The 72089-nt window shown below is 40.2% G+C and overlaps 2 protein-coding genes across 4 annotated transcripts; one reads left to right on the top strand and one right to left on the bottom strand.

The window, feature by feature from the left end:
• Positions 1-40409: 40409 nt before the first annotated feature.
• LOC111892985 (protein trichome birefringence-like 13) lies at positions 40410-53987 on the top strand. 3 transcript variants are annotated; one of them, XM_023889062.3, is made up of 7 exons: positions 40410-41043; positions 41714-41891; positions 41988-42128; positions 42203-42323; positions 42430-42564; positions 42630-42886; positions 53825-53987. In XM_023889062.3, exons 1-6 carry the CDS (start codon positions 40599-40601, stop codon positions 42882-42884), a joined length of 1275 nt encoding a protein of 424 aa, XP_023744830.1. In that variant the 5' UTR covers positions 40410-40598; the 3' UTR covers positions 42885-42886; positions 53825-53987. The 3 variants fall into 3 exon arrangements, with proteins under 3 accessions (XP_023744830.1, XP_052623256.1, XP_023744829.1); XM_052767296.1 differs by lacking the exon at positions 53825-53987 and adding an exon at positions 49669-49687; XM_023889061.2 differs by lacking the exon at positions 53825-53987 and having other exon boundaries at positions 40411-41043; positions 42630-43048.
• Positions 43807-45630, bottom strand: LOC111892986 (probable xyloglucan endotransglucosylase/hydrolase protein 10). Its single transcript, XM_023889064.3, has 4 exons — positions 45186-45630; positions 44852-44952; positions 44572-44765; positions 43807-44333 (listed from the first exon to the last, which is right to left on the bottom strand). The coding sequence occupies exons 1-4, from the start codon at positions 45370-45372 to the stop codon at positions 43931-43933; spliced, it is 885 nt and encodes a 294-aa protein (XP_023744832.1). The 5' UTR covers positions 45373-45630; the 3' UTR covers positions 43807-43930.
• Positions 53988-72089: the final 18102 nt, after the last annotated feature.

The following is a 72089-nucleotide window of genomic DNA, read 5'->3' as shown; positions in this document are numbered from 1 at the left end:
GGAAGGTGTGTACGGTCAGCCAGCGCCCCAACGGTGAATCCCCAAAATACCTTTACATTATATGTTATGAGTTATGAGATAATTATGTGGTGCATGTTAGAGAGGCTAGGTATTCCTATTAGGGCTAGAGTGGGCCTGATTTGTGATGCCTTAGCTTAGGAGATCGCTGCTGCTAGGAGACACTTTGAGAGAGTGAGTAGGTAGCAGTGAGGAGTTCAGGGGAGGGCTATTGAGAGTAGCCAGTGCATAGTGAGAGTAGAGTGTTTACGATTTGGGATCCTAGGAGGAGGACTTGGGTTGTATATCGATTCGGTGTGGACGATAGTATTGGGCCCGTACTATCGAAGACACCGGATTGGTGTGCAGTCCAAGTAAGAATCCTTGGGAGTACCAGGAGAGAGGATGTTTGAGTTATCGAGTGTGAGTACACTCGAGAGTATTCCTGATATTTCTTATGTTGTATTTCAGAGGTTGATCATGGTTGGGACACGCCATAACCCCGAGAGCAGTGGGGTGAGCGATGAGGAGATCTGTCGGATCATCCATGAGGAGGTGGCCGTTGCCATCAGAGCCGAGATTCCGGAGATGTTTGGGTCTATTAAGACCACACTGATCGAGATGTTTGACGAGTGTTACGCTACTTTGACTGATGTTGCTGTTGCTGCAGCCACCGCAGCTGTTGCTGCTGCGAGACCCCAGGGTGGTGATTCGTTGCTGTACCGAGAGTTCAGCAACACGAAACCATCGGAGTTCGATGGTACACAGGATCCGATCGCCGCTATGAGGTGGATCTCAGAAATGGAAGGGTGTTTCTATACATGCTCGTGTCCGGAGCACTTGAGGGTGAGATTCGCACTCAACCAGCTTCGCTTGGGGGCGAAGGACTGGTGGAAATTCGTGACCGCGAGCTATTCTACAGCTGAGCTGACTGCAGTGACCTGGGAGAGGTTTATTGCGATGTTTCGTGACGAGTATGTTCCTCAGGTGGAGAGGGAACGTTTAGCTTAGGAGTTTCTGACCCTCAAGCAGGGGACCGAGTCGGTGACAGTGGTTACGAGGATGTTTTATGAGCGGGCGTTGTTTTTCCCGGAGTTGGTGTCCACTGAGCAGGCTCGCATGAGCCGTTATCTGAGCATCTTGAGGAGGGACATCCGTGAGTTCATGGCGAACTCGACTTATCAGACATTTGTCGAGCTCCAGGTAAATGCCAGGAAGAGGGAGATCGAGCTTGAGACACAAGCGAGGGAGGAGACTGAGTTGCAGAGGGGTGATCGGCGACCGGCACAGTCGCAGCCGGGCGCCAAGCGGGCAAAGCCCACTGATTCGAGGACAGGCAGTTCGAGGAGCCGCACCTGTGGGAAGTGCGGCAAGAGCCATGACGGGCCATGCAAGACTGGGGTATGCTACAAATGCGGGAACGAAGGACATTTTGCGAGGGACTGTCCGAAGGGGTTCTCGGTTTGCTTCCATTGCAACCAGACCGGCCATCGAAAGGCCGAGTGCCCCCAGCTTTAGAGATCAGCACAGGGATCTGCACCTGTGGTTCGAGCTACCGAGACCCGGCCAGTGAAGGCCGAAGCACCGAAGGCTAGGGGGAGAGCCTTCCAGCTGACTGCGGAAGAGGTCCGCGCAGCACCTGACGTCGTGGCGGGTATGTAATCTTTATCTATTTTATGTTGAGTTTATGCTATTGTAATTGCTATATGTTATGCGTAGGTACTTTTCTTGTGAGTTCTGTACCTGCACTGGTTTTATTCGACTCGGGTGCTAGTCGGTCTTTCATATCTTTAGCTTTTAGCCGGCATATTAGTATTTCGAGAGAGGCGTTGAGTCGACCTCTACGGGTTTCCATAGCAGATGAGTGTGAGGTATGTGCTACCGAAGTGATACGTGGATGCGTGCTGGAGATCTTCGGGGTGGAGTTCCCGATTGATTTGATTCCGATTGCTATGGGGGATGTATGTGTCATAGTAGGCATGGATTAGTTGAGCCGTTTCGGGGCTGTCATAGATTGCGAGCGTCAGTTGGTGACGATCCGAGATCCTAGTGGGGGAGTGCTGACAGTTTATGGCTAGGGGACTCGTGGTGGTTCGGTATTCTGTTCGGCTACCAGAGCGAGGCGGAGTTTGCAACAGGGCTGCAAGGGATTCGTGGCCTATGTGACGGATGTACGAGAGGCCGTTGGGAAGCCAAGTTCAGTGGATGATGTGCCGATAGTGCGTGAGTTCCGGGACGTGTTCCCTGAGGAGTTGTCGGGCGTACCTCCCGAGAGGCAAGTGGAGTTTCGTATCGATTTGATTCTCGGGGTTGCGCCTATCACTAAGGTGCCATATCGGCTGGCACCGCCAGAGATGCATGAGTTATCCTCACAGCTGCAAGAGCTGTTGGGTAAAGGGTTCATCCGTCCCAGTAGCTCTCCCTGGGGAGCGCCGATCCTTTTTGTCAAGAAAAAGGATGGTTCATGCCGGATGTGCATTGATTACCGGGAGTTGAACAAGTTGACGGTCAAGAACCGTTATCCGTTGCCGAGGGCGTCTTGGTTCTCCAAGATTGACTTGAGATCGGGATATCACCAGATGAGAGTTCGGGATGAGGATATCCAGAAGATGGCGTTTAGGACTCGTTACGGGCATTACGAGTTCGTGGTGATGCCATTCGGGCTCACCAATGCACCAGCGGCATTCATGGATCTCATGAACAGGGTGTGTAGGCTGATGTTGGATCGTTCAGTCATTGTATTCATTGATGATATCCTGGTGTATTCGAGGACCAGAGAGCAGCACGAGGAGCATTTGAGGGAGCTCCTCAGGGTTCTGAGGTCGGAGAGGCTATTCGCCAAATTCTCCAAGTGCGATTTTTGGTTACGGGAGGTCCAGTTCTTAGGGCATCTTGTTAACCAGAATGGGATATTGGTTGACCCGGCCAAGATCGAGGCCGTGATGAGTTGGGAAGTGTCGAGGTCACCTGCGGAGATCCGGAGTTTCTTGGGGCTGGCAGGCTACTATCGGAGATTTATCAGGGACTTCTCCAAAATTGTTGTGCCACTTACCAAGTTAACCCAGAAGGGTGTTAGTTTCTCATGGGGTCCGGAGCAGCAGACCTCATTTGAGACTCTTTGCCAAAGATTGTGCGAAGCTCCCGTGCTTGCATTGCCGGAAGGGATGGAGGATTTTGTGGTGTACTGTGATGCATCGATATCGGGGTTGGGAGCGGTGTTGATGCAGAGAGGGCATGTGATCGCGTATGCATCGAGGTAGTTGAAGCCTCATGAGATGAGATATCCCACCCACGATCTGGAGTTGGGGGATGTGGTGTTCGCCCTCAAGATCTGGTGTCACTATCTGTATGGGGTTCGGTGTACGATATAAACAGACCACAAGAGTTTGAAGTACCTGATGGATCAGCCAAATCTGAATATGCGGCAGAGGAGATGGTTGGATGTGGTAAAGGATTATGATTGCGAGATCCTGTACCACCCGGGCAAGGCTAATGTGGTAGTCGACGCCCTGAGTCGTAGGGCAGAGAGTGCCCCATTGCGAGACATCTGTTTGAGGTTGACGGTGACGACTCCGATTTTGGACACCATCCGAGGGGCTCGGACTGAGGCTGCGAGATCAGAAAATCAAAAGAGGGAGCGGGTGGTTGGTTAGGTATCGAAATTCGTTACCGATGGTCGGGGACTTATGACATTTCAGGGTCGGATTTGGGTACCATTTGTGGGCGGGACGCGTACCATTTTGATGGAGGAGGCACATCGATCGAAGTTCTCGTTCCATCCAGGGGATACCAAGATGTATTTGGACCTAAAGAAGGAGTATTGGTGGCCCTGTATGAAGAGGGATGTTGCTTGGTTCGTCGAGAGGTGCCTAACTTGTCGCCAAGTTAAGGCCGAGCACCAGCGTCTGCATGGTAAGCTGCAACCGTTGGAGATTCCCGAGTGGAAGTGGGAACATATTACCATGGATTTTATCACCAAATTGCCAAGGACTGCGAGAGGAGTTGATGCGATTTGGGTGATCATGGATAGATTGATGAAGAGCGCTCATTTTCTGGCCATCAGCGAGAGCTCTTCTGCGGAGAAATTGGCGAAATTATATGTGAGAGAGGTGGTATCGCGACATGGGGTTCCGATGTCGATTGTATCAGACCGGGATGTGCGTTTTACTTCCAGGTTTTGGAAGAAGTTTCATGAGGAGTTGGGTACGAGATTGCATTTCAGTACCGCATACCACCCGCAGACGGACGGACAGAGCGAGCGAACGATTCAAACGCTTGAGGATATGCTCCGAGCATGTGTTCTGGATTTTGGAGGGAGCTGGGACACCTACCTACCTTTAGCAGAGTTTTCATATAACAACAGCCATCATTCGAGCATTGGTATGCCACCCTTTGAGCTGTTGTATGGGCGGAGGTGTCGCACCCCCATCTGCTGGGGAGAGGTGGGGCAACGAGTGATGGGTAGCACGGAGATTGTGCTCCAGACGACCAAGAAGATTTAGCAGGTCAGGCAGAGGTTGTTCACCGCGCAGAGTCACCAGAAGAGTTATGCGGACAGGCGTCGGTCCGAGCTCGAGTTTCAGGTCGGTGATCTTGTGCTCCTAAAGGTCTCTCCTTGGAAAGGAGTGATACGATTCAGGAAGAGGGGCAAGTTAGGACCCCGGTACATTGGACCCTTCAGGGTAGTTGCTAGGGTAGGCAGGGTAGCCTACCGGTTGGACCTACCTGCTGAGTTGGGGCAGATCCATGATACCTTTCATGTCTTGCAGTTGAGGAAATGTATTGCCGACGAGTCGGCAGTGGTGCCGTTGGTGAAAGATCAAGGTTCTGAGGAACAAGGAAGTGCCTCTGGTACAGGTTCAGTGGCAGCATCGGAAGGGATCCGAGTTGACATGGGAATCGGAGCGGGAGATGCGGGAGCAGCATCCAAAGTTATTTCAGGAATGAGACTTCGAGGGCGAAGTCAGATTCTAATGGGGGAGAATTGTAACATCCGGGATTTCAGGTATATTAATTAATCTTTTTATGTTGAGTTTTGAGAAGGGACTCGGCGAGTTGGTGCGTAGACTCGCCGAGTTAAGACGCGAGTTCTCATCCGGATTGATGCTCGGACTCGGCAAGTCGCCTTAGTGGACTCGGCGAGTCTGCGTCGTTTAATGAAACCCTAATTTCTCGGGTTTGTGGCCTATTTAAAAGTCCTTATGGCCGTCATTTGCGCTCATTAGTCCCCAGAGTGAAACCCTAGAACATTTGAGTGATTCAAGTGAGGGAAGGAGCCATTGTTGATTCTTGGAGTTATTGTCTAGCAAGGAAAGAGAAGATCTAGCCAAGAGGAAGCAAGAGAGGGGTGGATTCTTGAAGAGCTAAGGTCCAGGACATCACATCTGAGGTACCATTCGAATCCTTCTTTGTTATTGTGATGTTCACATAGATTTAGGGTTTTTGAACCCATTTGTGGCTAGATCTAGCATCATCATGGTCCCTTGGCGAGTTATGGCTCTGAATCTAGACCCATAGAGGTCTAGAGCACCTCCTTGCCCAAGCTTTATGTGCATCCATGGAGGTTTTAGATTGGGATCTATGTATTTGAGGCTAAACCTCCATTAATGAGCTATTTGATGCTTAATGAGCACCAAGACTCGGACTTTACGTGGTCAATAAGCTTAAGGGGACTGGATCTACGAGTTACTAGAGTGGATCTGACCTTAGAAGGTCGTTTGAGGTTGTGCATGGAGTGCACTCGCCGAGTCCAATCCCAGACTCGGTGAGTTGGTGCGGGTTGTTCTGAGACTTTGGACCAGGGACTGTGTAACCGAGTCGGGTGAGTGACTCGGTGAGTTGGAAGAGATTCAGAGGGAATCGAGTTCCTGTAGGGACTCGGCGAGTCCACGCCAGACTCGGCGAGTCGGGTTGACCGTTGACCGTTGACCGTTGACCAATGTTGACTTGTTTGACTTCGTGGTATTAGTCAGCCAGAGTCAAGTAGTATTAAGTAAAAATACACCTGTGTTGTAGGAGGACGATAGCTCGGGAGATCGAGCACTAGTGGTTGAGAGCTTTACGAGTTACCGAGACACGTGAGGTGAGTCTTCTCACTATACTTTACCTTGAGTGGTATTATGAGTTGACTAGAGGGTCTTATGTGCTATGTATGAGATTATGTGCTATTTATGAGATTGTATGCTATGTGTTATTTGTATGCTGTATGACTATATAGACCGGACCGGAGGGTCCAACGATTCAGATCGGGCCAGAGGGCCCAATGAGCTATGACTGGACCAGAGGGTCCGACGAGCTACGGGACTGGAAGGTCCCGTTGAGACATCTTGACCAGAGGGTCGGGTTAGCCTCGAGTGGCGTATTTGTAGTATGTGGTATTTTGGGGAACTCACTAAGCATTTATGCTTACAGTTGTTATGTTTGATGTCTCAGGTACCAGCGAGGACCGTGGGAAGGCGACGGCTTGACATGTACACACACTGATGGAGATTTTTATATGTAGAGATCTTGGGAATTGTTTTGAAAACAGAATTGATTATGGATTTCGATTTGTGAAGTGATACATTATGTGATTTTTAAAATGAAAAATTATTTTGAAAATTTACGGTGTTACAATCTTCATTAAATAATAAATAAAAAAGTGTAACCTTATTTAATTCCATAAGTTATAAAATAAAGAAAAGTTAATTTTTTTATTAGTTTAAAGTCTTCCATAACTTGTCCTCAAGTTATGGAACTTAAAGAGTTTTTTAATTAAAACTACTTTAAACTCATAAGTTATGGAATTAATTAGTTTTGAATAGTTTCAAAACTTGCCCTCAAGTTTTGGAATTTGAAAAGTTTTCACTTATGAATACTTTAATTCCAAGTTAGCCCTTAGAATTTTGAAAGTTAAAATTCAACCCTTATACTTTATAATATTATAAGTTAATAATATATATATATATATATATATATATATATATATATATATATATATATATATATATATAAGAGTAAAGTCAGTCTTACCGTTAGTAGGTCTCATTCACGAAGCCGGTCTATAAGGGGGGTATAAGGTTACTGCCAATAAAATGACAGTTTAATGGGTGTCCACTCTCACCCACCGCTTCCTTGATCGGTGGAGGGTCATTAGCTGAACGGGTAGGACAAGGACTAGAATTCTCCCTTCATTAAAAGTATTAATGATAAATTCTAAGTAACTAAACCATTTATAAATACCCAATCTTAGTTACTTAGGAAAATGTGAATAAGGTGCTAATCCATGAAATTACACTTTGCACTTTGTTTAAGTCGGTTAGTGGAGCGTGTGTGGTTAACCGGCACACTAACTCGTATTTAACAAGGTAGATAAAGGGTAACTTAATGTTTATCATAGTATCGATGGAGCGTGTGTGGTTAACCGTCACATCGATTGAGGAGTAAACACGTAAGGGTACCAAGTAATTTGCATGGTTACTTCACACCTTGTTTTGTGATCCTCGGCATCCCAGTCACAAAACCTGAAGGGCACACTCGAGATTGAAACATGCCATTGCACAGTTCAATGAATCTCAAAGATCTAGGAGTTTCAAAACCTAATAATACATTTCGTTTATCTTGGTGGAAATTCGTGAATCGTCATTCACCTACCTTCAAATATTTTATAGCTTGGATTACGGCATCCCTCTTCTAAGTTATAAAATAGTTTGTTGGGTCCTAGCCTTAATATTTCATATTGGGTGTCATATTAAGGACTTTAAATCAACTATCTTGAATATCTCCCAAAAGATGTCTGGTTTAGACATCTATGATCTTCCCAAATCTCTTGAAACAAGCTGTCCTAAATGAAGATGATGTCCCATGGAAATCATACTTCTTTCACCTCCTCCAATTATTCTCCCTAACCCACAAGTACAAGGTCACTCAAGCCCTATTGGTAAGGCAAGGTCTAGGTGTGATCACATCGTGGAGCTGAAGTCACATATTGAAAAGCCGGGAGAGTTGGGTATCAAAGTCTTGAGAAAGTTGGTGGCTTAATCAATTTCTAAGTCACATAGTGAATTTCTTTGGAACTCCTATAAAACAGACTATGACAAGACCGTTAATGATCTTATCTATTTGTTAATATCATCTTCCTAAAACTTTATGGACATTGACAATGGTGACATTGGATATCCAGTAAAGCTCTCTCTTCCCAATGGAAAGGGATCGGCCATAGTCAACTCGGTTGACCAAATGGTAAAGAGAAAGGCTAAGTCTGTGATAGTCCCATGTTCCATTACCAAAGTGTCCATATGTTAAATTGCCAAAGGAAGGGGCATTGGTTGCGAAGCTGCTAAATTTACCTAAGGATGTTAAAGTCAATAAGGTTGACTCTACTTCAGGTAAAGTCCACTATGTAACTCTGCTAAGTTTCTATTCTGAGATTCTTGATACATGATGTGACTGGGTCACATGTTGATGTTTTAAGAATCAAAGAAAAGTAAAGGAATTTAAAGAAAGAATATGCTGAATCTGATCGCGTAGATGAATTTCTATCGCATAGTTTAAAGATTGGATTCTTGAGCTACTTCTTAGGAGTTATGAGATATTGCTTAGGAATAGACAACAACAAGTTTTCATATGGATTGTAAGGATAAGTTTTTCCGCAAAGTTTTTAAAATAAAAGGAAAATTTTGACTTTATTTATTTTAAAATATCCTTACAATGGCATCTGTGGAAATTTTTGTTGCTTATAAGATTTCATTAAGAGCAAGAGGGGAAATATGAATTTGATTCTTTCATTTATGGTAGTGTCTAAATTTACCAAATAAGGAAAGATTCTCATCACCCAAGTTTCAGTTGGATAGAAACTTGGAATCATGCAAGGTGTATAGCATGTTGAATGAGAACTTTCAAGTATTGGAAAATTAAGACTAATTACTTGTTCACATGGATGTGTGAGTCAAGTAATGGACTAAGGGATCGAGTACACATTCTTGTGCACTGATTAAGTCCACCACAAAAGATCGATAAGACTATTCGTCATGATTTACTTAAGTTCAGTAAATATGATTATACTTACAAGCTTAAGTATAATTCTGAGACATTGGAAAAGGTTCCAATGTAAGACAGAGCGAATAAGAAGAATCAAGTTAGGCAGAAGGATAAAAGTTTCTCAAATCTGAAAAGATGGGAGAGTACTTTAGTATCAGTTTTTGTGATCATCTTAATGATTAAGAAACCATATCAAAATTAGTTCTCTAAGGAAATCTTAGTGCATTCTTATGACTAAGAAGAGGAACTTGAATTGTTGAAATGGTTAAATCAAGAAGATAAGTCATACTTCGTTCCAATACAAGTCTTAGAGTCATACTCCAAGATTGTAATTTGAGTGACATGTCTTAGAGAAGGTTTAAAACACATTTCAAATTTAAGAGTAAAGTTTTCTACTCTTGTACATTTGAAATTGGTAAGTTGTGATGTTTTGGATAAAACATATACCAACAGTTGATTAGAATCCAAACTATCTCTTGAATATTTGACAAGAAAGTCTTATATGTCAAGAGGACAGTGGGAGTCTTAAAGGTCTTGAAAGTCTCAAGAACTAATCAAGAATAAAACCTGAAGTTCTTCACTAGCACACGACTTGAGGTTCATAACCTATCGTGTTGACATATTCTATGCCCATTCCAGTTAAAGTTGGCTTTGCATATGAGTTCTTAGAGTTCTCAATTGGTTGCACAACAACTTGGAAGCAATGGCAGGCCCTTGAGCTGCCAGGTGGCAAGAAATTAAGATTGAGTTCAGTCCATATGAGTTTGGATATGTGATTATCCTTGTCTTGTGACTATGGTTTTGACAATTCACATGGATAAGAACACATACACCATTAAATTTAAGGGTCATAAGGTTTCTCTCCGGTTCATGAAAATGATGGTGAGGAAACATTTTCACTAAGTAGATTTTAGCTAGATAGCAATTGTGATATTTGCATTCTCAAAGTCGTTAGTAGAGCGTGTGTGGTTTACCGGCACACTAACCTGGATTTGTGAGAAGAGGCAAAAAGGTCTAAACAATTGAGACTATGATTACGGCATCCCTTTTCATAGTTATGAAATTGTTTAGACACACAAGTGTGCTATCTAAGTGAAGGTGTATGATTTTGATAAAGTTTTATCAAAACAATCTAGTATCAGAAATATGAACTTTGGTAAGAAAGCCAGCTGATTTTGAGTACATATCAAAGCTAGTGGGAGCATAAGTGTTATGCTAATAATCATCATGTTAGTGGGAGCATGATAATTATGATAAGTATTGCAAGTTCGCAATGTTAATTATAGAAAACAAAAGGTTTCAATTGGGGAAAAGTTGTTTTGCTATAATTAAGGGAGAGGAAATTATACTTCATCTCAAATCTAAAAGCTTCTTTAATCATTTAGTCAAGGATATATATATATATATATATATATATATATATATATATATATATATATATATATATATATATATATATATATATGTAAATTTCATGTTGGAATGGCTCAACATAAGGAAATTCTGTATATGGGTCCATTATTTGCGTTCTAAAATTCGATTATGATTACGTCATCCCTTTTCCTAATCTGAATTATGAGAACTTGGCAAATAGAAATGGAAATGGTGTAGCAAAAGACTGGTTTAGTCTTTATGTGAGACATCATGAATCGTGTCCTATATGCTTCGGATATAGGATCGATTACATGTGCTATATTCATCCTTTCTAAAAAATTTCCAAATGTCTGGGGCATTAAGAAGGGAAAAGGTCTAGAATTGGATATGACTAAAAAGGATTAAACAATTATCGAGGACAATATAAGGCTTACCAAAGATTGGTTGCTTAAGGACAGTTGGAAGTATAGTGATAATTCTGGAAGGACCATATTGACATAATCTGTAAGGAGGCAACTCTTGTTCAGAAGTGATAGTCAAAATGGAATATGGAAATGTTTCAAAATTGTTCAATAAATTTGTGTAAGATTAGGAAACTTAATGCAAGAAGGATGTTTCCAAGGAGTTGATCTCCTTTGGAATGCTCTGTAATGTTTGTTGTCAAGTCTTTCTGACTTTGTGCATAATCATTACAAGAGGATCAATGCATATAAGTTTAGAATCTAACAGATTGTAGTAAATGGCATGAATTTGGAATTCTTGCATTTGCAGTAAGGAATTGGGACTGTGAAATAAGAATCATTGGAGTTATGTTCAATTGATCTATTTCACAAAGTAAAGATCATAGACAAACATAGTATGCATACTTGGTGCATGGCATGACTAGTGTTTAGAAAAACATAGTGTACATGCTTGGAGCATGGGACAACTATTGTTTTAATTCAAGAATAAAGTTGATAGCTGAAACAGTATACAATGAATAATGTGTAATCATATGGTGATAAATAAAAGGTGTTTTATTTATATTCATAAGTTCTGAGACCATATTGAATTCGATTATTATTGTGTTTCACTTTGCATGTTTTGACTTCCAGAATAACTAGGTCATTGTTCTGATTGACTAAGTTATTCAAACCATCCACAGTCGGTCATATGTTGGAAGTAGATAAGAATCAAGACTGTCATGGGTTGGGCTTGTAGAGGTCTAAGATGTTGGACAAAGGGCTACAACACTCATGAGTGCTCATAAGTTCTGAGTATTGGATTCAACCCGCGCTCATTGGAATCACTTCATGGATTTTATCACGAGTGATCATGAGACGATAATATCTTATATTCTTCAAACCTAGAGATATGAGTTGTTACTATGAGTTGATAGTACATTGATTGCATGAAAACGCATTCGGTAACTCGGTGTTAAAAAACGTGCCTTTGTGTATGATTCAAAAAGTAGTAGAACAAGCCATATGAGTCGAACTTTATCCATTCCTTTTACCTTCGGGATAAAAGCGATATCTGTGGGCCCCTCGATGATTTGATGATGACAAATGGAAGTGCTCGGCCGGGCCAGGACTGATTTGATTTGTTCAATTAGTCAGTCGTCATAAATCGGAAATCGGGAAACAACAAATGGACAGAGAGAATGATTATAATCCATGTCTCAATCCATATGATATTTAGAATGGAGGAATATATGATCCCTTATCTAATGGACAAGTCATTGACAAAGGTCAGAGTTCATCTACAAGGTCAGAGTTCGACAGAAGCTTTTGAGAGCTACGATTGCCAGTCGGTTCCTAAAGTTATACGCAATAATAGTTTTAGACTTATCCAAGTGGGAGACTATTGGATTAATGTCTAAGTCCATAACTATAATTGGTAAGACTTGACCCGACCCGGCATGGTCCATTTGGGTTGCATGGCATCATGCACTTGGATAGACTAAAATGAGAGAAATAAGACACTTATGGTTATTAATATATTATAAGTTCTAGTATAATAATAATAAGAATAATAAGGTTATCTAATTAGTATTGATCAAGAATTAATCTAGGATTAATTAAGTGATCAAAAGAAGACTAATTAAATATATGGGTTGATTGTGCAAATCATCCATACTTATATAGTAGGCTAATGCTCCATGGATTATCTAGTTGGGCTAAAACCCATATGATGCTCCATGGTGTATTTGTACCCATGGATCATGGAAATGAAAGGCCATGACAATTAGGGTTTACATGGTGTAACCCTAACTATATATGCATCTTATTCTTGACCAAAATCGGCCACTAGTGTGTAAAAGAAGGGCTAGCCGATTTCATGAAGTGTAGATTTCTCTTAAGTTATTCCATGTGTATTTGGTGTTGTGTGAACCATTTGAGGTGTCACACTAGAGGCACTTGGCAATCAAGCTTCATGAAGACTTTCTACATGGAAGAGGTATGTATTCTATCTTGTTATATTCATTGTTTTGTATGCTAAATTAGGATAATACCTTGGATGTTCATATTTGTATGTATAATAGAGAAAACATAGATCCAAGGTATTTAGGGTTGCATGTACACTTAGGAGTGTTAGAATGCTCAAAACCCAACAGGTACCCAATCACAACCACCCTCGCGGTGGCCCATGGCAGTCGGAGGAAAAAAACGATGGAACCGCCTCCTTCGTTGGTGGTACAAGCGGTGGTGGCGGCTAGCTACCGTGTAACGGTTTCATAAGCAGGTAGTTGTCGTTGTCGCCGGCAGCAAGAAAGAGAAACTAGGGAGTGGCGATCGGAGGTGAAGAAGTGGGAGTGGCGGCCAATGGGGGAGGCATAAGGAGGGTGATGGCTGATTGCTTTTATTAGGGTTAAGGTTAGACAATGAAACCATATATACCCGTGTACCACTAAAATTAATCCCATAATGACATAAAAAGTCCCTCCCTTCATAAATAGTTTCGAAATAAATCCCATAATTTACCCTTTAACCTCTCCTTCAGAAAACCCTTACAAATTAAGTCTGAAATTTACCTTTTAGCCCCAGCCATCCAAAAACCCTTCAACTTCAGTCCCAATAATTACTATACAACTCCTCCTTCAACAAAACCTTTTTAACTTAGGTCCAAAATTTACTCTTTAGCCCTTGCTTTCATAAATCCTTTCATATTAGGCCCAATGATACCACACACACCCTGTTTTCCAACAATCTTTACAAAATAAATCCCGGAACTTACACTTTTAACCCCCAACTTCTAAATTATGCCAGTTAACTCCTCGAAATCAACACCTTGCCATATAATTATTGATTTTAGGGCTATTATACACTCATTAATTTGTTTATTTATTTATTTAATAAACTGGGTGTTATAGTAATCAAGTCTCAAACTTGCTTAATGATTACTTAGATCTCTTCATCTTCACTTTTATCGGGTTTTTGGTCCAAATATCTCGATCCTTGGGAAATGGACGTGCCAAGTGAGTATGCTTCCAGATCTAGGACATTGTAGGGATTTCATGGCATAAAGGTGCAAACTTTATGGCCATTGAAGCCCCATGCAAGCTTTAGGATGTCATCTTGGCCTTTTAAACTCTAAAAGGCCATGCATGGAGAGAAAGTCAGAAACTTTACATGTTCATGTGGTGTCTAGGGTCTAAATTTGACAACCTGGAATTTTCATTCAGTCAAACCCTAAAAGTCAACCACTTCGTATCAATAAGTTAATAACATTATTTCTTATTTTTAAGAAATTTAAAGTTCGTTTGATTATTTTAATATTATTTTTAAACGAACGGGCGAAATAAAGTGTCGTCTCGGGTTTTGATTTTTAAAAACCGCAAACACCTCGCGTCTTAGAAGTTCCCGGCCAAACAATTATGTTTGGGTTGAAAAATGTAAGTCCCTAATCTGCCCGTGTATCAGTCAGATCTGTTTGATGGTGCGGAATCCCAATCAAACGGATGATGTCAGATCACAATAAGAAGAGAAGGAGAAGAAAAATATTAAGAATCTTGATTGTATTGATGATATGAATGAAATTCCTTACAATAGATCTCTCACACAATATGCTCTCTCTTCCTCTCTCTCTCTCTCTCTCTCTCTCTCTCTCTCTCTCTCTCTCTCTCTCTCTCTCTCTCTCTCTCTCTTGGCCGTATAATCTCTAGGGTTCATCAATCTACTTCTCACCCTAACACCTATATTTATACTTGGAGAACATGGGCCGGAGGCCGTAAACTCAACCGTAAACATGACTGAGAACTCCACAATTATTACAGAAAAATACATTTGCCTAGAAAAGTAAAGTATAAACCATATTTTGATCCAACAATCTCCCCCTTGGTATATAGCTTTCTTTTCTTAATTGACCCAACAAGCTCCCCCTAAAAAGTAGCTAGCTCTTCTTGTCAATCTTCAATGGAAGCTTGGCTTCAGCTTTAACCTTCGATTTCTTCACAGCATCAAGATGAACATATGAATCATCAATGAATGACTTCATCTTGAGCACTTGAGGTTTTCTTCAGAATTTGGCCTTGAACGCACATTGGGTGAGGAGGCTTGACGTACTGATTCTTGAAAGATGGCGCTTTCAGCTTGAGAATCTTCAAAGAGAACAAATCTTTTGGATCGCTTCAGCAGGTTCATAGATAGCAGCTGACTGATTGAGGAGGCTTCAATGCAATCTGTCACATAATCTTCAATTTCTGTTTCACCTTGCTTCTGGGGTTGAAATATTGAATGTTGAAAGAATAATCTTCATTTCTTGCTCCTTCAAATGAGAATTCTTCGATGCTCACGGACGAAGCCTTGGCTCAGAAATCTTCAACACAAACACCATGAGTTCATCTTCACCTGAAATCACTTTTCAAGACAAAACAAAACTAAAAGAAAACTTGGCACACAAATTAAAACAAAAAAAAATATTTTTGGATTTTTCATATTTTCTAAAAAAGAAATAAAAAAGAAATAACACTATTTTTTTTTAATTTTTAATTTTTAATTTTCTGATTTTTTTTTTAATTCTCCCCCTTCTATTTAAATTAAAAGAACACTATGAACAAACTTAACAAAAAAAAAATAATAGCTAACTTTAAGAGTGATTTGGGATCAAAGTTGTTGGACAGCTTTATTCCACTTGTCGGTACCCTTATCTTCACATCTTCGTCTGATCGATCGCCAGTATTGTGGTCCACTTAAACACGAAAAATTTGTGACAGTTTTGGACATTTTACCAATGACATGATTCAGGCATATATCTAATTGTAAATTTATTATCATGATTGGCCCTAATCCTTAAATATTTTTTTCTTAAAACCATTTAACTGACTACAACCAGGGATATTATTGTCCACCTAAATCGAGCAGCGAGATCTACAGACAATCTGTATGTGTTCAATTTTAAGTGTACTAGAACATGTTTCCCGCTTCCTGATATGCCCCAGCCATCAAGAACTTCCAGAGTACTCCTTACACTGGGTGAGCAGAAAACCATTTAGATAGAGGATAGATTCAGAATTCTATTACTTATTGTTTTAGCAGGGTTGAGAAGTAGAAGGTTGCATATGCTGTGTACCAGGTCGGATTGGAAGTCACGCAAAGGAGACATCATATGGCTAACAGAAGAGAGGAATTTCATATATATATATATATATATATAACATGCAGAGAGATAGAGTTGCATATGTTGTGTACCAGGTCGGATTGGAAGTCACGCAAAGGAGACAACATATGACTAACAGTCGGAAAGAAAGAAAATGATATTCTACAGACCTAATTTATCGGAATTTACCAATCACCCCATCCAACCGGAATTAAGGACAGAATCCGCACATCGAGGAAAAGTGAATCCACAGTTCTAGATACGGGTTATTTAATGTGACCGGTAGATTCCCATGTATATCTCCCTGCTCAACCTATCTGAGCGTCGTGACATCAGGTTAAACGGATCTAACTAGGTCAAAGTTTGTCAAGTCCTTAAATTCATTAGGTTCAACTCTCCCTAGTCAAGTCCATTTAAACTCTTTCGTGCCTACCAGCGCATCGAGCACAGAGCGTAGACGATTCGACTTAGGTACGTTACGCCGATTCAGATTGCCCGTTGTCACTTGCTAATTTCATTTCCCAAAACATCTCCTGCAAGCACATTCCATTAACACCATAATTTTTTTATTTTCCGATTTTCTAATGTTTTTTTTGGATTATTTTTAAAATTAATTTTTTTTGTTAATTTTTGTTTTGATTTTATTTCTCCCCCTAAATTTGTGCATAGGAGAGAAACGAAAGTAAATGCGCAAATTTAAACTATCCTAAAACAAAAATTAGTCTTTAAAGCGAATCAACTTAAGAAAAACACAGGAGTATAGAGAAGAAAACGCAAACCGTAATTCACCGATTGAATCTGCATTCTGAAGGTCTGAGAACAACAAACATAATCTCAGAACAGATCCGAAAATTCTTCATATCATTAAGCACTAACCCCATGAGTGATCCCTTCCTTTCTTCCCTTCCCGTAAAAGGACACATACTCTCAAGCAAAGGTCAAAATGTTGCACATTTGAGAGATGTCCCCTATTATGTGCCTGGAGCAGCCACTACCAACAAACCGAAGTCTAATGATATGCCTCCATAGCTGCTCCGACACAGAGCGGGATTAGTTGGTCTTTGGAACCCATTCCATTTTGAAACTAGGTCAACCTTTGTCATCAATGCAGCGTACTCTTTCCCATGACATGTCCTGTTTATCACAAACAGAAGATATAGAAATATTAGAATCGTTAGAAGATTTGGGAGATTGAGCCTTCGGAACCCATTTGTAGTTGGGTTTAACCCATTTCTTTTTCGATCTGATGGGTGGCTCAATGCTTGCTTTTGATCTTGATGTCGGCCGTTGAGATGACTTTGACCTAACCGGTCTTTGTTTTGCTGGATCATCTCTTGGACTAGACCTTTGGGTCGACATTTCCTTCTTTCCCTTGGGATTCGGATGCTTGACCTTGGGAGTAGGATGCTTGGCCTTGGGAATTGAATTCTTGGCCTTCATGGCATTCCAGTAGGCATTGTCTGAACGTGACTTTGAGGGGTTTCTTTTGAAAAATCTCAGTCTTGGCGCGTTCTGCCAGCCCTGTGCATAGTAGGGAACATATGCGCGATTAGGACAATTTATGGCAATGTGTCCAGGTGTTCCACAGTGAAAACAAGTCTTTTTCTTCACTGTGAAGTTATCTCTTCCTGCCACTGGGGGATGGTTCCTGTTCCCATTTGCGTTTACGTTTCCGCTACGGGTCCTTACCATCTCGATCTATACATCGAATAAGGTGAATTTAGACCTTTACTTGACGTTTAAATCATCCTTATCACTCTGAAACGTTTATATGCTAGTTCTAATATCGTAGTCGTACGTTTAGAATCCTAAACACATAAGGTTTCCAGATTCGGTCGGCAACAGACCATAGATCCGAACAACTAACAGCATATCAGGCACAAGTATTTAGCACATAAAAGCATTTTAGGCACAATTCCTAAAATAAGCTAGTGCTCACACCTCACAATCATCGCTTAGCATTCTAAGTTTAAGTCTAGAAATAAATCCATATTCCTAGTTCGCTTAAACTAATGCTCTGATACCAACTGTGACATCCCCAAAATCACGGCCAGAAAAGACCGATTTTGTTTATGCTTTATAAAAATCAGAGTACTTCATTTTATAAAAAGGTTGCGGAATTTGTTCCCAGAAAAACATGGTAAATACGTTATTAAAACATTTTCGAAGAAACATATTTATTTCATTTTAAAATGTTTGGGATGTCATCGTTAATACCGAAACATAAGCATAAACAGAACTTACAATGATTTACACTAGTGATCTACATCTCTTTTAAATCTCTCAGTGTAATGTCACTTCACTTCGTCACCTGTGATATACATAAACTGAGTGGGTCAGGTTGGGAAACCTGGTGAGTACATAGGGTTTTCAACCCACAATAATATAATTACTATGTTCAATCAAACAATCAACCCAATTACCCATCCCCATTATCTTCTTTACTCTTTAAGGATTTAACCTAAGAGTCATCTATCCTGCATTCGTTTATTCCGAAGTCCCTTACCTCCAGGGTTATAGGACTGACACTAAATCCATAGCTGCCAATGTTCGTTCATAAAGCACTAATTTCGTAGCTGCTATAGTCTATTCTTCGGGTACTAAATCCATAGCTACCAGTCTTTATCTAATAGGTACTAAGTCCATAGCTACCAATGTTCAACAGGTACTAAGTCCATAGCTACCAATTCCTACAGGTACTAAATCCTTAGCTACCAGCGTCTAACTAATAGGTACTATGTCCATAGCTACCAATTCCCAACAGGTACTAAATCCATAGCTACCAACGTCTAAAAGGTACTAAGTCCATAGCTACCGGTGTTTGTCCCATAGGCACTAAGTCTATAGCTGCCAATGTATACTCACGTCATTTTCTATCTCTCATCATTCATCTACCCATCTCATACCCAACATTTTCGTATATATAAGATACATATACAGTTTAAGTCCTTTAAAACATGTATAAAATGTTCAACCAGCATAGACAGCAAGTATTCAGATAATATGCACACATAGCACGTAGTTTATATAAAATACTTCATATCTATGTGTAAGATGAAATGGACTATGCACTCACCTGAGTAGGTGGTGACTCAACACTCGAACAGCGCTTCGATACTCTCAAAACAATTTCCTTCGATAAAACCTAGTATCAATACCACTAGGGTTTAGTCTAACGATAACCACGACAAACTAATAGTCTGACTATTATTATTATTATATAAGCGTTAAATAACACTCAATATAACTCATAATAATAGCCCAAATACTCATTATAAGTTCCTAATAATGTTACTATATTAAAACATAAGCTATACTAAAGATGGGTTAGGCGTAGCTCACTTACAGCGGGTTTTCTCGAAAACCGGGCTTCGTTGGAGCAGCGTTCCCAAGCCGAAAGGCTCTTTTCTCGGGACTCCGGGAGCCTCGGGGCTTCCTTCGGGTGCTAGGGGGTTTACCTAGGCTTTTAGGGGGGTTAGGGAGCTTAGAGAGAGAGTATAGAGAGAGAAAGAAGAAGGTTGAGGGGTGAGAAAATGAGGGAACCCGGCACCTCTATTTATAGGGGAGAAATCTGATGGACTCGCCGAGTCTGAGTCATGACTCGCCGAGTTGGTGCATGTGGCAACCTTCTGGTGGTGCCACGTGTCCAATTCTGGTGGTGCCACGTCACCCCCTATCGCGTATCAGCCTTCGAACTTAGAAAAATCATAACTTTCGCATACGAGCTCCGTTTTTGACGTTCTTTATATCCACGCGTAGGTAAAATCAATATCTACAACTTTCATTTAGACTCCGTCGGCTAATTCTCGACCGATCTCAAATTTAACAGTAGGAGGCGTTTAGACTGTTAAATGACCGCGAAGAATTCGTAACTCCTTCATACGAACTCCGTTTTCGTCCATCTTTTTACCGTTGAGTTCCTATTAATGAGATCTTCAACTCTCATTTAGGTCGCGTAAGCCAAAAACCGCTCGAACTAAAATTCGAGTTTCGGGCCGTGCACTGCTAAGCCGAATCTTAGAAAAATCATAACTTCCTCATACGAAGTCATATTTGGGCGTTCTTTTTATCGACGCTCTTAGTTTAACATATTCTACAACTTTCGTTTAGATTTCTAAGGCTAAATCTCGCTCTATCATAAATTCACTATTTACGCTTCCCGGTGCCGTGCCGGTTTTGCCGTAAAACTTCGACGAGCCATAACTTCTTCGTTATAACTCGGATTTCGGCGTTCTTTATATGTACGGAAACCTTGTGACATATTCTAAAACTTGATTAATATTATTTATTTTAAATAACCTTTTGTCGAAAAGTCGTTTTCGACCCCTATTGCCTCTAAATTGACTAGCCCGGATTTGCGGGTGTTACAATTATCTCCCCCTTAGGATGATTACGTCCCGGAATCATCAACGAAACATGGTCGTATAATGACTCCATACGTCATCTCTTCATCCTAGGTAATAATTATAACTTCTACATTCCTTCAAGTCTATCTCTCAGACTTATTGACTGTATGCAGTACTCGATCGTGCACCTGCTCTCTACCTCAGGCTAGACTCCCAATTATGACTTTCAAGTCACAATCTCAATCCTTACTGGATACGAACTTGAGATGATTTCTTTTACTACTACTATGGATCGATGTGTCATATTCTAATGACCTATCATCGTACGTTGCAACACTTAGACTTAGGTCTCCTAAAGTTAAATTCTAAAATAGACTATGCCTTCCCTCATGTTCTAATGTGATATAATCACACTTTAACATTAGGCATTTCTAGCTATCAACTTCTTTAACAACGAGCGTGATATTTCTATTGATCGCTTTGATTTCAATCGTTTGGTTTAAGTCGGACGCTTCATCAAACTTGGTTCTCTGAACCACGTAACCTACTCATCGTAGTCGGACTCAATGGGATATGACCACTAGGGTCGGGATAACAACAATCTTCTTAGTCATTACCGAAAGGATGGTAACGACACACTAGAATAAAACGAAATCATTTACTAGCTTCTTGGTAACCTTGTGACTTTCCCTGATCCAAGTGTGAGTCCTGTGCTTCCGGTAGTATAGGCCTCTACTACCATTCACACCTACTCATACTCGTCCCAAGTATTGTCTCGCAGTTTCCCAAGTCACTATGCAGCAAATCACACAACAATTTAACACACCAGATAACAAAACGAAGATTTTATTATTTCTTGAAACTATTACATAGGTGTTCAAGTTCACCCTAGACTATGTCTCTAATAGGCTACATCATAAAATACTATGGCTACTACATAACTTGATCTTCTGATATGAAGTCCTCATCCTTGATTCCTTGCACGGTTTTCTGCTTCGTCGAGGATCATGTAAAATGCCCTTGGCCTTGGTGGCGTTTCTGGTCTTGCTGCTATATTTTTCCTTGGGCAGTCTCTGGACATGTGCCCCTTGCCTCCACATTCGTAGCATACTGTATCATTATGTGTGCAGTCCTTGGAATAGTGACCAGTCCTCCCACACTTGTAACAAGTCACTTCTTCGTTGCACTTCCCACCATGCTTCTTCTTGCATTTATCACACCATCTCGCTTCACCTCCATCTCCTCCTCCAAGCTTTGATAATTTGCTTTCCTCGTTGGACCTTGAAGATCCTTCAAACTTCCGCTTCTCTCATGCCTTATCTTTTTCTAGACCCTTTTCTCTTATTTGGGCCTCTACGTTCTTAGCTGCCCTAACAGCTGTTTTCAAGGTAGTTGCCATTTTGACCATTGGGCCAAAGTCAGTGGATAATCCGTTAGCAAACCTATCAATCTTGGAGAGTTCAGTAGGCACCAAGTAGGGGAATAGCTTCATCCTCTCAGTGAATGCGGTGGCATACTCATCAACACTCATCTTCCCTTTCTTCAGGTTCTGAAACTCATTGTTTAGGTCTATCAGATCTATCTCCGAGCAGTACTGCATTTTCAACTGTTCCAGGAACTCCTCCCATGACATCCTTATGGCTTCTCCTCGTGGCATCGTATCTGCTAATAGCTTCCACCAGCTCAAGACTCCAGTTTTCAGTTGTCTTACGGCGAAGACGGTCCTCTGTTTCTCGCTACAGTCGGAGCTCTCAAACACCATTTCCATCTCGGAGATCCAATCCATAATCTCAACCGGCTTTGGGCTTCCTAAGAGACTTGGTGGTTTCGCACCCAAGAAATTCTTGTACATCCGCCCATCCTTTTTGTTTCTCCCTTCTGGGCCATCTCTTTGCTCACCTTGAGTCCCTACTTGGCTCACTTGGCGGCTGTAGTTCCCTTCCTCAGATTGCTCGGGAATTGGCTCCGTCAGTTCAACATGTACGGTAGGTTCGTCCCTATTCAACATCCGTCTCATTTCTTCCCTTTGTTCAAATTTAACAGTAGGAGGCGTTTAGACTGTTAAATGACCACGAAGAATTCGTAACTCCTTCATACGAACTCCGTTTTCGTCCATCTTTTTACCGTTGAGTTCCTATTAATGAGATCTTCAACTCTCATTTAGGTCGTGTAAGCCAAAAACCGCTCGAACTAAAATTCGAGTTTCAGGTCGTGCACTGCTAAGCCGAATCTTAGAAAAATCATAACTTCCTCATACGAAGTCAGATTTGGGCGTTCTTTTTATCGACGCTCTTAGTTTAACATATTCTACAACTTTCGTTTAGATTTCTAAGGCTAAATCTCGCTCTATCATAAATTCACTATTTACGCTTCCCGGTGCCGTGCCGGTTTTGCCGTAAAATTTCGACGAGCCATAACTTCTTCGTTATAACTCGGATTTCGGCGTTCTTTATATGTACGGAAACCTTGTGACATATTTTAAAACTTGATTAATATTATTTATTTTAAATAACCTTTTGTCGAAAAGTCATTTTCGACCCCTATTGCCTCTAAATTGACTAGCCCGGATTTACGGGCGTTACATCTCAGGTCCTCAACTTTTCTTTTAAATAAATCAATTTGTTCCCGAAGAAATTTAATTGTATCTTCACTAGATAGTGTACATGAAACTTCACATGATTGAGAACCTGAAACTTCATTGACCAAGATGTTTGCAGAACTCATTGTATTTCCACACTTCAAAGCGTCAAGCTCTTCAATTACATCAGCAATACTAAGACGATTGAGATCTTTTGTTTTCTTGAAGATAGCCACGTTCATATCCCACGATTTCGGAAGTGAATTCAATAGTTTTTTGTTTATCTCAGATTTGGACAAGAAGATCCCAGCTATATTCATCTCAGTAGTGAGTGTGGTAAATCGCTGCAACTGAGTTTCAAGGGTTTCTCCAGGCATATAATCAAAAATGTTGAAATTTTGTCTTAACATATCCTGACGACTCTCTTCCATGTTTTCAACTCCCTCGTAGACCTTAAAATCGATTAAAAAACACAACTAGAAGCTAAATTAAAACTTAAAAGTCAAATTAAAAAAAAAAACAAACTCAAAAGTCAAACATGAAAAAGTCAACCTTGAAAAAATCAAACTTGAAAGTCAAACCAAAAAGTTAAATTTTAAAATTTTAAAAATTAAACGAAAAAAGTCAACGTTTAAAGTCAAAGGTCAAACTTGAAAGTCAAAGTCAAAATTTGAAATAAAAAGTCAAAAATAAAAACAATTTATTATTATTATTATTTTATTATTATTATTATTATTATTATTATTATTATTATTATTATTATTATTATTATTATTATTATTATTTTGGATGAAAATAAAATTTAAAACTAAAAAAATTGAATTTTGGGTTAAAAGTGTCTAAAATGCAAAATTAGAACCGAGAAAGAAGCTTTATGAATTGAATTCGGAAGGGAAGTAACAAAGGGTCTTCTAGCCGAGTTGGTAAGCCTCGAGGTTCAGTTGGCATGAGACCCTGGTTCGATCCACGGCACCTCCGAAATTCCGATTTTTATATCTGTGCCAAGCGAGGCTGGTTCTTGCGAGTCTGCTGCTTGCGAGGCCAAGGTACGAGGCCGAGAACTCAGAAGCCGGAAACGTGCGAGACCGAGCCGCAAACTGCTGAGCCGTATACTCCGAGCCGAGGCCGCAAACCTCGGGCTAACTCCTCGGAAACGCTAGCTGCTGGCCGCCACCCCTCGCAAGCGAGGCTGGTTCTTGCGAGTCTGCTGCTTGCGAGGCCAAGGTACGAGGCCGAGAACTCAGAAGCCGGAAACGTGCGAGACCGAGCCGCAAACTGCTGAGCCGTATACTCCGAGCCGAGGCCGCAAACTGCTGAGCCGTATACTCCTCGGAAACGCTAGCTGCTGGCCGCCACCCCTCGCAGGTTACAACCAAAAACAGTGATTTTTGCTTTTTTTTCTTCCAAAACTCGATCAAAAACCCTTTTTTATGAAAAACACAAAGAACAAACCCCCCCTTATTTTTCAAAGATATATCCAAAAGCGCAAGAATATTTCGAAAATAAGATAAAATAATGATCCAAATCTGACAAAATTAACTGATACAACCAGACTCTGATACCAATTATAAGTCCCTAATCTGCCCGTGTATCAGTCAGATCCGTTTGATGGTGCGGAATCCCAATCAAACGGATGATACCAGATCACAATAACAAGAGAAGGAGAAGAAGAATATTAAGAATCTTGATTGTATTGATGATATGAATGAAATTCCTTACAATAGATTCTCTCACACAATATGCTCTCTCTTCCTCTCTCTCTCTCTCTCTCTCTCTCTCTCTTTCTCTCTCTCTTGGCCGTATAATCTCTAGGGTTCATCAATCTACTTCTCACCCCAACACCTATATTTATACTTGTAGAACATGGGCCAGATAACATGGGTCGTAAATGGGTTTATGGCCGTAAACTCAACCGTAAACATGACCGAAAACCCCACAATTATTACAGAAAAATAAATTTGCCTAGAAAACTAAAGTATAAACCATATTTTGACCCAACAAAAAATCATCCCAAAAACCGTGAACTCATGCCTATGTATGAGTTTACTCCCCAAGACTAGCCATTATGTGTTTACTCCCCAAATACCCAAAAGAGTAAACTCCAAATTTTCCTTTCAAGTATCATCCCAAAACATATTCAAGATCTTCAAAGTTGTATGTGTTCTAACCATTTCAAGTTGGTTTAACACTTAATCTAGTGTTTGTGCATCCATTCATCCATTCATTTATGTATTTTGTCTAGATTTCCAAAACACCAAGAACACACACTAAGTGTTCTTGGCCTTTTAGCTCAAATCAAGCCTCCTAATAGTAAGTACTTCCATCCTTGAGTGTTATTAAGCTAGTATTACATTTAAACATCAAGAAATTATGCCAAGAACACAAGGTTAGAGGTGTTCACGGTCCAAGAATGTTCTTGGGCCGTAAACACCATAAATGGCACCAAAGTGTGCCTAAGTCCCTTGTTTAGCCCTAGTTTGATGTTTAAGACTTACCTTGACATGTTTAAACCTTCCATTGATGTGTTTAAGCCTTGAAAAACACCAAAGACTAACATTTATAGGTGTTTACGGTTTAGGGATCTCCCAAAACCGTAAACACCCTAAAGTGTGTTTAAATGGGTCATTTTCCTTCCTTAGGCCTAAAAACTAACATAGACAATTACCTAGTTGTGTAAAGGAATTGAAAACATGGCAATACCCTTTTCCATGAGGGTTTACGGTAGTAAACCCAAAGGGAAATGACCATGAGGCCGTAAACTCCCCTAAGGAGTGTTTTTGTTGCCCTAGTCCCTTCCAAAGGCCAAACCACCTAGTAGAAATGCTTCAAAAGGCTTGTTAAACCACAAAACAACACATGGTTAATAGGAGTAGAGTTTACGACCGTAAACTCTAGAGTTTACTTCCGTAAACTCCTTAGGTTATGACCATCAAAACCGTAAACTCCAAGGGAGTTTACCCTTAAACTCCAAACACACTAGCCTTTCCCTACAACACTTAGATGCACTCCTTAACACTTATAACACTTATACCAAGTGTTTGTCACGTCCTAGAGTGTCTTGACTTGTTTATTAGTTTTTTAAAGACTAATTGGTTATATACATATGTCCTCGTATGTAATTAGGATCTTTGTGCGTGTCTAAGTCTTCACTTAACACTAAGCACTTATCCGACACTTCCTTCCAATCCACTCGCATCAGGTGAGCTCATACCCCTTAATCAATGTTTTAAATGATTTTAAATGCTTTAATGGGGGAATACAAGTAGAAAACAGTATGTTATTAAATCACTCATATGTTTTTATAACTGTGTTTTCATCCAGTAGATTTCACATACTTCAAAATGTGATGCATGAAATGGTTTTCTGTCTTAAAAATACCTTGTTATCAAAAGTATTACGTTTGAAATGTTTATTAAAATGACATCAATTCATTGTTATTTATTGTTCAAAACTCGTAGATGTCTTACAAAACTATTTTTACCTTCTTGAACAAAACTATATCTATACACTTATGTTCTTATATATGTATTGATGTTATAGTTTTCATCCTTCATTCAGTTTCCCTCACCCTTGTATAGCAGTGGTGTATAAACCTGTTTGGACAATCAATTACCTTCCAGTTAACTATTATAGGGATAGTTAGGAGATACAAAACATTATTCCCATTACAAGGAATCACACAAGAGTCAGTTCATTCATGAGTCTATACCGTTACATTACATCATACATGAGTACGTTTACATAGATACGCTTACATGAGTACGTTTACATATGCTTACATGATACATGAGTACGTTTACATATGCTTACATGATACATGAATACGTTTACATAGAGACGCTTACATGAGTACCTTTACATAGATACATTTTCCTGTATACACTTACATGGATACTTGTACCTAGATTTACGAGGATGATTTATTAGTACCTTCTGTGTAAATTGTCCTGCCTATCCCAGTTCAACGGGATATCTAGATGGGACTAACCATTCTGAATCCCACCTGTTAGCACCAGTGGTAGATGAACATCTTCGGATGCCTACGGTTATTACTTATATTAGGGGTACCTTTACGGGACTAACCATTCCTTGGGCCTACTGTTCGCTACAGAGGTTGATGAACATCTACAGATGCCTACGGTTAATACTTATACTAGGAGTACCTTTACAGGACTAACCCTTCCTCCCACCTGCTTCAGCTACAAAGGACAATTGAACAATCTACGGATGTTCAAAGGTTATACATTTCGCTAATCGCGATGTCATGTTAATACTAATACAAAAGGATAACACTTACATGGTTATATTTTTCCTATTACCTTATTTTGTGATACATTCACATAAACGTTGAGTTAGACTAAGTATTGTTAGTAATAGTCAAAAAGAAGGAAAACCATCTTTGTTTTAGCAAAACACACGAGTCTTGGTAGAAGACTACTTACATAACACACGAGTCTTGGGAGAAGACTACTTACATAATATTTAAGTCTTGGTAGAAGGCTACTTACATAATATTTAAGTCTTGGTAGAAGGCTACTCATTATACTAATAGAAATCATAGGGATTTGCTAGAGTATTCAAACATTTTCAACTGCTTTCAAACAAACCACACTTATACAGTCATTTTCTAAAGGTTTCTAAGTCATTACCTTACAGTTTACAAATCAAAGACACATTAATACTTATGAATTCACCAACTTTACGCTGATACTCGCTTTCAAAATAACTTGTATTCTCAAGTCGCCAGTTAGACAGGTACGATGGCCAGGTTTCGAGAAGACGGAGCACAGACAAGTCTCGTCTTTTATTTTGATTACTTATTTTGATGTCTTATTACAATAAAAGAACACACATGTATTAAAACTTTACTTTTAGAGCAATGGATGATGTTGTTGCTTGTTTACTACTTTACACTATTGTGATACTGTACATGACGTCCTCCGCCCCTGAACCTTTCCGTCGTTCTTGGTTTTGGGGCGTGACACTAAATCTCAGTTTGTATGCGTTAACTTGAAGTATAAATGGCTTTTGGATCAAGATCTAAGTCTTAAAGAGTTAGGTTTTGAGCTAAACCAATTAAAGAAGGCTATTAACGGGTAAAGTTGGAAACTTTACCCTTAAAAGGACATTTTCAGTATTTAGATGAAGTATGGAGCATAGATTAGAATGATAGGAGCTTAATCTATTAAGATGGCTTAACAGATTGAAGAACTCGTCGAGTCCATAGAGGAATTCGACGAGTTTGGTCGAAGTGTCCCAATTCTATAAATGAAAAAACTCAACGAGTTCAAGGATGACTCGACGAGTTAACTGGAGAAGTCTCGATTCTGTGGATAGGGAGTAACTTGATGAGTTGAGAAAGAACTCGACGAGTTGGATAGCGATTTCAAGATTTATGATTCATGGAACTCGGTAAGTTGATGGACCAACTCGGCGAGTTGAGTCAACCCAGAATGTTGACTTTGACCAGGGTGTTGACTTTGACTTTGACTAAAGTTGACCCTTATGGGGTTATGAGTATGAAAGGGTAATTAAAGGATATATTTTATGTGCATGAGTTTGAGTGGAGTTGATTTCAGAGCCGATGGCAGTTAAACTACTTTACGACATTCAAGGGGAGTTACCTTCCAGTAGAAGTGGGTCGAAGGTTCCAATGCCAGCCCACTAGTAGTTGATTATAGTTGAGACGATTGTATCTGTGATAATTGTCTGGTATGTCACTAATGGTTATGCTTTATGTGATAGTGGTAGGATGGGTAGGTTAGACCCCGTAGCCGGTTAAGATAAACCTGAGGGTAGGTCTGGCACCGAGATATGCTTGGTAGTATGTTTATGCTATGTATTATATGGTAGTGGTAGGGGTGAAATAGTCCCAGTAGCCGGTTGAGATAAACTGAAGGGTAGGTCACACACCCATATATGCCTAGTAGGGTAGGTCGGGCACCCATATATGCTTGGAAGGGTAGGTCGAGCACAGTGGCAGAGCTTCAACATATATATATATATATATATATATATATATATATATATATATATATATATATATATATATATATATATATATATATATATATATTTGGGGGGGGGGGGGGGGCGGAAAATATAATGTGTATAAAAATTGGTGAACAGAGGGGGGGGGGGGCAAAGCCAAAATTTTATATTTTTGGGCCTAATATCAAAGTATAGGGACTATTTCTAATAAAAAAATACGGAGGGGCCACAACCCCTCCTGGCCCTAACAATCCTCCGCCCATGGTCGAGCACCTAGATATGCTTGACAGGATAGGTCGGACACCCAACTATACCTGATAGGGTAGGCCGGGCACCCAGATATGCCTGACCGTATGTGATTATGTGGTATGATGGGGGAACTCACTAAGCTTTTTGCTTACAGTTTTCAATTTTGGTTTCAGGTACTTCCTCTTCAAAGGGAAAGGAGCCGACATGATTGCAGCGCATCACACCATGATTTCCGCACATGAGATGTAACAACCCAGATTCCCAGGTATTGTTCATTTATTTATTTTGATAATTTGTGGGGAGAACTCAGCGAGTTGGAGCCTAGACTCGCCGAGTAAGATCGCGGATTTGGACGCGGGTTCGCGTCTGGACTCGGCGAGTCCACGATGTTTAATGAAACCCTAATTTCCCGGTCCTAAGCCCTATTTAAAGGACCTTATGGCCCTTCATTGGGGCTACCTTGACCTTGAGAGCACCTAAACAGCTGAGAGTTCTTGTGAGTGAGATAAGAGGCCATTATTCACGAATTTTGTGTGTATTTGCAAGAAAGGAAGGGAAAATCAAGCTAGGAGAGTTGGGGAGCTTGGATCTACTTCCATTTCGTCAGAGGAAGCTTCTTGAGGTATCATTCAGAGCTTATTCTCGTGTTTTTGTTGTTATGGTCAAATCTAGGGTTTCTTCATGCCTTATTTGCCTTGTATTTGGAGTGTGAGAGGTCCCATGGGGATATGGTACCTAGATCTGGACCTTAGTAGGTCCAGAGAGTCCCAAATGCCATGTTTTATGTCCTTCCTTTTGGGTTGGAGACTAGGGTTGCCATCTTGGAGGTCATTTCTTCAAAAGGAGCCTTGTAGGTGTTGCATGGTAGCCAAGACTGTGACTTTACGTGATGAATGAGCTTGGGAGGGCCAGATCTATGAGTTGATGGAGCGGATCTGACCTCAGAAGTGAGATTGAGTTGATGCATGGCATGGACTCGCCGAGTCCGAAGAACAGACTCGGTGAGTAGCATGAAGATTGTCCTAAACCACTCAGCGAGTGGTCTTGCCGAGTTAAGGGTTGACTCAGTGAGTCAGGGAGAGTTAGAGAGGGTTGACAGGTGGACTGAGTCGAGCTGGAACTCGCGAGTTGAGTCATGGTGGCCCCACGATTCATGCCAGGTGGGACTCGTCGAGTTGGGGGTGTACTCGACGTGTCAGGAGAGGATCCTAGAGAGTCAGTGAACACGTATAGACTCGCCGAGTCGCCCTAGTGCACTCGCCGAGTCCGGTCAAAGTTGACCGTTGACTGTTGACCAGAGTTGACCAGTGTTGACTTGATAGGGGTAGTCACCTTAGTGGTAAAAGTGTTAATTAGAGATATATGATGTTATAGGAGGATTATAGCTCGAAGGATCGAGCACGAGTGATTTCCAGGATTCGTGAGTTATCGAGATATACGAGGTGAGTCTTCTCACTATACTTTACCTTGAGTAGGTAATCAGAGTTATGTGACAGAGTATTTGTATGTTGTATGTATGTTATGTGTTGTACTGCATCATTTCTATGTGATTATACTGTGCATGTTTATAGAGTTGGAACCGGAAGGTTCCCAAAGTTAGAACCAGTGGGTTCACAGAGTAGGGTCTACGGACCCACAGAGTTATAGCCTCAAGTGGCTAATATGTGTTATGTGTGGTATATTGGGGAACTCACTAAGCTTTGTGCTTACAGTGTTAGTGTTGTTTGTTTCAGGTACTAGTGATGACCGTGGGAAGGCGCCGGCTTGATCTGTACACACGCATGGGATTTTTATGATATGTGATCTTGGGATTTTGTATGATATGGATTGGAGTTTTAAAACTTGATGTTTTATGAAAATTAAATGAAAATGTTTTTATATTATGCGAAAAATTATTTTTAAATTCACGGTGTTACAATTTGGTATCAGAGCCTTGGTTTGAGGGATTCGAGTACACCTTCGGGCGTATTTGAACTCAAACTGAGGATTTGAGAAGTATTTTCAAAAAGAGTAAAAGATGTTGGAAAAAAACGCAGAGCAGAGTGTGTGTACGATCGGCCCGCGCCCGAACTGTGATTTCCCAAAATACCCTCATGTTATGTGATATTGATACTGATATGATGTATTCGCATGCTAGAGTAGGCTAGGTATTCCTATTAGGACTAGAGTGGCCTGATTTGTGATGCCTTAGCCTAGGAGGAGGTGAGCTGCTATGAGATGCTTGAGAGTGAGTAGGTAGCAGCGAGGGGTTTATGAGAGATCTATTAGAGAGTAGCATATGGATGATAGAGGACTTGGAATTTGGGATCCGAAGAAGAGGACTTGGGGTGTATTCTGATACGGTGCGGACGGTAGTATTGGGCCCGTACTACTGAAAGCACCGGAGCGGTGTACGGCCCAAGTAAGAATCTTTGGAATACCAAGGATCAAGGAGGGATGAGTTGTCGAGTGTGAGTATGCTCGAATGGGTTCTAATTTATCGTATGTTGTATTTCAGAGGTAGATCATGGTGAGGACACGTTTGATGCCCGAGAGCAGCGATACCAGTGATGAGGAGATCCGCCGGATCATCCACGAGGAGGTGGCTGCGGCCATCAGGGCAGAGATACTAGAGATGTTCGGGTCTATTAAGACCACGCTAATTGAGACCTTTGACGAGCTTTATGCCGCTCTTTCTGAGGCTGCTGTTGCAGCGGTCACCGCAGCTATTGCTGCCGCGAGGCCGCAAGGTGGTGATGCGTTGCTGTTCCGGGAGTTCAGCAACACAAAACCACCAGAGTTTGATGGGAACCAGGACCCGGTGGTAGCTATGAGGTGGATTTCTGACATAGAGGGGTGTTTCTTCACTTGCTCATCTCCTGAGCATTTGAAGGTTCGGTTCGCGCTGAACCAGCTTCGCTTGGGAGCGAAGGACTGGTGGATGTTTGTGACGACGCACTTTACGCCTGCTGAGCTTGCGGCAGTGACCTGGGAGAGGTTCACTGCCATGTTCCGAGATGAGTACGTTCCCCAGGTGGAGAGGGAGCGTTTGGCCTAGGAGTTTCTGACCCTCAAGCAGGGTACTGAGTCGGTTATAGCGATTACCAGGATGTTCCATGAGAGGGCGATGTTCTGCCCTGAGCACGTGTCCACTGAGCAGGCACGTATGAGCCAATATCTGAGTATCTTGAGGCGAGACATTCAGGAGTTCGCGGCGAACTCCTCATACCGGACATTTGCTGAGCTTCAGGAAAATGCCCGGAAGAGGGAGATTGAGCTAGAGACTCAGACCAGGGAGGAGGCGGAGTCTCAGGGGAGGGATCGGCGACCGGCACAGTCTCAGCCGGCAGCCAAGCGGGCCAAGCCCGCTGATCCCAAACCAGGGAGCCAGAAGGGCCGCACTTGTGGAAAGTGTGGCAAGGGTCATGATGGGGTCTGTAGAGCGGGATCTTGCTACAAGTGTGGCAAGGAGGGGCACATGGCCAAGGACTGCCCCAAGAGGTTTGCGGTGTGTTTTCATTGCAATCAGGCCGGACACCGGAAGGCAGAGTGTCCGCAGTTGCGAGGATCATCTTAGGGAGCACCTCAGGGATCTGCCCCTGCCGCCATCAGAGCTACAGAGAGTCGGCCAGTGAAGGCCGAGGCGCCAAGGGCACGAGGGAGAGCTTTTCAGCTGACCGCGGAGGAGGTCCGTGCAGCGCCCGATGTCGTGGCTGGTATGTATTCTTTCGTATATTTATTTTTGATGTTGAGATATTATGCTTATATTATGTTGTGCGTAGGTACTTTTCTTGTGAATTTTGTACCTGCCTTGGTGTTATTTGACTCGGGTGCGAGTCGGTCTTTTGTATCTTTGGCCTTTAGTCAGCATATCAATGTTAGTCGTGAGGCGTTGAGTCGGCCTCTGAGAGTGTCCATAGCTGATGAGAGGGTGATATATGCCACGGAGGTTCTCTACGGGTGCGTAGTCGAGATTTTTGATGTTGAGTTCCCGATTGATCTGATTCCTATTGCGATGGGTGATGTCTGTTTCATTGTGGGCATGGACTGGTTGAGCAGATTCGGTGCGGTTATCGACTGCGAGCGACAGCTGGTGACCATACGAGACCCTAGTGGGGGAGTTCTTTCGGTGTACGACGAGGGTACACGTTCAGGATCAGCGTTTTGTTCGGCCGCTAGGGAGAGGCAGTGTTTACAGCAGGGTTGTAAGGGTTTTGTGGCGTATGTGATGGATACATGGGTGGATTCCGAGATGCCGAGTTCAGTTGAGGAGGTTCCAGTGGTGCGTGACTTCCCGGATGTATTTCCCGAGGAGTTGTCGGGTGTGCCTCCTGTGAGGCAAGTGGAGTTCAGTATCGATTTGGTTCCGGGGGCCGCGCCTATCGCTAAGGTGCCTTATCGTCTTGCACCTCTAGAGATGAAAGAGTTATCCTCGCAGCTTCAGGAGCTGCTGGGAAAGGGGTTCATTCGGCCGAGCAGCTCGCCGTGGGGGGCGCCTATCCTGTTCGTCAAGAAGAAGGATGGTTCACACCGGATGTGCATTGATTACCGGGAGTTGAACAAGCTGACGGTCAAGAACCGTTACCCGTTGCCGAGGATCGACGATTTGTTTGATCAGTTGCAAGGAGCATCTTGGTTCTCCAAGATCGACTTGAGGTCTGATATCATCAGGTGAGGGTGCGAGATGAGGACGTCCAGAAGATAGCGTTCAGGACGCGTTATGGGCATTATGAGTTTGTGGTGATGCCTTTCGGGCTCACCAATGCCCCGGCAGTGTTCATGGATCTCATGAACCGAGTGTGTAGGCCGATGCTGGATCGGTCGGTGATTGTATTTATCGATGACACTCTGGTATATTCGAGATCTAGAGAGCAGCATGAGGAGCATTTGAGAGAGGTTCTCGGAGTTCTGAGATCGGAGAGGCTTTATGCCAAATTCTCCAAGTGTGATTTCTGGTTGCGGGAGGTCCAGTTTTTAGGACATCTCGTTAACCAGGAAGGGATATTGCTCGATCCGGCCAAGGTTGAGGCGGTGATGAGTTGGGAGGTGCCGAGGTCACCCTCCGAGATCAGGAGTTTCCTGGGGTTGGCAGGGTATTATCGGAGGTTTATCAAGGATTTCTCGAAGATCGCAGTGCCACTCACCAGATTGACCCGGAAGGGTGTTGCTTTTTCATGGGGTCCCGAGCAGCAGGCCTCCTTTGAGACACTTCGCCAAAGGTTGTGCGAAGCCCCAGTGTTAGCCCTCCCGGAAGGGATGGAGGACTTTGTGGTGTACTGTGATGCATCGATTTTGGGGTTGGGAGTAGTGCTGATGCAGAGAGGGCATGTGATAGCATATGCATCGAGGCAGCTGAAGCCTCATGAGACGAGATATCCCACCCATGATCTAGAGTTGGGGGCAGTGGTGTTCGCCCTCAAGATTTGGCGTCACTACTTGTATGGGGTTCGGTGTACGATATACACGGACCATAAGAGCTTGAAGTATTTGATGGATCAGCCCAACCTGAATATGCGTCAGAGAAGGTGGTTGGATGTGGTCAAGGATTATGATTGTGAGATCCTGTACCACCCAGGCAAGGCTAATGTGGTAGCCGATGCATTAAGCCGCAGGGCAGAGAGCACCCCGCTGCGGGATGTATGTTTGAGATTGACTGTGATAGCTCCAGTGTTGGACGTCATTCGTGCGGCACAGGCCGAGGCTGTGCAACCTGAGATGCAGAAGAGGGAACGGGTTGTTGGTTTGGTTTCAGAGTTCGTTACCGATGGTCGGGGGCTTATGACATTTCAAGGGCGTATGTGGGTACCGTTTGTGGGAGGATCACGTACCATTTTGATGGAGGAGGCGCATCGGTCGAAATTTTCGATCCATCCGGGGGCCACTAAGATGTATTTGGATCTGAGAAAGGAGTATTGGTGGCCCTATATGAAGAGGGATGTCGCGTGGTTTGTTGAGAGGTGCTTGACCTGCCGTAGGGTTAAGGCCGAGCACCAGAGGCCGCATGCTAAGTTGCAGCCATTGGAGGTTCCCGAATGGAAGTGGGAACAGATCACTATGGATTTCATCACCAAATTGCCAAGGACTGCCAGAGAAGTTGATGCAATTTGGGTGATTGTGGAAAGATTGACGAAGAGCGCTCACTTCCTTGCTATCAGCGAGAGTTCTTCAGCAGAGAAATTGGCGGAGGTGTATGTGAGGGAAGTGGTATCTCGGCATGGGGTGCCGATCTCGATTGTTTCAGACCGTGATGTGTGCTTCACTTCCAGATTCTGGAAGAAGTTTCATGAGGAGTTGGGTACTAGACTGCATTTTAGTACAGCATATCATCCCCAGACAGACGGTCAGAGTGAGCGGACGATTCAGATTGGATTTCGGGGTTAGCTGGGATGCATATTTGCCCTTGGCAGAGTTTTCCTACAACAACAGCCATCATTCGAGCATTGGTATGCCACCCTTTGAGCTGTTGTATGGGAGGAGGTGTCGGACCCCCATTTGTTAGGGAGAGGTTGGACAGCGGGTGATGGGCAGTACGGAGATCGTGCTTCAGACGTCAGAGCAGATCCAGCAGGTCAGACAGAGGTTGTTGACCGCTCAGAGCCGACAGAAGAGTTATGCAGACAGACGCCGGTCCGAGCTTGAGTTTCAGGTCGGCGACCTTGTACTCCTGAAAGTCTCTCCTTGGAAAGGGGTGATTCGATTCAGGAAGAGGGGCAAGTTAGGGCCCCGATATATTGGTCCTTTCCGTGTGATCGCGAGGGTAGGCTGGGTAGCCTATCGTTTGGAGTTGCCAGCAGAGTTGGGACAGATTCACGACACTTTCCATGTATCGCAACTGAGGAAGTGTATAACCGACGAGTCGGCAGTGGTTCCATTAGAGGATATTCAGGTGGATGCGAGCCTGAATTATGCTGAGAGACCAGTGGCCATGAGAGATCGGAAAATCAAGGTTCTGAGGAACAAGGAGGTACCCCTGGTTTTGGTTCAATGGCAGCATCGGAAGGGGTCCGAGATGACTTGGGAACCGGAGCGTGAGATGCGTGAGCAGCATCCAGAGTTATTTGCAGAGCAAGACTTCGAGGGAGAAGTCTAGTTCTAGTGGGGGAGAATTGTAACAGCCCAGATTCCCAGGTATTGTTCATTTATTTATTTTGATAATTTGTGAGGAGAAATCGGCGAGTTAGAGCCTAGACTCGTCGAGTAAGATCGCGGATTTGGACGCGGGTTCGCGTCTGGACTCGGCGAGTCCAAGGAATGGACTCGGTGAGTCCGCGCTGTTTAATGAAACCCTAATTTCCCGGTCCTAAGCCCTATTTAAAGGACCTTATGGCCCTTCATTGCGGCTACCTTGACCTTGAGAGCACCTAAACAACTGAGAGTTCTTGTGAGTGAGATAAGAGGCCATTATTCACCAATTTTGTGTGTATTTGCAAGAAAGGAAGGGGAAAATCAAGCTAGGAGAGTTGGGGAGCTTGGATCTACTTCCATTTCGTCAGAGGAAGCTTCTTGAGGTATCATTCAGAGCTTATTCTCGTGTTTTTGTTGTTATGGTCAAATCTAGGGTTTCTTCATGCCTTGTTTGCCTTGTATTTGGAGTGTGAGAGGTCCCATGGGGATATGGTACCTAGATCTGGACCTTAGTAGGTCCAGAGAGTCCCAAATGCCATGCTTTATGTCCTTCCTTTTGGGTTGGAGACTAGGGTTTCCATCTTGGAGGTCATTTCTTCAAAAGGAGCCTTGTAGGTGTTGCATGGTAGCCAAGACTGTGACTTTACGTGATGAATGAGCTTGGGAGGGCCAGATCTATGAGTTGATGGAGCGGATCTGACCTCAGAAGCGAGATTGAGTTGATGCATGGCATGGACTCGCCGAGTCCGAAGAACAGACTCTTCGGACTCGGCGAGTAACATGAAGATTGTCCTAAACCACTCAGCGAGTGGTCTTGCCGAGTTAAGGGTTGACTCAGTGAGTCAGGGAGAGTTAGAGAGGGTTGACAGGTGGACTGAGTCGAGCTGGAACTCGCTGAGTTGTTCTTGAGACTCGGCGAGTTGAGTCGTGGTGGCCCCGCGATTCATGCCAGGTGGGACTCGTCGAGTTGGGGGTGTACTCGACGTGTCAGGAGAGGATCCTAAAGAGTCAGTGAACACGCATAGACTCGCCGAGTCGCCCTAGTGCACTCGCCGAGTCCAGTCAAAGTTGACCGTTGACTGTTGACCAGTGTTGACTTGATAGGGGTAGTCAACCTTAGTGGTAAAAGTGTTAATTAGAGATATATGATGTTATAGGAGGATTATAGCTCGAAGGATCGAGCACGAGTGATTTCCAGGATTCGCGAGTTATCGAGATATACGAGGTGAGTCTTCTCACTATACTTTACCTTGAGTAGGTAATCAGAGTTATGTGACAGAGTATTTGTATGATGTATGTATGTTATGTGTTGTACTGCATCATTTCTATGTGATTATGCTGTGCATGTTTATAGAGTTGGAACCGGAAGGTTCCCAGAGTTAGAACCAGTGGGTTCACAGAGTAGGGTCTACGGACCCACAGAGTTATAGCCTCGAGTGGCTAATATGTGTTATGTGTGGTATATTGGGGAACTCACTAAGCTTTGTGCTTACAGTGTTAGTGTTGTTTGTTTCAGGTACTAGTGATGACCGTGGGAAGGCGCCGGCTTGATTTGTACACACGCATGGGATTTTTATGATATGTGATCTTGGGATTTTGTATGATATGGATTGGAGTTTTAAAACTTGATGTTTTATGAAAATTAAATGAAAATGTTTTTATATTATGCGAAAAATTATTTTTAAATTCACGGTGTTACATGAGATCTTTGGGATTTACACTCTGATGTTGTTTTATCATGATATGTTTTGACTATTGATACTTCGATTTTGTAAAATGGTAGTTTTCAGACAAATGGTTTCATAATTAGTATATTATAAATAAAATTTTTGGTCTTGAATTTTGGGATGTTACAGATTATATCACATTATAACATGAAAGAAGGTATCTTCTATACTAGAGTCTGACTCAAAGATGCCTGAGTCTAGCCACTGCATCATACGATGGAAAGTCATTAGAGCGTGATCTGTTGGTCTTATACAATAGTCAAAGTAAAGACCATATCTTAGTTTAGTTCTGTTCTAAAAGGAGCATGAGTCTCCAATGAAGAAATTTTTTTAGAAGGAAGAGCATGTGCAAGATTGAGCACTGTCACCAGCCAAGAAGTCTATGAGTTATAAACTTAACAGAAAAGACATGAAAGCTACGGTTATTACCTAGGATGGAAAGATAATGTGCAGATTCATTATAAAAGCCTTGTTTTGTTGATGATTCTGAGACATAATCATCCTAAAAGGGGAGATACCTGTAATACCCGCAGATCCAGACTAGTCAATTAAGATATGATAAGCGTTAAAAATGACTTTATGATAAAAGATTATTTTGGATAAATAATGTTAACCAAAGTTATAGTATATGTGGGAAGGATTCTGTACATATAAAGAACGTTGAAATCCGACTTCGTATGAAGAAGTTATGCTTCTTTGAAGTTTCGCGATTAAACCGACACGACTTTACGTATCATGAAAAATGAAATTTTAGTAATTAATTTTTAGCCTAAGTGATATAAATGAAAGTCATAGTAGTCGTTAAACCAAGAGCGTGCATATAGAGAACGTCCAAATCCGACTTTGTTAGAGGAAGTTATGATTTTTCGAAGTTTCAACGCAGCAGTGCGAGCACATAAATCAAAATTCAAATCGGTTGATTGTTAGCCAAAACAATCCAAACGTGAAGTGAAGATCTTGTGAATATGAACTCGTCGATATAAAGACATTCGAGAATAGAGTTCGTATGAAAGAGTTATGAATTTCACATGAACTTTAACAGTCTAAACCAATCTAAATTTGAATTTTTGTTAGAACAAAAATTGGATGTTGAGACCTTAATGAAAATTGTACAGCTCGTTGAAGGGATTTTGAAGTTATAAATAACGTCGAAAACATAGCTCGTATGTGAATGTTATGGCCATCCGAAGATCTACAAAAATTACATTGTGCGGATGACGTGGCGACACTCCGATCCTAAGCAGCATCTCCGATTCTGCATGCCAAAACTCTCTCAAATGACATGAGACTTATATATTTATACTCTGTAGTTGCCACATCGTGGCAATTAGCATGCCACATCGTGATGATCAAGTGAACCCTGGTTTCACCACGTATTACACTCTCCGGCTAAGTGTCTTGGTGACTTTGCCTCATACCACGTCGTGGTGATCATATTGCCACGTGTCACTCTCTGGTTGACATTAGTCTCGATGATTCATTCAATTCCACATTGTGGTTAGTATACCTCCACGTCGTGGTGGTCAAAAGGTGACCGTTGACATGACTTTTGTTGACTTTCTCAAAATAGCAATATGCTTTCATCTCAACTTCAAATGACCATAATTTTCTCATATGAACCCCGTTTTTGATGATCTTTATATCCATACGCTCGTCTTTAAAAGATCAATCAACTTCTCAACTCCTTTTTGCTAAACAACAATGATCTCATTCAAAGCAACTCTAGCTTTAATGCTTTATTTCACTCACTAGTCTCACATCAATCCACATCTTTCGAAATAATACATGTTACGAAAAACAAGTATTACTATAAAGGTTATAAAAATCAACTTTATTTTATGAATATCATGGACGTGTTTGATGAAACTAAAAGGTAACTGGAAACTGTAGCTTTTAATTATGGAGAAGTGTTTGACAAAAGTTACTGGTAGCTTTTAGACGTGTAAAATTAGTTAACAACTAAAAAGCTAAAACCTTCGTAAAAACTCAAAAAATAATTGAAGTGATTTTTGAAATTAGAGTATTTTGTTTAAAATAAAAGATAAAAGTTTTTGCTACCAAATTGAGTTTTTTTTTTAAAGGTTACTAAAAGCTCTATGCCAAACACACGCCCCATATCCCCAATAGTGCACTTGAATATTGATTATATTTTTAAAACTCAAAAGTTAAATTTTTTGGAATTGTTTGGGTTGGACTAGGGTCAAACCGGTGCAAGTGATTCGATAGTTTGTCACAAAGTATAGTTAAACATATCATGCCAAATTTAAAGGGGTTGATTGCATGTATTTAGTTTTTAAAGAATAACAACACATATAAAATCATGCAACATTTGCATATGCATAAACTTGTATCACATCAAGTTTTTGTCGAAGAAAGGAAAAGTAAACAAGTCAAGCCTTTGGGGGTTTTGAAAGAAATGTTTAAATAAAAGCAAACAAAATGATTTTTTTTTTTTTAAATAGCTTTAAAATTTATGAATGCACCCCTCACTTTGACATTTTTTTCAATTTAGTTCATATTCGACGAATTTTATCGATTGAGATAACAAAGCAATTTCCACGGGCCTATCGGAGAACATTTTGACACAGACCACTGTGGCCGGATTCAGGGCGGGGAACACCGCCGTCACCACGACAGATGGCTTCAAACCACCATTTCAAGCGACCTAATCAACCTCTATCATCTTCCTCTACATCCTACTTCTACATCTTCGTCTCTATCATTGCCCTCACCTCTCTTTTTCTCCTCTCCTCTCACTACCTCGCCTATTACTCATCCCCGCCGGTAGTGCACATCGAATCGCTCAAACCGACCAAGCAATACGTCTCTGTAAACAACGATGACAATGGAGCAGCATCAGCAGCCTGCGATTACTCAGAGGGCAAGTGGTTTTACGATCCGACAGTCAGACCTCCACGGTATGACGAGACGTGTAAGGAGATATACAAAGGCTGGAACTGCGTCGCTGGCAATAGATCCGGTGCGGCGGAGATTGTTAAGTGGCGTTGGCAACCTAATCACTGTGCACTTCCACAATTTGATCCACTTCGGTTTCTGGAATCATATAGGAACATCAGTATCGGTAAGAGACATAGTTATCATTAATATCAGAACTCGAATCTCTCCGCGTTAATGTATTGCTCAGAGATTAGTATTATGCAATTTTTAGTGTACGCCGGCGTAGTTTACAAGTACAATGTCCCCTGATACTAACAAAAACACCTTACCTGTCTCTAAATTCCATCTCATCGGACTGGATCACCGGTGAACTAGTTTTGAACTTGCAGGAATTCTATAACTTTGAAGAAATTTTATGAGGACTTTAGATTTAGATAAGCTGGGTTCTTCCAAGTATCTGGAACTTACCTAGAGGTCCAAACTAAGAATCTACATTTGCTTATTGTGAGGACTTTGTGTTTTGTCATGTTCAGAACTCTAATTATGTTTAAGATTTTCATGGTGACTCTTCCTCCCATTCTAGGGCTTCTTTCAGTGCAAAAACTGTAGTTTTTTCAATTTGCCAATGAATTGAATCTGCATTGAATCTTTGATCAATGATAGGATTCTTGACTAGCTTATACATTCAATAGGTAAACTCAGGTCACAATGCCATTAGTAATCATCTTCCTAGATTCAACATTACTATCAGTCAAAACTATACAATCTCTCAATATTACCAGTATTGTAGTATACACGTATAAACTCTTTTTAAGATGCTATTTGTAGACCTTATGAACTTTTAAACAGTGCAGGATTTGTTGGTGACTCCCTAAACAGGAACATGTTTGTTTCTCTTTTCTGTTCTCTTCGACATGTCACTAGTGAAGTAAAAAAGTGGCGTCCAGCTGGCGCTGATCGTGCCTTTACCTTTTTAAAATACAACCTCACTATCGCATATCACCGAACAAATCTTTTGGCACGTTATGGTAGGTAAGCTGTTTTTAGTATGTGATAAATGTTTCATTTATAAATCAACTTTTAGCAATGTCATTGTTTCCCTAGTGAAATGACCTTTTTGCCCTTCAGATGGTCGGCTAATACCAAAGGTGGTGAGCTGGAATCTCTTGGGTATAAAGAGGGTTACAGAGTTGATGTTGATGTGGCTGAAGGAACTTGGGCAGATGCTCCAAGTTTTCATAATGTTCTCATCTTTAACACTGGCCATTGGTATATAATAGTAGTAATATACTTACATATATTTATGTATATATATTATTATATTGAATATAAATATTCCTCAGGTGGTGGGCCCCTTCGAAGTTTGACCCTATAAAATCCCCCATGCTTTTCCATGAAAATGGTCAACCAATCATACCTCCTTTATCTCCTGAAATCGGGCTTGATGTAGTATTGAGACGAATGGTAAGTTTTAATTTTCTTTTTATACAAATTGCAAGGTAATAGCAACATACTTTTATTATTGGTAAAGAAACATATTTTTATTTTATATTTTTAATTTTTTACACAGATATCCTACGTGGAAGAAAAGTCAAAACAAGGGACAATTTTATTTTTTCGCACACAATCCCCAAGGCATTTTGAAGGTGGTGATTGGGACCAAGGTGGTTCTTGTCCACGTTCACAGCCATTATCACTACAAGAGGTAAGCTAATTACAGATTTGCCCCTTAATTTATTTTCTTGAAATAATTTTTTAAACATAATTCAGGTTGAAAAGTTATTTTCTGTGGGAAATAATGGGACAAATGTGGAAACACGAATTGTGAATGAACACATACATGAAGCCATTAAAGGCTCTGCTTTTCGGTTACTTGATATTACACAAATGAGTGAATTTAGAGCAGATGCTCATCCATCATCAGCTGGTGGAAAGAAGCATGATGATTGCATGCATTGGTGCTTACCTGGCATTACAGATACTTGGAATGACTTATTCATTGCACAATTGAGTAGCATGACATAAAGGTATGTACTTAATCACTTAATGTTATCATTTTTAAATTTAAGCTACATTTTACATTATATTAGTTTGATAAATTAGGTTCCCTTGACTTTTTATTAATCTTGTATTATACCATATATATTGCAATTGTTGAGTAAGTGTTAATCAAAGGGATGTTCTAATTAGTAGACTGGATCATTATTGTTTTATGAGTAAATTACACGAATGGTCCCTACGGTTTAGGGTAATTTGCACGCTTGGTCCCTAACTTATTTTTTTTAACTTGGGAGGTCCCCACTATTTGTTTTTGTTACGCGCTTGGTCCCTACTGTTTGTTTTTGTTACGCACTTGATCCTTGTCTTATCTAAAAGAACTATTATTTAAATAGGGAAAAATGGTGGGGTAGGTAAGGTAAGGTAAGGTGAGGGGGTGGGGTGGGGTTGAGGGTGTGTTCACTTAAATAAATTAAAAAATCAAGGGCAAAATAGTCTTTTTAGGTAAGACAAGGACCAAGTGCGTAACAAAAACGAACAGTAGGGACCTTCCGAGTTAAAAAAATAAGTTAGGGACCAGACGTGCAAATTACCCTAAACCGTAGGGACCATTCATGCAAATTACCATTGTTTTATTGAGTAAGTTACATTTTTTGTTCCCGAGCATAGTTGATTTTTTCAATTTTTGTCCCAAAAAGTTTTTTTTTTTTTCAATTTTTGTTCTTATATGAAGATTTTGTAACCTTTTTGATCCTTGTTCCAAGTAAAATGACTATATGTTACAAGAACAAACAAGGACCAAAATGCAAGAGAAAACTTTCTGGGACCAAAACTATAAAAATCAGCTATACTCAGGGATCGAAATGTAATTTACTTTTTTCTTTTTACAGTATTGGACTTTCAAATTATTTTAATTATGATGACATGGCACAAAGATGTCAAGATATAATAAACCGGAAAAATAGAAAGTATATTGCTATTTCTTGCATTTAGCTGTTGCTGAGAATTTGAACACTATGAATACCAATCATAATTATTATAAACATTTTATCACAATGAGAACACCGCAAGGATCAATACTTTGAAAGATAACATTCTTTTGGGAGATTATTTTCAAATCTCTTATAATCTTGACAATAATCATAAATTAAGTGATATTTTCTAACCCATTTGAACAATCTCCTTTGCATCCAAGTTAAAGAACTCAACTCCTCTTTATTCCACCAATTTGCTTCGCTATTTGCTCTACAAAACCTTGCATTCCCTTTCCATATACACGCATCAATTGTGTAATTTGCAAATGATGCAATGAAAGGCCCCTTTGACCAGTCAATTTTGTCTTTACCTCCGTTTGTTGCCCAATTGCTACCTTCCCATAGGCTCATCTTGATGCTCATTGGTTGCCATCTAGGGTATGCCACCCCTTTATCGGCATGATTCCTATATGTCCTTATGGGCACAAAATCCACCATAAAGCTGCTCAAAAAGACAAATGACCACATCATGACATGACATGATAGTACAAAATACCGTGTTTGATATTTGTGTTAAGACTAAAATTTATGTGACATGACATGACAGAACAAGACAAAGTTATACTATGTTTGGTATAATCATGTTAGTGGGACAAATGATTAATTTTTTTTTTCTCACCCAAAAAATATGGGAGAGTTATTTGAAACATTTCAAGGAGTTTGTCATGAAAAATGCTTACACGATTTGGTGAAGATTCCATAAAATTGAATACGTATGAAAATCCTTTGTGGGGTCAAACCATAAATGAATCCTCTCTTCTCTGTTGTCAAAACCATCGGCGTAAATATTTGTTTGAAGAATGTAAGGTTGGTCAAGTACATTTCCAAGGAACTCAAAGTCTATTTCATCTCGATTAGGTTGATCGGATGTTAGCTACATTTCAAAAAATAAAATAAAATAAGTATTTTTTTTAATTAAATGATTTAAAAAAAAAAAATGAAGTTTTTATTTTAGCTTACATAAAATGCTAAGACTGTGCCTGCGGAGTGACCAGGTACCAACTTGATTTGCATGTCAAATTGGCCGAACAAAAACATGTCATTAGAAGCAAACGCCGAACCTGGAAACAATTGAAATGAAATCTATTAAAAGAATTGGAATATGAAATAATTGTAATCTACCACTTTAAAAGTCTAATCATTTTTAAAGTTATAGTTATATCTAATTGGGGTATATTGGTCTTTTAGTAAAGAAATATCCCACTAAGAAAAACATATTTATCATTTTTAGTAAAGATATATCCCACCAAGGAACATGCCGAAGGTCTTGATGCACAAAAGAAGCTTTTTTTACCTGATTCTTGATCGAGCTTCAAGCTTCTTGATCGACCATCGGTAGAAGTGTTGACATGGCTAGGAGACCAAGTAACAAAGAAATCTTTATTGAAATCGCCAGTTGAAACAATTGAAGCAAATGAAATTTCTAATGAATGCAAGAGAAATATCCCACTAAGAAAAACATATTTGAAGAAGTTGTTCATGGTTTTTTCTTTCTTCGTGTCACAAAAGATTAAGAATGTCCCACATAACTATATATAATGTCGCATGAGGGTGCTAAAAGTATTTGAAAATATAATTTTCCATACAAAGAATATCTTTATATGGAAGTAAAGTGTTTGGATGTCAAATTAGTTGGATACTCCAATTATTTCCAAACTATAGTATAAAAAAATCTAGTATTATTGTCACAATGACCAAATGTTGTATATTACTCTTAATTTGGAGTTGCATTAAGGGGTTAAAATTGGATTTGTCATTTTTTTTTTGACATTTCTTGAAAAAAGGAGTTTGTGGGCAAAGGGAGATGATGCGAGGTTTCTTTCTTGTTAGGTTTTCTAAAGATGACTTGATCCTTGTATCAATTACAAATTATTCTTTCCCTCTTTTATGTAATTTTCTAAAAGAATTTTTTGTTGACATAAAATAATAAAACAATTACTTTCATTAAGTTGGTAACAAATAATAGAGGTAGTAAATTTGTTTGGATCATTTTGTAAGAAATCTTGGATCCGAACATAGTGGACTCATCCTGGATTATGCCTACGTGTTCTTTCACATAAAAGTCAATGATGCTACTACAAAGAACAGGGCACCACAAGTTCCTTACACTAGATTTTTGTCACTTGAAATTGAGGAACAATTTGGCACTGAGTTATATCTCACTCTTTGTGGCACTGGCTCATTCACTACACCCATACAAACCATCCAACCCACCCTACATACCCACATTGAATTAACAAGAAACATCCGACCCTAATCATCCTCTATATTATGACTTATCAAGTGTCATTAAAGTTGGCTTTGTCCTAACTAACTATTGATTGGTTGGTGACGAAAATGATAAGTTCAAAGCTTTGGGGTTTAAAACTGACAAACCAGGAAAAAACCAAAAATCGAGATCCGATTAACCTGTATTGGTTTTAGAGATTTGTAAATCGATGTTTTCGGTTTGGGTTTTGTTTTATGTCAAAACCAAACCACACTCATACATAAATTCGAATCGTTATGATGGCCCAACCTAACTTTAACAACATGCTACCATTAATATGGAAGTATAAGACAACCCAGATCCGAGCAACCTTCCCAAAAGGACTTGGCTCAAACTTTTAGTAGTAATAATCACTTGCAAATAGAGTAAGTTACATGAATGGTCCCTATGGTTTAGGATAATTTGTGTCTTTGGTCCCTAACTTATTTTTTTTACTCGGAATGTCTTTAATGTTTGTTTTTGTTACGCACTCGGTCCATGTCTTACCTAAAAAGACTATTTTGCCATTGATTTTTAATTTATTTAAATAAATACTCCCCAGCCCTACCCCATCACCTTACCTTACCTACCCCACAATTTTTTTATATTTAAATAATAGTTTTTTTTAGGTAAAATAGGGACCAAGCGCGTAACAAAAACAAATAGTAGGTACCAAACGCGTAACAAAAACAAACAGTAGGAATTTTTCGAATTAAAAAAATAAGTTAGGGACAAAATGCGTAAATTACCCCCAACACATAAGGACTAATCGTGTAATCTACACCTTGCAAATAATACAAATTGAGACTAGATTTCAATCCTCAACCACCTTTTATAATGGCTAGAATATGAAAACATGAAGCGAAGAACTAGTAATAAATAAGTGAACAATATTATGGAAGTCATTTTATCCAAACTTTAAACAATAAATAAAAAAGACTAACCAACAAGTCAATAACTAAACCATATGTAAAAAAATATCAAACTTTAACGAAATGTCATGATTATTATTTTGTGTTGATAGATCTGTCATGTTATCGTGCATATGATCTCTATCTTTATCATATTGTTCTCTAACACGCTTGCTAGTTGACATTAACCATCACCATAAACGCAACATCCTTATTTTATGGTAAAATTTTAAATTTTATTTATTATTAAATAAATAAATAAATGAGATTATGATCATTAAATAAATAATTATTGAGGAAAATAATTATGATTTGTAAGTTTTTATAACTTATAGACTTTAAATAAAAAAATGAGGAAGAACTAGAAGTGTCAAGTAACCGAACTTGCTATAAATATTCTTGACTTAGTTAAAGGACTAAAATGTGAGCTTTAGTGATGTAACGGGCTTTGAGTGTAAATCATGAGAGTTTATTTGAAGGTTTATGACTAACGGTGGCAAAAATTGGAAATATGAAATTAAAAGAAGGGCTATTATTGCCAAATGAGCATTGATATATAAGCTAGTACCTAGTCCCCCTACTTAGAGGGAAGGATCGATATTTGGAGAAGGAAGCTGTCTCCTATGGCTATTTGAAGAGGAATTGGTGATTTAGTGTAAGATTTGAGGGATAATTTGAGCCAAGTATGAATGATCACACTTCAGCTATAAGACTTTATTATTCTATAAATGAGATTTTGATTTGGATTTAGTATTTGGATATTGGAACATTGTAACAACAACTATTATATAATGTTTTGTAACGCCTGTGTTTCCGGGCTTGCCGTTCTTAGCAATATAATAGTCTAGGTTAACCTTTGTAACCCGTTTTGAAATAATAAGAATGTATTATTTGAGTATTATGTGTTTTGTGCTTAATTGCTTAATTACGTGGTCTGATTAATTAAGAATAAAAAAAAATAAGCGTCAAAATTTAAGTGTGAAATAAACTTAATATCTTTGATCTATGTTGTAGTAGTTGAAACGAGGTTTCCGAATATATATAGAACGCCCAAATCTGACTTCGTATGAGGAAGTTATGATTTATCAAAGTTCCGGCTTAGCGGTATACAGCCCGAAATACTCGATTTGAGATCGAGCGGTTTTTAGCCGAAGCAATCTAAATGAGAATCGAAGGTCTCGTTGTTGGTATCGAAGCGATAAAAAGTTAGGCGAGAACAGACGTCAAACGAAGAAGTTATGAATTTATAACGAAAGTTTCTGTCGCGGCCTATTAAAAATAAGTAATAAAAAATAAAGTCAAAATTAGCCGACGGAGTCTAAACGAAAGTTGTAGAGCGTAGTCTCACCTTCGCGTGGATATAAAGAACGTCGAAAACGGAGTTCGTATGAAGAAGATATGAATTTCCGAAGTTTATTTAATATTTTGTATTTAAATTTAATTGGAAATTCGGAAGCATTATCCGAAGGAGTCACCGATCTGATCCGAGGTACGCCCCGCGTACTCGAGTACGCCCAGCGTACTCCGAGGGATGTCGACACTCGCACTCGAGCACTTCGGATACGTAAGCAATGACGTTTTGGGCAGTACGCCCCGCGTAACGCAGTACGCCCCGCGTACTCCGAGGTTCCAGCCTCTATATAAAGGATCCGAAGACAGCCTCATTTCTTGTTCATTTTCTTCTCTTCTCTCTAGTCTTTTGCATCGTTTTTCGTGCCGAAGCTACCCCGAAGCCCCGGTATCATACTCTAGCCCCGAGGCAAGTCCCGAGATCCCGAAGATCCCGAGAAGCGCGGTTCCCGAGTCGAAGCTCTGCCCGCGAGAAGTTTGATTTTCGAGGAGATCTTCCAGATCTGCTGTGGATTACTACTTCTATAAGCCGTAGTGCTGTCGGATCGTCTTCTGATCAAGTGAGTGTGTAGTTATTTCTTCTAATACAATAATACGAAGTATTTTATATAAAAATACGTGCTATGTGTATATATTTGGTTGTGTTATGTGTGAATGAGTATTCACTCTCTTCTATCTTATAGATCTGCTTATTTCTTCACGAGATATGTGTTATGTGTGTGTGTCTCATCTGTTATGTGACATATGTGTTGATTAAAGCATGCTATACAGGTTTTCTTTAAACTACGTATGAAAATATATATATTTTTATCTACTAATATGTTGGGTAGAACATGGGTAGATAGTTGGTGTGTAATAAACAGATGAGAGGCCTCGATGTTGTTGTTGTTGTTGATCTAGTTATTCAGCGGAGTATGGATAACGACCACGGACTCTTTCTAGACAGTCCAGTGGAACGCTAGCAGGTTCATAACATGTAGGTGTTGTGAACGATGTGTTCACCGGTGTACTCTATCCCCCTCATGGTTGCCTTTAGGATATCTATTGTTGAGGAAACCCCTTCGCAGTGATGTCCGTCCCGATGAAAATCCTAGATTAGGTCCCTTGAGATAGTTGTTTTAGGGACGTAAAGTGAGGATAATGGGAATGGGTAATCGGGATAGTGATTGGTTGGTGAAATTAAATATAACTTATTTATTGTGGGTTGAAAACCCTATATGCTCACCAGGCTCCCAAGCCTGACCCACTCAGTTTTATTTGTATTACAGGAAGTGGCACAAGGGCGTAAGATGGATGGATCATCTTGTTGTTTTGTTTACAAGTCTGTATATGTATATATTTGTTGAATGACTTGTAATGTTTATCGTTTATGCTTTATGGTCTGTATCGGAACATGACATCCCGAGTTTTGATTATATAATGAAATGCATCTCTTGATGAAATGCTTTGATAAATATTATTTTATCATGTTTTGTTTTGGGAACAAATTCCGCAACTCTTTCAAATAAAAAGGATTTACTCTGAAAATATTTAAAAGCATAAATGAAAATCGGTCTTTTCTGGCCGAGATTTTGGGGATGTCACATGTTTTGATATACTTGATATGACATTAATACTTGTTGTGTTCTATACTAACATGTTTAATCCATGGATAATCTTATTATTTTAAAAGTTCATAGTCGGTTATAACCGTGGGAGTAATTATGAAGTAAGAGTAATGTGAATTAGATTGATTGACTCTTACCAGATGAAAGTAGGCAAGTGGATGTAAATAAGATTCATAGATACTTGTCGAGAACTGTTATTGAACTGACCCGCATCAAGATCACCTCATGGATTGCTATCATGGGTGATACTTGATTAAAATGTACTATCTTTTTTATCCTTAACACCTGAGATGCAAAATAGGTCTTAAATGTAGGGAGTGTTGTGCTTAGATATGTTCAAATACCAATCCTTAACTGGACAGTTATATACAATGTTTTAAAACCGGGATGACTCGGCCGGTTCAACCGGTTGGACCGTGACCCGGGGTAGAAGGCGAGTCAATTGAGATTTGAGACCGGTTTTTTTGTAAAAATACAAACCGGATCGAACCGGTCGGGTTTCCCCTAAACCGCGGTTCGACCGCTTATGTCGAACCGGTTAAAACCGGATCGACCCGTTTTATAGTTGGATGCAAGTAGCGAATGCCAAAACAACGAGCCGTTTGCGGTTTCTTCAATGTTTTTCAATGTTTAAACTTTGTGGACATCAAATTATTGGTTTTACATGTTTATGCATTATGCATGAAAGTAAAAATATATAAAAATAAAAAAAGATCATAAACCGGGTTGACCCGGCGGTTCAACTGGTTGAACCGTGAACCGGTCATCACACCGGGTCAACTACAAACCCGAGTTTTAAAACATTGGTTATATAAGCTATTTTCAGGTATGGTTTGAACTATACAGGAGACTTATATTGTCAGGATGGGGTTTGTTCTTCTTATGTATTGAGAGTTAGACATTTAAGGCGCCTTACCAAAAATTGAACACTAGATGAGACTAATTGTGATCTGTATCTCATGCTCAACATGATGTATATGACAAAGGGATAATTGATATCTTACCTTATACACCAGTTATAGCTTTGAGCTTTTGGGTAATTGGGCATTGATAGAATGGCACAAAGTCATATTTTTTGGGGGCAGTGAAATGTTGCTAAATGTTTATCACTGTCTATATCAGTCTAATATGAGTCTTGTGTAAGTAAGAGATTCAAAAAGATCTTGTATGCTCAAGATTCGTATTAAAATGGTATTTCTTATTAACATATGATACTAATGGGTTACACTAACAACAATTTGATACATGTGATTATTTATTAGGAATTGATTTTAATAAATATTCAATAAACTCTTACAATTATATGGAAATTATTTATATCATGGAACTATTAATTTTCATTAGCAAGTAATATTATATATTTTATATGGTATGAATTAATAAGTCATGTACAGCATTTTGGACTAGAAAGACTTTTTTGTCTTTTACCAGAAAATTAAGGTTTATACTTTATAAAATTTACAGACTTTATATATTTCTTAATAGTAAAAAACGCGGCTCTCTATTTAAGAGATAATTTATGGTGTTTTGATTAGTTTAATCAAAAGTAAAGAAGCATGGGGGGACATTCTAGACAGTAGATGCATAGGGGCTTAATGGTTAAAGAGTCATGTATATTGTTTATGCTTTAAGGGATGAAAGAAAGGATTTCATTTGATCACTTCTTCCCTCTACCATACTCTTTATTTTTATTCTGTCAAAGGTATTAGAATACTACTTGCATTTCCTCTCTTGAAGTTCATATTTTGATATGAACTTTGAGCTTAAGAGTATAAGAGTTTAAAGACTAGCATTATCATCAAGTTGGATTATTGTTGGTGTCTCAAAGGTTCTTACATTCTTCTACAACTTCCATGTCTCCCCTTGAGGATTCAAAGTCTATAAAGGTTGTCTTCTTCTTCTTTTTCCTCGTGGTTGTTGTTTTCTTTCCAAACTTTGCAAGAAGATCCTTGGTATGTTATAAAATAGTTTTATGTTGTTTAAAATATTAAAGTCTCCCGCTGCTAAAATCTTATGTTTTGAAACTTATTTTGAATAAGAACCCAACACAACTGTGGAATCACCATATGAAGCTCATAACTAGCTTCTAAACACTTGCAATATCATCATAATCAATTTATTTGTTACATTCGGACATTGTAAGTTCCCTTTTTACCCTTGATGAACAAACATATTGCAATTTGGTCCTTTTGGACAGTACTCGGGCATACTCTATGAGTACGCTTGGCGTACTAGCTGAACCATGATCGCGGGCATCGACCATGTACATTGGGCGTACGTAGAGTACGCTGGCCAGGGGAAAACCCTAATTTTTAGGAGTTATGCCCTATTTAAGCTTCATTAACCCACCTCCTGAAATTTTAGACCAACCTCCATATCTTCAAACCCTAATTTCTCCCCTTAGCCTTTGTGTGGTGCTTTTGAGCTCTTGTGAAGAATTTTTGGTGTGTTTTGTGCATCTTGAAGAGGAAGGAGAAGATTGAAGACTCATCCTTTGGAGAAGAGCCTAGAGATCCAGATTTAGCTCCATTATTTTGTGACTTTTGAGGTATAAAGTCCATATCTTGTCAACTCTTTGCTTTGATCTACTCTTTAGCTTGTTTATGGTCATTTTGGTCCCTTTTGGTTGGTCATGGTGAGCTAAGGCCGTTTATGAAGCTAAACCTTTTAGATATGGACACATTAAGGGTCCCTTAAGCATAAAAATGCAAACATTATGGTGTTTATAGACTCATGCATGTGTTAAGTCATTTGTTAAACTCTTTTGAGCTCTAGAGCCCCACTAAGCCATGCATGCATGTAATGTTGCCAACTTTACGTGATAAATCATCTTTTGGGACTAGATCTGAGAGTATGGAGTAGGGGTTGAATGGATTAAGTGCTTATTTGATGAGGTTGGCCAACTGGTAAGTACACTGGGTGTACCAAGCTGGTACGTTGTGCATACTTACCCCAAAGCATGTACACTAAGCATATGAGCTGAGTACGCCTCACGAACTTAGCAGATGGGCTTTGGTATTATGGGCTTCTCGGATTTGGGCCATGTTTGGACCTTAGGTGAATATGGTCTTGTTGGGCCATCAAGTTTTATTTTGGGCTGATGTTTTTATTTTGGGTTCAATTAGATGAAGGCCCATGAAGGGGTTTGGGCCCAATTTGGAAAATTAGGCCATAACTGGGCTTTGGTTGACCATTTTGGAATTAGGCCTTTTAGTGTGGTTGGTTTGGGTCTTGGTCTTGGACCAAGCTAAGTAAAGGGTAAAATGGTCTTTTTACCCTAATTTTGATCGATGGTTATGGATTGGAATCCAATTATTAATTGGATGTTATTGGTATTGATAGCGCGAGGATTATTCGGAACAACAACAAGAGATTTATCTGTGTGATTCAGCAGTTTGAGGTGAGTCTTCCTCATCCTGGTTAGCTGGTCGATGGCACCAATGCCGACCCATGGTTTATTATGTTAGGGTGCTAGATGTCTGTGTGACACTTGCATGTGTATGTGCTGTATGCTTAGTGGGCGGGGCCCGATGGTTATCATGTATGCTATTACCTTTGTTATAATTGAATGTTTGTGTGCTGGGCAGGGCCCGTTGTGTGAGTTAGGGCGAGGTCCGTTATACTTAGTAGGCGGGGCCCATTATGCGAGTTAGGGCGAGGCTCATTATACTCAGTAGGCAGGGCCCGTTATGCTAATTAGGGTGGGGCCTGTTACACTCATTGGGTGGGGCCCATTACTTGTTTGATATGTATGGTATGTGGTATTTGGGGGAAATTCACTAAGCTTCGTGCTTACGGTTTTCAGTTTTTGTTTCAGGTACTTTTGGTGCAAAGGGGGAAGAGCTCGGGGTGATTGTAGTGCACACACGATGTTACTCTGATATTTGATGATGTATTCACATATTTGTTCCACTTGGGATTTATAATGATGTTTGGGATATTGTTTTTATTAATTTACAAATGAATTTTTTTAGGTCTTATTTTTGGGACATTACATTATTTATCAACTATTTCAAGTTTCAAACCCAATTTAAAGATTTCAAATGAGCATGAATAGAGAGATCAACTTCTTTCTAGGAATTCAAGTGAAACAAGTGTTGGATTAGTGTCTAAGTCCATAACTATTTTGGTATGTACTTGACCCGATTGTGCATAGTCCTTTTGGGTTGCCTTCACCAAAACAACTTGATAGGATGGATTATGGAGAAAGAGAGAGGATTAATTATGATTTATTAATATATTATGAGAATAATATATTAAAGGAGAAATCATATTGTTTAATTAATATTAGTCAAGAATTAATAAGAATTAATTTTGTGGCTAAAAGACATTAATTAAATAAAGGGGACTAGAACTGTCAATTGTGTGATAGCTGAATATTGGGATAATGGACTCCATAGAGGATGGAGTGCACGAATTCTATGGGGAAACCCATTAGAAATCGTCCAAGGCCTCTAAGGAGGGAATCCATGGGTTGCTTAGGGCCTAAGCAGTCAAATTAGGGTTTCCTTGTTAGATAACCCTAATAGCCTCACTATTTAAGGACCCCTAGGGCACCAAAAATGTGGCCAACTAATTCCTTAGGGTTTCTATATGTTTTTGGGTGCCTTATCTCTTCTCATTCTCCATCCTCTTGCTCTTGGTGTTTGTGAGCCATTAGAGGAGTGACACTTGTGACTCTAAGCTTTCTAAAGCCATTACAAGGAGGATTTGAGATTGTTATTGCTACATAACAATTAAAGTAAGATCTAAACCCCATTCTTATGTTAATATGATTAATTTTATGCTAGATCTAGGTTTTATAGCTTTGGATATTCAATTGCATGTTCATTAGACAAACTAGATCCAAAAGCTATTAGGGTTTGCATGTACACCATAGGAATGATGTTTTGATTAAAACCCATCAACAAGTCCCTCAATGGATATTCATTCATCAAGAAAAGTATACCACTGAGTTGCTGAAGCAATTTTCACTATACAATTGCTCCTCAGCCAAGGTCCCGATGGCCTTTGGATACAAGATTTCAGCTGACCCTACCGGAGAGTCAGTTGACCACAAAACCTACCAAGGAATGATTGTGTCATTAATATACCTCACCGTAAGTCGACCGGATATTGTTGTAACACCCGTTTATTTATTAAATAAATAAATGAAGGACTCGTGGCCCTAAAATAAATAATTATGTATAAAAGGATGGTCTCAAAGAGCTAATCGTCACCATTTTAGAAGTCGAGGGTTAAAAGAGTAAGTTCCGGACCTAATTCGTAAGTATTAATGAGGGCGGGGACTAAATATTAACTTTTGGGACTTAAACTGAAGCGAGTTTAGAGGCTTAGGGGTTGAATGGTAATATATGGATTTCTGTTGCAAAGAATTTGTAGAGGAGGGGATGCATAGTAATTATCGGGACTTAATTTGTAAGGGATTTCCATGGATTGGGGTGAAAAGGTAAATTTTAGATTAGTCTTGTAAAGATTTTAGAATGCAAGGGCTGTTTAGTAAAATTCAGAGTTATCTTGTTAAGATTTTCAAAAGGAGGGGTTAAGTGGTAATTTATTGGCCTTGCTTTGAAAGAAAATAGGAGGGGAGGGACTAAAGACGTCATTATGGGAATAAGTTTGGGATGGTATCGGGTATAAAGCTTTTCCGTAACCCTAAACCTAGCTAAACCCTTCCAGCCGCCACCCCATGATGCTGCCGACCTTGTATCCCCATTGTCGGCTGCTGCCACCTTGACGAGTTCGAGAACCAACCACCGGCGTTGCCACCACGTCGGAGATGGAACACCATCGTCAACCGCCGACGACAGCGACCACCAGAAACCGCTGCCCTTCTCCTATTTGTTCCGCCGATGTGTCACTGTCGGCGAGACCTTGCACTGCCGTGTTTTCCTTGGTCTCAGAACGCCGCCACCACTTCAGTCACCAAACGTCGCAGCCTGCCCCCACGACGAGCGTTGCTGTCGCTGTTGACGTCACCACTCGTTGCCGCTGTCGTTCGCGACCACCACTGTAACATCCCAAAATTTAAGACCAAAAATTTCTTTTTAATAAAACATTACTTTAACCAAAGACATCATTCCAAAACATAGTCTGAGTATAGGTTTTCAAAACACATGTTTATTATCAGAGTAAACATTCCCAGGTTGACTAATCTATGGTGTGTGCCATGCGATCACCCCGAGCTCCTCCCTCCGCTACTGGAAGTACCTGAAAACAAAACTGAAAACCGTAAGCACGAAGCTTAGTGAGTTCCCCACCTTACCACATACCATGCAAAACCACATACTGCACATACTGGGCCACGCCCGCTATCCTGGGCCTCGCCCTCTACTTCGGGCCTCGCCCGCTACAACGGCCCCGCCGCTCCAGGCCCCGCCTGGCTTCGAGCCCCGCTCGGATACAGATCTGTTTCACTTAGGCCTCGCCTGTCACAGGGCCTCGCCCTCTAACATATAATAGCACATAAACATATCACATAACATTACATAAACTAAACATATACTAACAACTCTTGCTCTAAGGCCTCGCCTATCTCTGGGCCCCGCCCGTGTCCTGCTACTGATGAGTCATGGAACCTCGTCCATACTCCCGCTGATAGTGAGGTACGGGCCCAGCCCACCCTCACTCCTTTTCTAACTTGGGCCTCGCCCCTGCTCTGCTGCTACTGAGATGTGGAACACCATCCACACTCTGCTATTGGCGAGATACGGGACCTCGCCCACACTCACCTCCCTACCAGGCACATACAAGTATCACACAGACGACAAGTATAAACTATCACATAAACTACTCCTTGGGCACCCGCCCTCTATCATTGGACCTCATCCGAATATCATACTAGCATACTATGCCTAGGGCTAACCCCCGGGTCTTCTACTCATAACTACATGGGCCGGCATTGTGGCCGTAGACCCATTCATACAAGGGAAACTCACCTGATACTGCTGAACTGCTGCTGCTAACCCCTTTGACCGCTACCTGACCACTGACTCCGAACTGCTGCTCCGCTAGCTCCCCGAGCTACCAATATCAACATAACACTTAGTCTAACTGACCTTCAAAGGTCAACCAAGTCAACTCTGGTCAAAGTCAACCTTCCAGGTCAACCCTACTCGCCGAGTCACCCCACTGACTCGCCGAGTTCATAAATCCAGAGTCCTTCCACTCGCGACTCTACTCGCCGAGTCAGCCCCTGACTCGCCGAGTTTACTGATTCCCGATTCCTGTCCTGACCAACTCACTGAGTCCTGGCTCGACTCGCTGACTCGAGTCTTAACTCGAAGGGTTTGGGACCACTCGACCTGACTCGCCGAGTCTAAGAACAGACTCGCCGAGCACACGACAAACTTCATCCAACTCGTCGAGCTCTTCATCCAACTCGCCGAGTTCATGCCCATCTTCATCCGACTCGACGAGCTGTTCATCCCACTCGTCGAGTTCCTCCTCATCTTCAAGCTACTCGCCGAGTCCACTCGAAGGACTCGTCGAGTCCACTAAGATCCACTTACATGCAGAGGACTTCCGAGTCATGCATGAGCTCCAAACTATAGATCTACCCTCCCCAAGCCTATTTCCCACGTAAAGTTGCAAACTTTACGTGTAGAGAGTGAGATCTAGGCAAAATACACCCATAGCTAGGGTTTAGGACCAAGAGGCTCCAACTCCCACCCAATGGCTGATACTTTCTGGGGTTACAAACCAAAATAAACATGGATCTGAGGTAGCAACCTCAGATCTGGACCTCAAGCTCAAGATTGGTCTTAAACATGGCTTAAAAGCCCCAAAACTCATAACCAAGGGAAAATCTGGAGGAGAGAAACGAATTGATACCTTCTAATGCTCTGAAATGCTTCCCAAACTTCAGATCCAAAGTCACTCCCTGATGCTTCAAGGATTCCCACTCCTTCTTCTTCCTTAAACCCACTCAAAATGGCTAAAAGCTTGAATGAACCCAATGGGGGCTTAAGGTGCGGCGTTCTGGGTGCAAGAGGCTGTAAAGGAGCCCTAGGAAGAAGATTAAGATGCTTAAATAGGCTCCAAGCCCCGGATTTAGGGTTTTCCTCGCACAGACCAGACTCGCCGAGTCCACTTGGTCGACTCGTCGAGTTGGTCACTTTCTTATCGACCCGGATCCCGCTCCGACTCGCCGAGTCCTTCCTTTGACTCGTCGAGTCCCTCTTAAATTTAGGGTTTCCTTTACTTTCTTGGCTTTCAAAATCTTGGGTGTTACAACCACGGCTGTTGTAGTTGTTTCTAATCGCTACTACCCTTCTTCTTATTCTATTTATTCCGTCGCCATGTCCGCCGCTATGTGTTGTTGCTGCCGGAAAAACGCAAGGAAGAACCACCATGGCTGCCGGCCATGGTGGCTGCCACCTCAAGGACCGCCATAGCGGTTGTGTATGCTGATGTATGGGTTAATTTCGTGTGTGTGTTTATTTCCTTAGTGTGTGCACCACCACCACCGTGAGGTGGTGGCTACCACCGTGTACCACCACCGACCACCATAAGGGTGGTTGCGGGTGTGTGTTCATTTAGTATAATGTGTGTGTTTTTCGTGAGTTCATTGTAAATTGTAAAATTGGAATAATGAAAGGAAAATCAAACCACCACCTTAGGGTGGTGGCTGCCGCCACTTGCCGCCGTGTCGGGTGGCAGTGTGCTTAGTTGTGTTGTGATTTGGTTGGGATGTTTGGACAAGGGACTGAAACCCTAATGGGCTCAAAGGAGCTCTAATGGGCCCAATGAAGCTTAATGGACTCTAATGGACCCAATAAAACCCTAATGAGCTTATTAAGATTTTAGTGGGCTTAATAGACCCAATAAAGCCCTAATTGACATAAAAGGCCAACAAATTGATAAGTGGGCTAATATTTGGATTGGAAAACCCTAATGCCAATGAAAACCTAACTTTAAGAATTAATCGGGTCACACACACGAGAATTATTTAATAACTTGAGATATTAAATAATAATCATTGGCGGGAATTAATCTAAGCAATATTGGACTTAATGAATTAAGTCCTTAATGGATTAAGTCCTTAATGGGTTAAGTAGGAAACTTAACCCTAATCATCATTTTATGTGAAACCCTAATTTCACTTGGGTATATTATTGGGCCTTTATGTTGGGCCTAAATGATTGAGATAATAATGGACCATCCAAAGTCAAGCCAATGAACTAGAATAATTTAATGGGCCTGGGGTAAGGCCCATGTAAGGGGCTTGGACCCAATTTGGAAAATTGGGCCTTAGATGGGCCATAGTTTGGGCCTTAATGATTATATGGTGTTAGGCCTTAGAATGAGACCATGTTTAGGCCTAGGCCCAATTTGGAAAATTGGGCCATGTGTTGGGCTTTGATTTCTAATTGACTTTGGGCCTATGGATTGGGCCTTGGGCTTGAATAAGCCAAGTTAGGGGTAATGTAGTAGTTACCCAAAGAATATACTTATGGTTATGTATTAGGACCCAATTATTAATTGGGTGTTATTTTGGTGTTGACAGTTCGGGAATCTGTCAGCCAGCAGCTGGGGTCGAGTCTGCGGGACTTCAGCAAGTGTGGGGTTGTGTCTTCGGGACTTCAGCAATGTGAGGTGAGTTACCTTCCAGTAGCGGTGGGTCTAAGGCCACAATGCCGGCCCACCAGTAGGAGACATATGATAGATGATTGTCTCTGTGATATCATCTAGGTTTGCTACCACCTGATATGTTATATGCTAGCATGATATGTTATATGTGATAGTAGTAGAGTTCGGTTGTTAGGACCGGAGGGTAGAAAGAAACCCGAGATACGTCTGACAGTATGTGATGTTATGTTTATATGCTAGCATGATCTGTCATATGAGTTAGAGGTAGTAGGAGGGGAGCAGTCCCCGGGTTCGGTTGTTAGGACCGAAGGGTAGTTCAGACACCCCAGATATGTCTGATAATCTGTTATGTTATGATATGTGATAGTAGTAGTAGTAGGGGTGAAATAGTCCCCGAGGTTTGGTCGTTAGGACTGAAGGGTAGTCAGCACCCCAAAATGGCTTGACATGGGTAGTCAGCACCCCAGAATGGCTTGATGTGGGTAGTTAGCACCCTAGAATGGCTTGACACGGGTAGGTCGGCACCCCAGGAAGGCCGTACCGGGTAGGTCGGGCACCCCAAAAATGCCTGGCAGTATGTATGTTATGTGATTGTGTGGTATGTGGTATGATGGGGGAACTTACTAAGCTTCGTGCTTACGGTTTTCAGTTTTGGTTTCAGATACTTCGTGTTTAAAGGAAAGGAGTCGGCTTGATCGCAGCGCATCACACTATGGTTTTCTGCACATGAGATCTTTGGGATTACACTATGATATTGTTTTATGATAACATGTTTGATTATTTCTACTTTGGTTTTGACATGACATAATATTACAGATGTTTCATTACACTGTTGGTTTTAAAATGACGTAATTAAAAATGAAATTTTTGGTCTGTATTTTTGGGATGTTACAATTGTCTTTGGAACAGACTTATGTGCTCAGTACCAAGCTGACCCTAAAGTATCTCACTTGACCGCAGTTAAGAAAATTCTCCAATATCTAAAGGGAAGTAAAGTGTGGGGCCTCTGGTACCATGCGGGTAATGACTTCAGCCTTCAAGCGTTCACAAATGCGGATCATGCAGGATGCATATTAGATCGTAAAATTACTTCAGGTGGATGCCAATTCTTAGGAGGAAGACTAGTCAGTTGGTCTTCAAGGAAGCAGAATTGTGTTTCGTTGTCTACCGTAGAGGCAGAATATGTGGCCGCAGCCAGCTACTGTTCGCAAGTTCTTTGGATGAAAACTCAACTCATGGACTGTGGTTACAGAATGTCGCAGGTGGCGATTTACTATGATTTAGAGAGTAGTATAGTGATTTCTCATAATCCTATTCACCACTTTAATACGAAGCACATCGAACTACGGTACCACTTCATCAGAGACCACGTCCTCAAAGGTAACATTGAACTCATTTTTGTGCCCACTCACGAAGAAATAGCTGATGTTTTTACTAAAGCACTTGATGCTACAAAATTAAATGGCTTTCTAGAAATGCTAGGAATGATGAATCCAGACCCACAATTCTTCTTGAATTGATAGCTACTGCAGACCACATATGGTCTCAAGAGTGAAGGAATTGCTTCTTTTCTTTTCTTTAAAAAAAAACTCTTGAAGCACTCTTTTCACTGCGGTTCTAGAATAATATATTTATCATATTAGCTTTCAGTATACCTAGTATACCGCAATCACATATGATCAATATATTCTTTGGGTCTTTTATTTCTTTAATTTCTAATCTTCTTGATCAAGTGTTCTTTCAGCTAATGCTACCGCAGTCACCTAAACCAAACCGCAGTTGTAATGAGTGATCCTGCAATCATAACTTCTTAAACATTGTGAATAACGTTGTGTGCTCTTTAATGAACTTTAATAAAAAACATTCTTTCAAACATTCATTTTGTCGCACATGATAGTTTCAGTCCTTTTTTCAAATAACCTTCCTTTGACAGGTTCCTTTTTCGGATAAAAAACATGTGAATCGTTTTTTCCATAAATGAAATCTTTTAAGATTTTCTTCAACCAGTCATATCACCCAACCGTTGGTTGTCCAATCCATTTCCACTTCCCCATTTTTCACAACGGATAAAACGATTTTCAAGCCCACATTCAGGCGACATGTGATAATGGTACTGTTAATGCATTAAATGCTCTTTTTTCCCGGAAACATTTTAATTTCGATTTATTTTAATTGTGGCTGAGAATGGTAAAAAAAACCCAAGGGTTTTTCACTTTAACAGCTGTAATTAAATTAATTTCAATGGTTTTTGAAATCCGGAAGTATAAAACCTCCAATTCTTCCCAAGATAGCTATTACGCTATCTAAACCCTTACGACAAACTCTCTCTCTCCTCCATCTTCTTGCTCAAACAGTTTTCTACAAGTTCTCAAAAACCTTTTTCATAACAATGGTGAAGTCTAATGTTTCAAGGAAGCAATCAAAAGCTTCAGTCTCTGCTCGCCCAACTGGTTCTGAATCCACCATCAAGGATCAAACTCCATCCATCGCATCAAGCAACTTCAGGGCCATTTTTGAAGATCATCCTTCGTACAACGAAGCAATAAGGTTGATGATCAAGTTTCTCCCAAAACACCCATTGTATGGTGCGTTTAATGCTTTCACTGAAGTTGTTCCAATGGTTGTTCTGTTCAAGTGTGGTTTCTCTGCCTTTCGACCAAGCCACAATTTACAAGAAGTGCATCTCAATCTGGTGGATGATTCACTAGTGGTGCTCACAAAAGAGAAGTTTTTGCGTTCAATCAATCTTAGGGTTCTTCCTTAGACAAAATTTTACTCCCCAAGCCCAAATGATGTAGTATCTACTCTGTACCAAATGGGTTACCAGAAGTTACTCAAAGGAATTGGCGATTTCAAGAAGAATCAACTTCCTGCTGTTTGGCAGTTTGTATGTCATTTCCTCATTAGAAGTCTTTCAGGAAGAACGAGTGGAACTGACAACATGGGGATCAAGCTCCTGGAACTCGTCTAGAGCATCTACACAGGAAATGTCGTGAACTATGGGAAAATCTTATGGGACGACTTCTTACAATACATTCCCAAAGAGGCTCCAAGAGAAGATGCAACCGAGCTTACTTTTGCTCATTTCTGGTCGCTTTGCATCTTTGATTTGCACAAGGAGGCGAAGCTGGATATGGGTAACGACACAAATCTGTTTTCAACTCGCGATCTAAAATGGTACATAGCCTCTAAAGATCAAACTATTTTCGGACCCCTTAGACGATTGCCAATGTATATCTTGGAGTCTATTGGACTCATGAATCTTGCGGTACCTGACCATATTGTGGCTACGAGTGGTATTACCTCATACTACTCTTCCCTGCCAAGACCAATTCAATCTACCGCAACCCCCACGCAACACATGTTCCTCCTACTACCATAGTCCCCACCGCAACACAGGTCCCCTACTGCAAACCCATCTGCTCAGCCCAAACCCAATAGCGTTAAGTCTCTTGCTACTTCTAGGAAGACCCCAATGAACATAGTGAAAAAGGGAGTTACTCCCTCCAAGAAACGCAAGTCCAAAACCGCAGAATCCTCTGCTGCGGTTCATTACTCTCCTTCTAAAACACAAGATCCTACAGTAAATGTTTTAGATAACACTCTTCATGAGTCTTCACGATCTGGAGATATCTTTAGGAGAAAGAAACGCAAGCTCACCCCAAGTCCAAGCCATATGCGAACCACGACTCATACCGTAGTCTCTCGAAAGATTCTGGTAGTCATTGGAGCCACCACAGGCTCATCCATTCACGCCTAATCTCACCACTCAGATACAGTAAATGTATATGTTTCATCTCACCATGGAGACACACCCCAGTCAGATCCCAAGTGGATCCTATTGGTTCGAGTCGCCCTAAGGTCTCCAAGGCATCACACTTGCACTTTTTTGAGTCTGAGGAGTTGAACTCCATATTACTTCATGTCACACAAACACTGCAAACACCTGTCGCACCACAAGGCACTTCTGCCGCCCTAGCTAGAACTGAGCCGAGGCCAGACTTGACTTTAGGTCAAGGAGACCGAGAAATCTCAGGAAATCCTATTCCACCAACATTTCTTACAATTGGTCTAGGCGTAGGGAGCATAATTGTGAAAGGAACCACGAAACCAAGGGACACCTCGGCGCGACAATAAGGATTTAACGGTTATGGTTCTGATGATTCCTGGGCTTAATACCGCCCAAGTACTGAGTTTGAAATCAGGAAATTTGAAGCATTTCAAAGAGAAGTAAAAGCACAAAGGGCACAGCAAGTACATCAACAACAAAAAAAAGGATGAAACCATTCAATAGGTAGCCAAGTATTGGGCAGATGCATTTAGCAATGCCAAAGCGGTTCATGATCTTCTAACGATTTAGCAATGGATGTCTCAGATGGACGCAACCATTCAACAAGCCCAAGTCATGGAAGGTGGTGTTGGTCCTTCAAAGCCCCCTCAAACTGAAGAAGTACATGAATTAAATGATGATGGAACCGCGATTGAGATAAGCTCAGGCTCCATGTCCGGACTTAATGACATTGATTTGGAAGATGTTCAACAGCCTCCCAACTCAGAAGAATTTATGATGGTATTTGAAGATGAAGATTCGAGTGGATCCCAACACTCCACCTCAAAACCAAAAGCAAAGAAAAAGAAGAAGATGGCAATATCAAGGAAAGAGTTTCTCAGTCTCCAGGCCAAGGTTGATCAAATCCTAGCTGCAGTCACAACTAAAGAACCACAGAGTACCAAAGTTCCTACACTGTAGTCTCTAGTGGAACGTGTGGAAACTCTCAAAACCAGGGAAAGGACACTACTAGAAAAACAACCTTTTACGACGTGCAAACCACAACACACACTGATTTATGTTACGCAAAAGAGAGTGACCTTAAAATAGTGTCATCTCTTTAAAAAAATTAAGGATTTACGTCACGCATTATTGTGTGCCCTTAAAATAGTGTCTAAAGAAAAAAAATTAAAAACACGGAGGGCGCTTTATCTTAAACGCGCGTCATCTGTGCCTGTCACTTTATAATTTTAATGAAACGCGCATTTAGGAGACAAGGGGGAAACGAAATCCCCAAAATTTTGAAAACCCGTCTTGTTCTTACCTTCTTTCTATCTTTCATCTTCCTGGTCGACTCTACCCTCTCCCTACTTCTCTCTCATCTCAAATCCGCTTCTCCGCTACTCCTTACCTCTTTCTTATCGGTCTCATCAAACATCTTGTTTCCTCACCTTTGTCGTTGACCGCTGGTCCTTCCCCAACGAAGACATTAACAAATTGAAAAAAGAGACAAATAACGAAGGCACATCAGAGTAAGATCGATGGCGCCGTCACTGTTGCGTTATCGAGGAAGAGGAACATTAAAAGAATCATATTATCTATAACGAAACTTTAAAGAGAGCTTCGAGGAGAGATTTACAAAGTTAGTGGTGGGAACATCAGAATAAATTGTGATACCTTCTTCGACAACTGATTCGGCGTCAAAATTGGGATTAAGCGCCTGGCGTGTTGAGCGTGTTGTTGAAGGGGATGCACATGGAGAACAGTTTATCGACCTCCCTGCGATACTCTCTCCTCTAGATCTCCCTTCATTCTCTACTGGGTTGATTCTGCTTCACTATGCTCAATTCCATCATCATCTGAATGTCGATCATCTACATCGGAATCATCCATTGGCTTCACTAGAATCGGTATTTCATTCTCTATATTCGATTTTTAGGGTTCTAGTTGTACACTGTCTTGATTGTGTATATTTGCTTTATAGTTTATGTGATCATTATGCTTTTTGAGGTGCCTATATAATCTGTACATATTAATTGATTCAACTCTTGTTTTGATCACAGTATTTACAAAAATACTTCATAATTAAAGGAAGCAATCACTCAACTTCAAGATTTAGGCGAACATGATGTGTTCTCATGCCCTATGTGCTTCAAACCACTTATATGAATATGTTATTTCTTGCATTCAACCCATCTTTTTTATATCTCTTACACAAACACCAAATTATGATTTCTAATTTTTGTGAATTAGTTTACTGACTACTGCTGATGTTGTTGTTGTTCAATGAAGAAGGACGTACGATCTCCTTTTGTGAAGAAGTTTAAAACCATTATTCATCCTGGAGAGGTATTCTCTATTTTTTTTATGATGTTTTTCATAAGATTAAGATTTAAATAATTACCAAGTTTATAAGAAAGATTAAGATTAAAATCATATTTATTTGACATTTAATTGTATTATTGAAGGTAAACCGCATCAAGGAGCTTCCTCAAAATAGAAAAATAGTATCAACACACACAGACAACCCTGATGTACACATTTGCTTTCCATTTTTCATTTTGGTCCTTTATTTTATTAGTTTTTGATGTATTCTTTTAATGAAATATAATTTTATTAAACCAGGTCCTAATGGGATGTTGAAGCTCAGCCCAATCGCCATGCTATCCTTGGAGCCACATAGTCGTGTCCTAATCTGGTGGTCCTAATAGGTTTGTATGATTTTATCTAAAGTTGATTCCTTTTTTACCCTTACTTTTAGTGGAGAAAGTTATGTTTGATATTAGTATGTTAATCTTCCCATTGTCTTTTATCGTTTTTGTCCCATAAGGTTTCCCTTTATTTTGTTTGTTAAATTACTTAATTGTCCATTGCCATCTTTTGCTTTTCCCCCCAAGATTCTTGCTTCTCATTCATGATGAGAGTGTATTTAGACAAAACAAGAAAAGCAAAACTTTGACCATTTCTTTCACTACCCCTGCTGCTCACGTCTTGCTTATTCACATTTAATTTCCTTCTTTGCCCCTCCTTGAATACGTGAGTAATGGATGCCTCTTCGGGAGCTTATATTTTTACATTTTTTTGCATATCCCAAATTACCCATATCTGCCCATTATGAAACTTCCATATATGTGTGTCTACACTGAAGTCATGAATTATCTTGGGGTATTTTGGTAAATTACCATCCTCACAAAACAAGTTTGAATCTTTTGATGACATGGCGGTGGCATCACTAGGGTTCTTTAATCCCCTTTGACTTTGACCAATAAAGCAACAGATACACTGCCATTAGCATGCACATCAAGAATTCCCACAATATCAAAATTGAATTTAGTATGTTATATCATATCTAAAAGATGATTTCCTCTGTTTGGATTCTTCATGAATTTGTGGAACTTCTTTGTAAGAAAATCCAAAATTTCATCACATTTTTTGGAACCCAACTTTCCTCAGCCCTTATTCTGGTTAATATACAACTAACACACAAGGACTCAGTTCATAGTTTGTATTTCCTCCAATAAAGTTTATATAACCTTGAACTATTATTTGACTACCAGAGGTCATTAAATTCCCTTAATCATTGGCAATGGTCTACCAAATTGTATTGGACTTTAACCAATAAGTTTTTAGTGTTATGCTACTTCTCCATGAACATCATGTATTCCTAAGATCTTTAGATGTTTAGATTACAATTCTCACTGTTTACATTTGACCTCCAAGAATAGACATAAATATAATATTAATTTATCCTTTTTCAATTGAAGCCTTTTCAAGTTGCTAACAAGCAAGGGTTTCTGTTACAAGCCTCCACAGCTAATGCTTTAAAATTGTTTTATTGTAGTCTTCTATTTTTATGGACATGTTCTGCCCCTTTTGTTTTTTTTCTTTAACATGTCCTACATTTATTTAGCTAAGTCACATATATTTTCAAACAAACTTAAAGAGATATTGGTGTATTGTATTGCCATCTACCTGTTTTCATAACATTTAGTATCAGATCTATATATACTTATGTTACTTTAAAGATATTCTTACATTTCCTTTTATCTGTAGGGTTCCCTGAATCTTTAGGGTCTCGTCCTTAACAGAGGAAATTATCTTTTAGATATATAAGCCGTTTTCTGGGTCTGAACCCCATTTGATATCCCAGTCCTTGAATAAAGCCCATGTATCATTGCAGCTGCAAGAATGGATGCAAAGTTAAACAGTGCAAGGTGGATTAGTGAACAAATGGGAGGTGTCAGGTTGGATTACATGTATCATTTTAAATAAAATAAGTGGAAAAAGAAGAAAATGAAAATGAGTAATATTTATATTCTTTATAGTTGCAGTTACTTGGAATATTTGAAAGATCTTGAAGAGAAAGTTAGTTAGAAGGCGTCACCATAAGAAACAAACATAATTTATTTATGGAATCTAACATTGGTTTTTCTTTTCTATCTGTATTTACTGTCATTGGTAACTTTTTTATTTTTCAATTGATAACAGTAATCAGTTTGCCAAAAAATATAACCAAATAATGATGTTGATGATGATACAGGAATCAGTTTATCAACATAGTTTATTTATGGAATATAAACATAGTTTACTGTGGGTGCTGGAGTTGGTGGTGGGAGCGCTGGAAACAAGATGCCAACTCTAGAGGAATATGGTACCAAGTTGACAAAGCTTTATTAACAACAGTGGTAAGTAAAATCTTACTATTATGAAACTCTTTTGCTTAAACCTACCTTATTGACATGTAGCTGATTAAACATTAATTTAATTATGCAGGTTTTGAAGTTTTTGTTGGAAAAGATTAGTGTTAATGCTCTTCATAGAAAATTATGTTGGTATTTTAGGAAATTTGGCTGATAATTTAGTTAATTATATAAATAATGTATTACATCACTTTCACATTTGTTGATGACTTTCATCTCTTTCACATTTGATTATTTGTATGACAATAATTTTTGTGCAATGTATTGTATTTTTTTGTATATGGTATTTTATTTTCTATTATGCAACATGAAATGTAACGCCCGTAGATCCGGGCTAGTCAATTTAGAGACGATAAACATCAAAAATGACTTTTTGATGGAAGATTATTTAGAAGGATTAATCTTAACCAAGTTGTAGTATATGTCACAAGGTTTCCGTGCATATAAAGAACGCCAAAATCCAAGTTATAACGAAGAAGTTATGACCTATCGAAGTTTCGCGACAGAACCGACACGACCCATCGCGATCCAGCGCGACGTAAATAATGAATTTCATGTAGATAGATATCTATCCTTAGTGATCTAAACGAGAGTCGAAGATGTCTTCGATAATAGTCCAACGATAAAAAAGACAGACGAAAACGGAGTTCAGATGAAGGAGTTATGAATTTCGAACGGAGTTTTCCTGTCCCGGCCTACTAAAGATAATATATAAGTAATATATTTATAATATATTAAAAAAAAGTCAAAATTAGCCAATGGAATCTAAACGATAGTTGTAGAGCATAATCTCATCTACGCATCGATATAAATAACGTCAAAAACGGAGTTCGTATGTAAAAGTTAAGAATTTCTGAAGTTCGGGGCGCAAAACCCCAAAACTGTCAGATACCACGACGTGGCAAGTCTTCTAACACCTCCGGGAGTCCCCCAGATGCAACTTGCGATGACGCATGCAGTGACGACCAAGCCCACGACGTGGAAAAAGGTGCCACGATGTGGCAAGGGCCAATTTTTCCCTATAAATAGATTTGAAAGGCTATCCATTTAGGGTTGCTATTTTCTCTTCTCTCTCTCCTCTTTTACCTCGATTTACATGCAAGAAATATCCCGAAGCCCCGGTATCAACCCCGAGACCCGAAGCGAGTCCCAAAGCCCCGAAGATCCCGAGAAGAAAAGAGTTTCCGAGCCGAAGCTTTGCCCGCGAGAAACCCGGTGTGTGAAGATATCCCGGTTTCACCGAAGAATACTACTTCTAGAAGTCGTAGTGCTGTCCGAGCATCGTCTAATCAAGTGAGTATGTGGTCACTTTCTTCTAACACATAAATATTAAGTATTTGCTATGAAATACGTGTTATGTGTATAATATAAAGTTGTTTATATGTGTGGGTGTATAGTCCCTTTCATAAACACGATAATAATACAAGTATTGTTTGAATGTATTAAGTATATCGTTGTTTATACTTGTGAGTGTGTGGTTACTTTCTTCTAACGCATAGATATGAAGTATTTGCTATGAAATATGTGTTATGTGTTTATACATTGTTTGCCTATTTGAGATGAGTGTGGAATGGACGTTTTATATAGTTTTTAAATGAGTTAAACTGTATATGTATTTTATATCTACAAATATGTTGGGTAGAACATGGGTAGATGAGATGGTATGTGATAAAATGAGGGGGTATGAAAGATGCTTAAGAATAGTATTGGTAGATGCACCAATTAGAGAATGTCATAATACTAGCAGATGCGCTTATAGGATAATCCTGGCAGATGTGCTTATAGGATAAGGTCGGCAGATGCGCCAAATAGTGAATGTCGTAATCCTGGCAGATGCGCTTAAAGGATAATGTTGGCAGATGCGCCTAATAGTGAATGTCGTAATCCTGGCAGAGTCGCTTAAAGGATAAAGTTGGTAGATGCGCCTTATGTAGCAATAGATTTTGTGCTAATTCCTTAGGTCAATCCTTAGGAATGAATGAATGGCGAGTAGTTGAATTCTTAAGGTAAAATCCTAAGAAATAAAGAAGATAATAGGGATGGGTAATTGGGTTGATTGTTTGATGGTTGAATATAATAATTATATTATTGTGGGTTGAAAACCCTATTTGCTCACCAGGCTCCCAAGCCTGACCCACTCAGTTTTCTTTGTATCACAGGTATCGCTACGAAGATATATTTCACGGAGACATTAAAGGAGATGTAAAATCTTTAGTATAAATAATGTAAGTTCTATTTATGCTTATGTGTCTGTATCAGAACATGACATCCCGAGGTTTTATTATTTAATGAAAATATATTCTCTTTGATAAATGTTTTGATAAGTTTTTATTATATCGTGTTTTGGAAACAAATTCCGCAACCGTTTTCTTTAAACGATTACTCTGATTTTAAAATAAAGCATAAACAAACCGGTCTTTTCTGGCCGTGAAATTTGGGGATGTCACATGAAATGCAAATTTAATTTGAAAATTAGTAAATCTATAAATAATTTTTTTAAATTTAAAATTAAGATACGCAAAAATGTGTGTCATCTTCATTTATGACATGGCCTTTCTTGACAGCGGCTTTAATGATACGCATTGCGTGTCATAAATGTGCGTCGTCTATAGAGGACGCGTAAAAGCGCATCGTCTCTCGTTATGACAGGGCCTTTCTTGACGCGCATTTACGCGTCGTCTGAGCGTTTTACGACGCGCAATGAGCATCGTAAAAGGTTGTTTTTCTAGTAGTGGGATGCTTGCCCAAAGAGTTAATCTCACGATTGAAATGGGAATTCGAGGTTTGGATAATCGCCGTACTGCTGATCACAAGGAGTTCCTCTCCACTGCGGAAAAGCTCATCAAGGAGATTACCGCATTAAAAGATGAGTTCAAAGTATCTCTAGAAAAAAATTTCGTTCACTCCAACAAGCTGGTCGAAGAAACTCACAATGCGTATGAGTCCAGTCTTGCAGTCCTACAAACTACAATCAACGGCTTATGGAGATCCCTAACTGCCAACTCAAGTATTGATGAGATCCTGCGGCTTACCAAGGAAATCTATCAATTACTTTTCAACAAAGATATTCCCAACAACCAACAACTTTGTGAAGAAATGAAGTCTCAAATTAATGAAACTTTTTCAAAAATTGATGGTCTTAAACAGTTGCTTGAGAAGCAACAAATTGTTACTTCCTCAAAAGGGGGAAGTGAGACTCCTCTCCAATTTCATCATGAACAAGGTCATTCACATTCAAAGACTCCTTAAATTCATCAAACTCCTCCAAGAATCCAAACTACTCCTTCTAAAGAACAAGACAAACCACCAACTCCGCAACCATCTCCACAACAAACTCCACCGCAACAAGATCCTCATCAATCTCCACATCAAGCTCCTCCGCAATTCAGAAATTTGTAGCCCACAATGTCCTCAGACCATTCCAATTACTCACCGGCCACTCTTCAAAGAAAATGAGACTGGAGAGCCGCAAAGTTTGCCGAACAAATATGGCGGGCACATGGATTTGATACAATCGTGGATGAGTCTTTAATAAATTCTTCGGTAAATCCTACTCGCAGGCTTCTAGATGATAATTATAGGCCTATCTTAACCTATGCTGAACCTCCATCTGATGGATATTGAAACATACCAATCTCTCCAAGCTCTAAGTTTTTACCTGTTTTTGAGCCATTTGATCTCACCCTTCCAGATGATCAAAGACTTCCCTTTGAATTCGAACGTTTAAATCTGTTTCATGCCAAGCATGGTACCGACTTTGAAAATATTTGGTCCAATGATAGACCAACATGGGTTAATAATTATAAAGTGATGAAGTTTATGAAGACTGATTTTGTTCAGTATACCCTCACTAGGAGAGGAGATGATAACATTAAAACGCAGGTTGATTTCCCCTGCATGAACCTATAAGAGACTTTCTTGATTGCAAGGGTTTTCAGATCAAATCTGAAAAACATCTGAAGATGAAGATTGCTTGTGAATTTCTTAAGGCATTAGTATGCGATTTTGGGAAAATTGATGCC

This window comes from Lactuca sativa, chromosome 9 (assembly GCF_002870075.4).
Source record: "Lactuca sativa cultivar Salinas chromosome 9, Lsat_Salinas_v11, whole genome shotgun sequence".
NCBI classification, from domain to species: Eukaryota; Viridiplantae; Streptophyta; class Magnoliopsida; order Asterales; family Asteraceae; genus Lactuca; species Lactuca sativa.
The sequence above is the reverse complement of the archived record's forward strand: the minus strand, read 5'-3'. Positions and strand labels throughout refer to the sequence as shown.

Excerpts from the sequence above, each read along its gene's own strand:
- LOC111892985 (XM_023889062.3), top strand. The coding sequence starts at position 40,599 with ATGGCTTCAAACCACCATTTCAAGCGACCTAATCAACCTCTATCATCT. Across the intron at positions 42,324-42,429 it reads ATGTAGTATTGAGACGAATG|ATATCCTACGTGGAAGAAAA; the intron begins GTAAGTTTTAAT and ends TTTTTTACACAG. Across the intron at positions 42,565-42,629 it reads AGCCATTATCACTACAAGAG|GTTGAAAAGTTATTTTCTGT; the intron begins GTAAGCTAATTA and ends AACATAATTCAG.
- LOC111892986 (XM_023889064.3), bottom strand. The coding sequence starts at position 45,372 with ATGAACAACTTCTTCAAATATGTTTTTCTTAGTGGGATATTTCTCTTG. Across the intron at positions 44,953-45,185 it reads GAAGCTCGATCAAGAATCAG|GTTCGGCGTTTGCTTCTAAT; the intron begins GTAAAAAAAGCT and ends AATTGTTTCCAG. Across the intron at positions 44,334-44,571 it reads TGGAATCTTCACCAAATCGT|CTTTATGGTGGATTTTGTGC; the intron begins GTAAGCATTTTT and ends CTTTTTGAGCAG.